At 43.4% G+C, this 72089-nt stretch overlaps 2 protein-coding genes across 5 annotated transcripts; one reads left to right on the top strand and one right to left on the bottom strand.

Moving 5' to 3' along the window:
- Window positions 1-25312: 25312 nt before the first annotated feature.
- Window positions 25313-38557, bottom strand: LOC119170265 (uncharacterized). The gene is made up of 2 exons (XM_037421384.2): window positions 38496-38557; window positions 25313-27033 (listed from the first exon to the last, which is right to left on the bottom strand). The coding sequence occupies exon 2, from the start codon at window positions 27022-27024 to the stop codon at window positions 26038-26040; it is 987 nt and encodes a 328-aa protein (XP_037277281.2). The 5' UTR covers window positions 27025-27033; window positions 38496-38557; the 3' UTR covers window positions 25313-26037.
- On the top strand, window positions 30402-70937 carry LOC119170263 (WD repeat-containing protein 48). Of its 4 annotated transcripts, none has more exons than XM_075877564.1 (20): window positions 30402-30489; window positions 33139-33279; window positions 33915-33990; window positions 35616-35698; window positions 36809-36938; window positions 43216-43391; window positions 44066-44170; window positions 49372-49491; window positions 49913-49978; window positions 50621-50708; window positions 51770-51867; window positions 53468-53575; window positions 53800-53896; window positions 55355-55435; window positions 56001-56094; window positions 56898-57012; window positions 57544-57620; window positions 66611-66664; window positions 70104-70305; window positions 70770-70937. In XM_075877564.1, exons 1-20 carry the CDS (start codon window positions 30427-30429, stop codon window positions 70860-70862), a joined length of 2067 nt encoding a protein of 688 aa, XP_075733679.1. In that variant the 5' UTR covers window positions 30402-30426; the 3' UTR covers window positions 70863-70937. The 4 variants fall into 4 exon arrangements, 3 of the variants coding, with proteins under 3 accessions (XP_075733679.1, XP_037277277.2, XP_037277278.2); XM_037421380.2 differs by having other exon boundaries at window positions 43201-43391; XM_037421381.2 differs by lacking the exon at window positions 66611-66664 and having other exon boundaries at window positions 43201-43391.
- Window positions 70938-72089: the final 1152 nt, after the last annotated feature.

Below are 72089 nucleotides of genomic sequence, written 5' to 3'. Positions count from 1 at the left end.
GCTGCGGCGGCTGCATTTCCGATGGAGGTGGAAATGTTGTAGGCCCGTGTGCTCAGATTTGGGTGCACGTTAAAGAACCCCAGGTGGTCTAAATTTCCGGAGCCCTCCACTACGGCGTCTCTCATAATCATAGAGTGGTTTTGGGACGTTAAACTCCACAAATCAATCAGCTATTACGCACTCAGCCAGTACATTTTAAACAACATAAGCATGTACAGGCACCAAGCACTTACAACTACAACGTCACGCGTAAAGGGCTAGATCACGTGGTTGATCACTTTTTCTAAACAAAAAGGCCATAACGTGGTCCACGTCTGCCATAGGAATGTATGAATCAATACTGTCGTTGTTTCTAGAACCAATACGTTGATTAGCATGGTCGTATCAAAGACAAAGGGGCCTCGGATAAAGGGGGGGGGGGCACAGCTTACCCTAGAAGTTTTTCAATTTCGCTTGCGTGTATAACACGCACACAATACAAACGCGCACACAAGCATACATAAGGTATGATTGAATACCCCCCCCCCTCCAGTAAAGATTTCTGACTACGCTACTGTTGATTGGTATGCTGTTCGAAGCACTGACAGACTTCGCTTATTATATCGCTGCAGATATCTGAATGCAAAAAGCAAGGACAGTTTGACTACAACGAAGTTATATCCATCTGATATTACGTATTGTGCATCAAACGTGAACAATAGTGAAAGAGCGGATTGCTGACTCGTTTGCAAGTTGTATTCAGATTTTATTCCACTGCAGTCACGGGGAAACTTTATTTTAGATATATTTCATTGCATATTCAAGTGGTCTAACTGGCCCTGCGGGTATATCGCAGTAGTTGGGAAAGTTTAGGGGTGTACTTTCAAGAACTGCTGTTTTGATCAGCCTTTACCATGAACGGCCGGCTAAATCGTACATAAGTCTGGCTGATATTATGTATTCCTAGTATAGTGGTATATAGTGGGTTTTCTTTGAGGTTTTCTTTTTTGTAAGATGAAATCGCAATTTGAAAATAAGATCTCATAATACTCAGATGTGTCTACGAACTATTTTTGTGAACCACACTCACTAGCCTCCGTATCTCGTCGACATTTTGAATGTTCTCAGGCAAACTGAAAAACGTCCGTTTCGTTTTCGCATCACACTATTACACAGTGAACCGAGCTTGATTGACTTCATTGGACCCCCTTGACAGAGTGGGAAAGTGCAAATCGCTGTTTAAAATACTGTGGCCTTGAGCAAAGTATCCCCGAAAAAGAAACAGCAAAATGCTTATGAAACTGTTTTTTACGGTAATTGGATTCTTTTTACTTTATTAGTCGCGAAATTTTCACCGTCTATTAACTGTTTTTGCCACCTACTACGGTTTTTACTGTCTTCACCATCTATTGACGGCGCCCGGTTTTTATGTTGCGTATATACATCGCAATAAATAACTGAACAAAAAAATAAATAGAACGCGTCACCAAAACATTGATCGACTTACCAGAAATCACTTTCTGAAAAACTTGTACGTATATCTGTTGTATTCTATGAAAGAATTTTACAGGCAGACCGTTCATTTACCCCGCACGGACATTTGATATGTTTACTCTCGGAAGATGGTCAGCGCAGTTCATCGAAACGCATGTGTGACATGCCGACGGTCAGGATAACCGTTTCATATTTTTTTTACGGCGGGGCTCATGTAATATATATATATATATATATATATATATATATATATATATATATATATATATATATATATATATATATATATATATATATATATATATATATATATATATATATATATATATATATATATTGTCACGGGGTCGTAACGTGGCCGAAGACAGGAGACCTTATGTTGGGATTTAACTGTTTATTTGGGCGAACCTGTGCCCGGTAAACAGAAAGTTCGATTACAGTTGCAGTCTTGCACAGATAGCGGCGAACGGAGCGTCGGCCGTCGATTATCTACTGACAAGCGGCGAAGCGCACGGGCATTTATACTCCTGCCGTCGAATGTTCTAGCGTTATCGCGGGCGGTGGCGTAGGTTCCAGAACAATCTGTACCGTTCGCACAGTGGGCGTGATCTTATCGAAATGATCTACTACAGTCCGGAACCTTCTCGAAATCTGCAGGCGCGGTTTGCGCTGAGAATCGTGTGGTGTTTTGGGACGATAACAAAAACTTGGGAAATGGAACGTGGCAATATATATATATATATATATATATATATATATATATATATATATATATATATATATATATATATATATATATATATATATATATATATATATATATATATATATATGAAATATGGTGAGGTCTTGACCATGCACCATTAGGTCTGCCGGGCCCACCGAGAGAACATTGTCATTCCCGGAGTGAGAACCCCAGCATCCGCGAAGCAAGCGGGATCCCATGCCGATGATCATCACCACGAGCGCCGAGGGGTGCTCCTCATAGATCAAGAAGCAAGAGCCCCTACAACACAACTCGGGGCCACCCAGAGGCTTCCGGTGACAGTGCTTCTCCCCCACGCAGGGACTGACTCAACAACCCGTCAGGTACGGCCCGCTCCGGCACATATTGGTCTCGTGATTTCATGGACTTAAGAAAGAATGTTGATAAGCGCGTGAGGTTTGAAATGCATGCTTCAAACCTTAAAACATATATTTCATCGGGATTCGCACCAAAGGGTCTCACTGTTCAACTGCAACCCGCAATGAATAACTTCAACAAAAATGAGCAGCGGCAGTGGAGCAATATCTTAAAAGATGCGTCTATTAGGCTTACACAGGTCGTAAAACAACACAGTACACGTAAGGCCACGGAACTTAAAGAGGAAGAAAAGGCGCGACTAAAACAGTCAAGTTTGACGCAGTCAGAAACAGAAGAGCTGGATAAATACGAAGGAAAAAAGAGATTGACCATTCAGGGCAAGAAGGACAAGAAATTGAGGCGAGACGGTGCGTGGCCGACTTTAAAATACTCCGCCAGCAATCTTCCCACAACGTATACAGATCAACCTGTTACCTCTCATCAATCTCCACAAAAGAGCACCAATGTCACCAATGTGGTTAACCTTTACAGCAAATCTTTGACACCTGCGCAAACAAAGCTGCTATCAAAAGGTCTAACCTTCTGCCCCGCCTCTGGCAAAATTGATTAGTTTAAACTTTACCAAGATTTGGACAACTTTGCCAGAACCATGCGTCTAAAAGAATATTTTCGTGATCGAAGCAGCACGCAACAAAATCAATTTTCAGATAAATCTTGGACTCCAGGTGAACAACGAGACAAATATCTAGACATGTAAATTTCAGCCGTCCAGGGTGATATAATCAGGGAATATGAAAAGCACCGACCCATTCGCAACAATCTGTCAAAAGAGGAGCGGGAGGCTTTGCGCAGTTTAAGTGACAGCCAGAGCATCGTTATTAAACCAGCTGATAAGGGTGGTGCTGTGGTTGTACTCGACAGGACTGACTACATCAAAGAAGGGCTTCGCCAACTGGCAGATGAAAATTTCTATAAACAACTCCCTTGTGATCCGACAGAGTAGTATGAAAGTACTATTAAGGCCTCACTAATATCATTACGTAAAAGTGGGAAAATAATCTACCCTATGCTTAAAATGATGTCACCTGGCAAATCGTCTCCCGGGCGTTTCTATTTACTACCAAAAATTCACAAGATTAACAATCCCGGCCGACCCATAGTTTCTAGCAACGGTACTGCTACTGAAAAAATTTCTAGTTTCATTGACTCTCTGATTAGGCACATCCCACAATCATTCCTATCATACATCAAAGATACCAGCCACTTCCTTCGAGAAGTCTCAAAACTTGTGGTACCTCTAGATTGCTATTTGGTCACCATGGATGTCTCATCACTGTACACAAACATTCCCCACACCGAAGGAATCGCCGCCACAGTCGCCGCCTATAGAAAAAGTAAATCGACGAGTGAATTCGACGAAAGCGCTTTAGAGGTGCTCCTAAATCTGGTACTTAAACATAATAGCTTTGAATTCGACCAAAAACATTATCTGCAAGTAAACGGAACTGCCATGGGAACCAAAATGGCCCCAAATTGCGCAAATATTTTCATGGCCTCTTTGGAGATTCCTTTCCTCGAAAATTCTCCATTCAAACCTATATTTTACCGACGCTTCCTCGATGATATATTCTTCGTGTGGGCCGATAGTGAACATAATCTTTCCAAATTCATTTCCGGTTTCAACTCCGTGCATCCTTCGATAACATTCACGCACACGTATTCGCAGAAGAGTGTTCACTTTCTGGATTTCACTGTATCACTCAGTGGCACCACCATATCTACTTCCCTGTATGAAAAAAACCAACAGACCGCCAACAGTATCTGCATTTCCATAGCAGTCACCCCCATCACTGCAAAACAGGTGTTCCTTACTCTCAAGCCCATAGATACAGAAGAATTTGCTCTGAAATCACGGAATTCGACACCCACGCACAGGAATTGAGAACCGCCTTCTTGCGTCAAAAGTACCCCGAAAAAATAATTGACAATGCAATTGAGCGCGCTCGCTCTTTGGACCGAGAATCAACAATAGGAGAAAAAGGTGGGAATAAAGATGATATAACTTCAGGGGCAAATTTAATCCTCACATACTGCGCCGCCGCCCCTCGGGTGAATTCTATACTAAACCGCCACTTCAACATACTTAAACAAAGTAGTCGCCTCTCTGCCATTTTTCAGACTCCGCCCAAGTTGGTTTACCGAAGAAATAAAAACCTGAGAGACTTACTGGTCAGGGCGAAAACACACAAATCCGACCACCATCAGGGCTGTAGACCGTGCGGGAAACCTCGCTGGAGGGTGTGCACACACATGGTGACCACAGATACGGGCGAAGCCTCCTGTTCAGACTATGTGTACAAAATTAAAGACGACCTTAACTGTGACTCAGCCAATGTGGTATACAAAATTCGCTGTGAGGTGTGCAAACAGGAATATATTGGACGCACGGAAACCGCGTTCCGTTTGCGTTTCAACAACCACAGGGCACACGTAAAGGGCCTTTCCAATTTGCCGTTCTCCAAACATATCAATCTCTTCCTGGTCACTCTTTCGAATGCGTAAGTGTCATACTCCTACAATCCGGCTTCCAGAACACACGGGAGCGCGAACAGCGGGAGTCATACTTCATAAAGAAATTCAGATCACTTACCCACGGAATCAACGAGAGCCCTGGGCGACTGACGGGCCTCCGCGACGTTTCGTGAAACACAGAAATTGAATTACTCAATTAAATTATTTATACATACGTGAAGTCGCACACGCAAGTTGGTAAATATAGCGCGTGAAACTAAACGAATTCGATGATACGTGAACCAAACGGCGTGTGTTAGTATTATTAGACTTTATTTTCATTTCTGAGTACTTTTTAGTATTATTTATTTTTATATATTTTTGTTTACGTTTTTGTTTGTTCATCCTTTACAAGAATACCCATTCATTTATTTTCACTATGACTGGTTGGGCATTTTTCTGTAAGAGAGGGCAGGTGGAGGGAAGGAGAGAGGGCACATTAGCTTTCCAACGTGGCCATTATTTTCCGAAAGCTGGAGCGGGTCGTATGCTTCTTGTGTGTGTGTGTGCGTGTGTGTGTGTGTGTGTGTGTGTGTGTGTGTGTGTGTGTGTGTGTGTGTGTGTGTGTGTGTGTGTGTGTGTGTGCGTGCGTGTGCGTGTGCGTGTGCGTGTGCGTGTGCGTGTGTGTGTGTGTGTGTGTGTGTGTGTGTGTGTGTGTGTGTGTGTGTGTGTGTGTGTGTGCCCGATGCCGCGGGCCAGCCGCCGAACCACGTGAACTTAAACTCGATCAATGTGTGGGATGCGAGTAAGCGGCAACATGTTCCACATTTTTCCAGCTCGTTTCCGGCAGCTCTCCGTCGCTCCTTTCTATTTCCTCTCCTTCTTCTGCTTCTTGCTGTCTGTTGCTACCTCGTTCGCCCGTTTGTCTCTCTTTTTTTTTGTTTTTTTGGAGGGTCTTTAAACTGTGAGGGTGACCCTCTGCTACGGGAACTTGTATTATTTCACTTACATCCTCCGAAGAAGGCTGGTCCACCAGCCGAAACTGTTAGGATTAAATAAATATTTTATTGTTTTGTTTTCTATACTGCACTATTCTCGAAGTTTATAACTATATATATATATATATATATATATATATATATATATATATATATATATATATATATATATATATATATATATATATATATATATATATATATATATATATATATATATATATATATATATATATATATAGTTATAAACTAGACGATAAATGGTGATGAAAGAAAGAATGAAACGTTTATTAAGATTTTCTGTGCGTGTAGATCGGCGTGTGGAATTCTTAGTTCAGGATCCCATTGGCGATGATGACTCAGAATGCGTACATACCCATCTAGTATATTGTCACCCAACTGCAGTTGCACACATCTTTATGGGACAGTGCCACCATCTATTGTATGGTAAGGAAGACGCTACTGTGTACGCCACAGGGACGAGGGATTGCCCTTAACCATAAAGAGCTTCGCCCCTAAAACAAGAGCAAGTCCTGACTTGGCCGTTTTATGACATGTGCACTCTTGAATGTAGTATAATGGTTCAGCGACCACTAATCGTTTCATTAACTGCATGATATATTGGCGCCTAAATTTCGTAAGGAGACTCGGTGGCGGAGCTGAAAGAAAAAAGAATGGCGCCATGCACTCAACTTTTGAGAGCAAAGCTCTTCAGGTTTTTCGTTGCGCCGGGTACAGTACCAACAGGATCTACCACCATGAACCGGTACGCACTCGCTTTATCTTCATGAACTTCCACTTCGTGGCCGCAGGAAATGTACCGTTTTTATTTTTTTTATTTTATTTTATTTATCATATACTGCGAACCATTTAAGGTCCAAGCAGGAAAGGTACAGCAAGTTCAAAGGTAAAATAAAGGTACAACAAAGTTACAACAAAATTGATACTGGTATACACGAAATGTAAGAAAAACATAGCAATCACTATCAAAATATACTCGTTTCCAGAGGGCTGAGTACACCCACTGCAACGCAATCCATAAGCAAAGCATCACACTCTTAGGCACACAACAAGTTGTTAAATCAAACAACTATTGTGAAAGCCAGGAAACACAAGGCGCATTTCATGGTGAAAAGGAAAGAAGAGTAGAGTTTCGGGGCAACAAATTCCACTCAGAGATTGATTTCGGGAAAAAAGAGTGTTTGTATAAATTAGTTCTTGCGAAAATTGGCTTGATGCTACAGCTGTGTTTGTGACGGGAAGGCCTGGAAGAATCCTTTGCCATGTAGTTTTCTGGCTTTATTTCGAGTTTAGAAAAATATATTAGACGGAGTAAGTTAAGTCGAGCAGCTCGTCGTCTGTCCTCAAGAGGTTCAAGATTTGCCAACTGCAACATCGCAGAGGGGCAATCGCGGCGTCTATACCTACTGTAAATAAAACGGGCTGCTAGGCGCTGAATTTTTTCTATCTTTTGTATATTGCTTTTTCTGTGAGGGTCCCATACTACGGAGGCGTACTCCAAGGAAGGCCTTACCATTGTTTTGTAAGCTTTAAGCTTTAAGGAACTGGGGGCATTAGCTAATCGATACTTTAGAAACCCTAGTTTTTTACGTGCGGAAGAGCATGTATTTACTATATGGGTTGTCCAGTTGAGGCTTGAGGTAATTGTAACACCCAAATATTTATATTCTTCGACTTGTGTAATCTGTGACCCTTTTATATCATATTTAAAGTGAAACTTGTTGATTTTGTTGGTGATACACAAGTGAGCAGTTTTTTCTAGATTAATTACAATGTTCCACTCGGAACACCAAGTTTCCAAGTTACCGATGTTTCTGTTTAAAACTTGTTGATCTGCCGTTGAGTTTATGACTTTGAAAAGAATGCAGTCGTCTGCGAACAGTTTAACTGATACGCTGGTATCTATTGCTTGAGCCAAATCATTAATATAAATGTTAAATAAAACAGGACCGAGTACAGACCCCTGCGGTACTCCGGAAAAAACGTCTAAGAAACGCGAGCGCGAACCCTCAATCTCTACGTATTGTTTACGGTTTAGTAGGTAAGATGTGACCCAATTTGTTATATCTGAAGGAACGCCAATGGACTTCAGTTTATTTATTAATTTTTTATGGGGAACTTTGTCGAACGCCTTCGAGAGGTCAAAAAAGATCACGTCAACCTGGCTACCAGCATCTAGGGCCTTCGCAAATTCATTAATTGTAGTTAATAACTGTGTAGTAGTAGAAAGACCTCGTCGGAAACCGTGTTGGTGCTCAGTGAGAATATTTTGGGATTGAAGGAAGTTATTGTGGTATTTTGCGATAATATGTTCCAGCAGTTTACAACAATGACAGGTGAGAGAGATGGGCCGATAGTTACAAAAATTGAGACGGTTACCCTTCTTATACACAGGAGTCACACGTGCAATACGCCAATCATCAGGTATCGCACCAGACGAAACGGATTTCTGCAAAATGACTACAAGGAACCTGGCTAACAGTGTAGCATAGCGTCTGAGAAATGCGGAAGGGATATCGTCAGGGCCTGTCGATTTTTTCGGATCCAATCGCAAAAGCAATTCTGTGACACCTTCCAAAAAAATCTGAATGACACCACAATCACCATTTTCACAAACAGCCCCGTTTAAAGGGTCTGACGTTGAAAACACACTTTGGAAATACTCGTTAAGCACCTCCGCCACTTCTCTTGGATCAGTAAGTACCCGATCACCCTTGGCGATTTGATCAAGCCTCGTGCCACCCTTATTCGATAAAAATTGCCAAAATTTAGAAGGACTTTCGGATACAAAACGATTGAGTGTCACATTAAAATAGTGATCCCTAGAAGCAGCTAATTTGGACTTTAATGTAAATCAAAAATGTCTGCTTGAGCAGCATTGGAACGTTTCCGCAAGCGTTTTAATTTGCGCTTCACATGAATTATTTCTCTATTTATCCACAGATTCGTCCTGCCAACTTTTTTCACTTTATCTAGAATAAAATGCTGGATACAGAAATGACAGTGCGCTTTGAACTTTGTCCATAATGTATTGATGTCATCACTATTGTCGCAGTGCAACGCGAACAACAGATGACAGCAGCTTACGGCAGCGAAAAGAGCGTATTCAGGATCAGCTGTAGAGCAAGATGCCTGCTTCGTTGTCGTCCCGATCAACCACCTGACCCACTAGCTGGAATCTACAAAAACGTTCCTATCATCGTTCTTTTTCATATAAACACGTGTCACTTGCCCCTCCTTATACGAGCATCGCCCCGATGCTGATTCAGACGCACAGTATATTTTTTTTTAACGTGCAGTCAGTCACTCACATACGGCTTCATACGCACTACATGAACAAGTTCAGGCTGGTGCTGGCGACGCCTCGGGCATTGGGGACTGTCGGAGACAACCTCGTAGGTGACGTCACTTAGCTGGCGCGATACTCGGTATGGCCCGAAATATCGCCTTAGCAGCTTTTCGGACAGTCCACGTTTTCGTACGGGTGTCCAAATCCACACTCTGTCACCGATTTTGTACGTTACAGTTCTATGGCGAGCATTGTAGCGGCCTGCGTCGTAGTCTTGTCGCTGGTGGATCCGTAAGCGGGCGAGCTGTCTAGCTTCTTCCGCGCGTTCAGTGAACACGTCAGCGCCTGTGTCGGTAGCGTCCCATTCATGTGGCAACATCGCATCCAGCATAGTCCGTACCTCCCGTCCGTGAACCAAGCTGAATGGAGTCATCTGAGTCGTCTCTTGTTTAGCCGTATTGTATGCGAACGTGATATAGGGTAAAATCTCGTCCCAATTCTTATGTTGGACATCCACGTACATCGACAGCATGTCTTCAATCGTCTTGTTGAGGCGCTCCGTTAGTCCATTTGTTTGCGGGTGGTACGCAGTGGTCTTACGGTGAGTCGTTCCACTAAGCATCAGGACGTGGTCTAACATAGCTGCCGTAAATGCTGTTCCGCGGTCCGTGATCACGATAGTCGGAGCACCGTGGCGTAGCACAATATTTTCTATGAAAAATCTCGCCACTTCCACTGCGGTGCTCTTTTGGATAGCTTTTGTTTCGGCATACCTGGTTAGGTAGTCTGTTGCGACTATAACCCAGCGATTCCCTGCAGTAGAAGTAGGAAGGGGTCCTAAAATATCCATTCCTATCTGTTCAAACGGTGTACGTGGAACCTGAACTGGTTGCAGCTGACCGGCGGGTCTCTTTGGAGGTGACTTGCGTCGCTGGCAATCGATGCAAGTGTGAACGTGGTGTTTGACGGCTGTTGTGAGTCGTGGCCAGTAGTATCCCTGCTGTACTCTTGCCAACGTGCGAGTGTAGCCTAAATGACCCGACGTCGGCTCATTGTGACATGCTTGGAGCACTTCAGTTCGAAGGGGTGCAGGAATAACGAGCAAATAGGGAGCTCCGATGGACGAAAAGTTTCTCTTGTAGAGGACGCCATTGCGCAAGCAAAACGACGATAATGTCCTTGCAAAGATTTTAGGTGCCCTCGAAGAACGTCCGTTCACGTAATTAATCAAATCAAGCAATTCAGGGTCACTTCGTTGTTGTTGGGCAATCGTGGACGCGTCGAGAACACCAAGGAAGGCCATATCGTCGTCGTCAGAAAGAGAAGCTGACTGTACTGGTGATCGAGACAGGCAGTCGGCGTCCGTATGGCGCTTCCCAGACTTGTGTATGACCGCCATATCAAACTCTTGTAACTTCAGACTCCACCGTGCTAATCGGCCGGTTGGATCTCTTAAATTAGTCAACCAACAGAGGGAATGATGGTCACTTATAACTTTGAAAGGGCGGCCATACAAGTACGGGCGAAATTCCATAACTGCCCAGACCACGGCAAGGCATTCTTTCTCAGTTGTTGAATAATTGGCCTCAGCGCGTGTTAGCGTCCTGCTTGCGTAGGCGATCACTCGTTCCGTGTCTTCTTGCCACTGCACAAGCACAGCTCCAAGGCCTACATTGCTTGCGTCAGTGTGAAGCATTGTTGGCGCTTGTTCGTCGAAGTGAGCAAGCACTGGAGGTGTTTGAAGACGTTGGCGGAGGTCATTAAACGCTGCCTGGTGTTCGTGATTCCACTCAAAGGTGGCGTCGTCTCGAGTGAGGCGAGTTAACGGTGACGCAATCCGTGCGAAGTCGGCGATGAACCGGCGATAGTAGGCGCATAGGCCCAGAAAGCGCCTGACAGCTTTCTTATCGGACGGTACTGGGAACTGTGCCACGGCTGCAAGTTTTTCGGGGTCAGGCCGAACGCCGGTACAGCTGACGACATGACCAAGAAACAGCAGTTCTTCAAAACAAAAGTGGCATTTCTCTGGTTTCAATGTAAGGCCTGCGGAGCGTATGGCTCGTAAAACAACTTCTAGCCTCTCGAGATGCTCGTCAAAAGTTGGGGAAAACACTATGACGTCGTCTAGATAAACTAAACAGGTCTTCCATTTTAACCCTGAAAGTACGGTGTCCATGAGCCTTTGAAAAGTAGCGGGCGCTGAGCACAGACCGAACGGTAGAACTTTAAATTCATATAAACCATCCGGCGTCACAAAAGCGGTTTTTTCCCGATCTCTTGGGTCTACCTCGATCTGCCAATATCCACTTCTTAGGTCCATTGAAGAAAAGTAGCGAGCGTTTCGAAGCCTATCGAGGGAGTCATCAATACGAGGAAGCGGATACACATCTTTCTTAGTCACTTGATTCAGCTTCCTGTAATCCACGCAAAAACGCAGGGTACCATCCTTTTTCTTAACTAATACTACAGGCGATGCCCACGGGCTCTGTGATGGCTGAATCACATCATCTTCAAGCATTTTAGCGACTTGTTGCTGTATCACTTCCCGTTCCTTTGGAGCCACACGATAAGGATTCTGGTGTATAGGCCTTGCTGCGTCGTGGGTAATTATTCGATGCTTTGTTAGCGGCGTTCGACCGACCCGTGATGTCGATGAAAAGCAGTCTTGGAATTCAGCTAGCATCTCGAGAAGTCTCGTTCGTTCGTCCCTTGACAACGTAGTACCAACGTCAAGATTAGGTAGTGATTCTTCTTGAGGTGCTTCGTCTAGGGCCGATAAACTGCCTTGGATTTCTGCAGTAGTGTCAAAGTAAGCGACGGCTGTACCCTTCGGGAGATGTCGGCGCTCAGTGCTGAAGTTAGTGAGCAGCAGGTTTGTGCGTCCAGCAGTGACAGTGACAAGACCTCGAGCAACTGAAATACCGTGGCTAAATATCAGTGAGCTGATTTGGTCAGCAATGCCGTCGCCGTCAAACGGCTCATCCCCTGCCACCGAAACAAGCGTACACGATCGTGGCGGGACGACCACATCGTCATCCGTCAGACGCAAAGGCCCTGAACAAGACGTATGCCTCGGCTCTGAACAATCGACTAAAGTAGGGCTGTTGTTGCGAAATGTGATGACACTGTCAGGGATGTTGATCACGGCGCCATGTTCTCTCAAGAAATCCATTCCGATAATCAGGTCTTTACAGCATGAAGCGAGAACGACGAACGTCGCCACGAAAGTAGAGCCACCGATGTCGAGCCTTGCTGTGCACATTCCGAGAGGCATCAGTAATTGGCCGCCTGCCGTCCTTAAGTGAGGTCCCGTCCACGCTGTCTTTACTTTCTTGAGACGTACGGCAAGGTCATCACTGATAATAGAGAAGTCAGCCCCGGTGTCGACTAAAGCTTTCACTTGCTGTCCATCCACAAGAACGGTAAGGCCTGGGGTCACAGTTTCGTCGGTATTACGTCTTGTCGGCTTTACAGCGTCTTGAGGTGGGAGTAATGGGGGCTTTTTTTCTTCGTCTTGACAGCCTGCAACCTTACCCCCTGAGGTCGCCGCCTTCAGTTTCCCCGGTGTGGGCTGGGTGACCTCGCTCCTCTGGTGTCGGCAAAAGTGCGGCGCTGCAACGAAGGCGACTGGGCAGGAGAAGGAGAGCGTGGTCGATGTCGGAAGACCGGCTCGTAATCAGTTATAGCCTCGTCATCATTGTTACGGCGGCCATCGAAGGGGTGTCGAGGTACCGGAGGTCCTTGAGAACCGACATCTCCACGGCGGGATACGTACTCTTTGGCATGTCGAATGTCAAACCGCGGCCTGAGAGGGCGAGACGGATCGGCGCGGTGCCAGCAATAGCGGGCTATGTGGCCTACACCTCCGCAGTTGAAACAGAGAGGACGCCTGTCGGCAGTGCGCCAGGTGTCTGTTCGGCGAAGCTGTGGTTGCCGTGATGACTCCTCACGCGACGAAGGCCATGGCAAGCCAGAAGACGACTGGTCGTATGGGGGCTGGATGGATGGGCGCCACGATGTCTCCCCTTGTGGTGGTGACCAAGGAACATTTGCAGGTGGCGGGTAGTATGAAGGCGGAGCGGATGGGGAGCTTCGAAGGGCGGCGGCGTACGTCATGGGACGTTGTTCGGGGGCAGGATCAGCTGTCGAGAATGCTTGACGGATTTCGTCACGGACGACTTGAGCGAGAGATGCCATCGGTGTATCCACTACCGGAGTCCGCAGCTTTTGCAATTCTTCACGAACTATTTCTCTAATCATGTCCCGTAAGGAGCTATGACTGTCAAACGTCACAGCGGCGGCCTGAGTTTGGGGGCTGCTGCACAAGCGGTCATATTGTCGGCAGCGTTGGTGAAGGGCCCGCTCGATAGCCGACGCTTCTTTGATGAAGTTCTCTACAGTGCTTGGCGGGTTGCGCAGCAGTCCGGCGAACAGCTGCTCTTTCACGCCACGCATGAGGTAGCGCAACTTCCTATCTTCAGTCATCTGCGGGTCGGCCCTCCGAAATAAACGTGTCATGTCTTCGGCGAACATGGCGACCGTTTCATTGGGTTTTTGGACCCTCAGCTCTAGTAGTTGGTGGGCACGGTCATGTCTGTCGACATTAGCAAAAGTTTCAACCATCTTCTGGTGAAAGTCAGTCCATGTGGACAGGTTGCCTTCTCTGTTCTCGTACCAAGTACGAGCACTGTCATCGAGATAGAAGTAGGCCCGGCCGAGCTTTTCCTGGGCAGACCAGTGGTTGATCTTCGCAACACGGTCATAGTGGTCTAACCAGTCTTCTACATCTTCGTGTGCGCCACCACCAAAGCGCTTAGGCTCCAGCGATTGAAAAAAAGTTACCTGGGATGGAGCGGGAGGACTGGTGCCGAGAAGTACAGGCTGGGGGCTGGTGCTGGCCATTTCGAGATGTCCGGTAGAGGTTTTCTGCGAGGGGTTGCAGTCTGGAGGAATACCTCGTAGCCGACGACTGAATCGATGGACAGGGGTTGTAGTAGGCACGTCCGGGCTGGGTGAACGGCTCCCACTAGGAGTGTGAAGCATCGGGCAGCGTCACGGCCCAGCTCCTCCACCAGTGTCGCAGTGCAACGCGAACAACAGATGACAGCAGCTTACGGCAGCGAAAAGAGCGTATTCAGGATCAGCTGTAGAGCAAGATGCCTGCTTCGTTGTCGTCCCGATCAACCACCTGACCCACTAGCTGGAATCTACAAAAACGTTCCTATCATCGTTCTTTTTCATATAAACACGTGTCACTATCATCAAACAAAACAATGGCTTCCTCGAGATAATTAGTTATATTTACATCATCTGCAGATGTGTACTGCTTTATAGTAATAGGTTTGTATTGGGGTGGGTTGGATTGACGTGGGAGCAATGACGTAAAGTATACCAATTTATGATCTGAAATTCCCTCACAAATATCGGTGGTAATGTCAGTTATAGTTGAGGAGTACAAGACGAGATCTAGAATCGAAGACGTACAGCTTGTCACCCGAGGGGGAAGTAAAACGGTTTGGGTCAGATTAAACGCCAAGAGCATGTCCAGAAAAATTTCAGAATTCGGTATGTCTGTTGGGCCGCACTTTAGCGTTTCCCAATCAATACAAGGCAGATTGAAATCCTCAACAACTATAAGAATTTGGTTGCGATACTGATTTAGCTTGTCGTAAAGTTTTAACAAGAAATCTGGCTCAGCATTGGGTGGTCTGTACAGACCTACGACGATGATTTGGTTTCCTAAAAATTCACATCTGCAAAGCACACTTTCGTGGTCGACATCAATCTAGGGCAATTGATACGACGGCACACCACTTTTGACAAGAACTGCAGTGCCACCGCCCCTTGTTTTGCGATCCTTACAATAGCACGTATGTGAAGGCGGAAACACGCAACTATCTCGATCGTCAGGGTGCAACCAGGTTTCTGAAATTACGGCTATGTGAGGGTCATAGGATAGCAGAACATGTTCAAACTGTTCTTGTTTGTTCCGCAGGCTCTGTGCATTGAGGTTTATCAAACGAAGCCGCTTGTGCGCTAAGGTTTGCTCGTCATTGTGATGTCAATCTTCTGAGCGCGCAGCGCTGCGCAACAGTTTCCTACGGTTTTGATGCTCGTCCCATACGTAGACGTCACCGTTGATGTAAAGCTTATCATAAACTAAGTACGCCTTATCACCCTGACTTCTGTTGTCCTTTACTGTTTTGCAGAGCTTTTTTCGTAGCTGAAGTGTTGCTTGCGAGTAGTCGTGAGATATTGATACACCCGAATCTTTTAGTATGCTACACTTCTTGAAAAGCAAAAGTTTTTCGTTGTAATTGTACAACCGCACAATGACCGGCCTTGGGCGTTGTTCATTCACTCGTCCAATTCTATGAATGCGCTCCACGGAAGTAACTGTGACCTTTAGGGTGTCTTGGAAAACTTTAGAAACAACTTTGTCTTCCAAAATTTCTCTGTTTTCGTCTGGTCCTTCCGGTATAGAATACGACCAAATTATTCCTTCTTGAACGATCTTCGTAATCGACAACCTTTTTGTCTTGTCCTGTCAGAGCCTTTTCTACGCGCTCTATTCTTCCCTCCAGTTTCTTTATTTTTTCTTCGTTCGCCTTTGATACCTTTAATAATTCGTCTAGTTTGGAAAGTTTTTTGTTAATATCTGAAAGTATGGTGTCGCGTTTCTTTTGTTCCTTTTTAGATTGTTTTAGTTCAGCTAGTATACTGTTTATAAGTTTCTCAAGATCTGGACCAGGGTTGCTCTCCACATCACCACACATTTGTCTGGCGTGGAATACTAAATTTATTGGACGAGTCTGCTAGGTAGCTAAAAATCATGTAATATCACGTGACGACTAGTTACGAGACTCAAATAGCGTAACATCGCGTAACAACTGGTCGCGAGACTAAAATCACTCACCATCTCGCACTAGCTAGTCATGTCACATGTTGCTGCTATAAACCATGCAAACAGCTAGTCAGGTGACTAATATCACAGCATTACGTAACAAATAGACACGTGCCATGTATAACCAAGTCTAGCCATACCTACATTTACTTGCAAAAACTTATCTCTAACAAAGTCTCAATACATAGCTATAGCTAGGTCGAACACTAACTCCGCTGATGGTTTCAGCATTGCGTCTGTAGCAGCGCACATTGGGCTGTGACCACGATTTTTTTTTCATTTGGCATAAAGCTTTTACAGGTGCGGAAAGCACACGTAATCTCGACACTAGGGGGCGACAGAATTCAAACGACGAATATTGTTTACAACGAACTTGGCAATTTCATTTACGCATTCGAATTCCGCATTTTTCACTGACAAGTGAAGTGAGGTCACTGCCATGTCCATGATTTACTTCGTGTTGTGAATTGGCGGCTGCACTCTGTACTGGCGCCTCGTTTCAAACTGGGCAGCGACAAGCAACAGCGAGCACGAAATGGAACCGGGTCGCCAAATGTCGAGGGCTATATTCTACGCGTGTCGCCCTGCTTTCAGCCTGGCCTGCAAGACCCGCCATTTACCTTCCCACTGTGCATAATAATATAGCTCGAGGAGGAGCCGAAGTGATTTCGTTTCAAATATGCGACGTCCTTACGGGAGAGACGTGGAAATATCTCAATAATATTGTTACGGGAAGGAGACTGACTCAGAGGGGTAGTCACCGATGTATTTACAGCCGGTTAGGCGAGCAGCGCCAGTCACACAGATTAGCTCGCGCCAGTCTATCAGCTTTGTCTTCTTCGACTCCATGCACTGGCACGTAGCATGACCCCCGGCGGCGGGGGCACCGTCCCGGTGCTTTAAAGGTTTTTAAACGTTCTTAAAGGTTTTTAAACCTGACGCATTATTGTAGAACTTGATCCGCGAGACGTGTACGATATCACTGGGCCGCGTGGTAGATGATGATGGACAGATGGGGCCGATCTTGTAGGTGACAGGTGTTACTTGGCGCAATATACGGTATAGGGTCCCGTGTAATGAGACAGAAGTTTTTCGGATAGGCCCAGCCGACGATGAGGAGACCAGAGTAAAACGAGAGTACCGGGAGCGAAATGTACGTCTCTATGTTCCGCATCGTACCGACGGCATTGGTTGGTTTGCGACGCCATCAGCCGAGCGCTAGCGAGCTGACGGGCATGATCGGCTCGCGCAATCGCGTCGCGGGCATACTCGCTGGTGGACGAGGTTTGAGCTGAGATGACTGTGTCCAGTGGTAAAGTTGGGTCTCTTCCGTACAATAAGTAGAAAGGCGAAAAGCCAGCTGTGTCTTGATGGGATGAATTATACGCGAAAATTGCGTAGGGTAAGGCAAGGTCCCAGTCTCGGTGGTCGGGCGACACGTACATAGCGAGCATATTCGTTACGGCACGTAGCAATATATATACGTGGATGTCTACGCTGTTATAACGGGCATTTCGATATGGATGAGGCAAGACAGCACACACGAGATAACCGTGGTTTTAGACATCAAACTGAATATAGCATAGAATCAAATTAGATATGTGAAATTAGTATCAGCACAGGGTGTGCGCAGGGTTCCCCGTTAGGGGTATTCAAGTTTCTCCGTAGTTAGAGTAACTGTATAACTTTATGCAGTGACCATAGCCGGTACTGCACAAGCTACCGTTGTAGCATGTCCAGTAACTCTAGCCGCCTAGTTTTCTCCTCCCCTCGCACTGGTCGAGTCCGAAATAGAACGAGCTCCTAAATGGCACACAGCTGCTTGGCAGCGCTGTGCAATTTCTGGCAAGCTTACTGTCGCCAAATCGTTTCTATTATACCTAATTCTTTACGAAGAAGTCTTATCTTTTTTTGTGATGACCAAACTGTAGATAAGACACTTTAACAGACGTCGTCTTCAATCTAAGTCATTCATAGAACTGTACCAACAAGGATCCGCAAAGCACTACAGTTGCTATTCGTGGAGGCTCCGTTGGAAAACCTTTCTACGAAGTCCACAATTAATGTTTCACACTTTGACACTTTTCTAGAGGTATACGCATAAATAATCTTTCTCGCGATGATCTCGGATAGCTACTAAGGGAAGGGCCCAACAAGGGCGTCTTTAGTGTTACTTGGGAACCGCATTCAAAAAAAATTGGCCTAACTAGTTTAAAGACTGAACTGCGTCTTCTTACATATCCTAGATATGTTTTGAACATTCGCCATGCTTCAGATTATCATACACGGAGTCATTTGTGTGTTTAGGCCTACAGAAGGGCAATTATGAACGTTGTTGAAAGGACGTTATGGGGATGTTGGTGTCACAGGCCCAGTGCTATGACAAAACACGCTAAAACAGCACTGGTTTGCAAAACTTCACCCAAATTCTTCGGCGTATCATAATCGGCAAGATTAGATGTTTTAGTCTTTAAACTGCAAATTGAAATGTAGCAGGTCGTTCACTATGGCTTACGGTATCCGAACTAAGTTCGCATGTAGAAAACTTGAGAATGTAGCAACGTGTAGGACGGACTTGAAACTTACAATACGCCTTAATGACCGAATGACAGCCCTGCGCCAGTGATACTGCCGTACACCGCTATAAAAAAGTGTGTAAGAAAATAGCCATGACAAAGTTATTCTGCTTCGCTCAAGGAATGCTGTTTACAGCAATTTCGGAATTGCAAATAGCTCCACATGGATACGAAACGGTTATGGGCATGTACGACAGTTTATTTCTTCCAATTTCATGCATACAGCAGCACATGTCAATGGGGTACATGGTGCAGTTAAAGGCTGCCATATAGGCACATAAGATCAATTTTAGGATTTAAAAATAAAACTTGCCACAGCGAATTTCTTGTTGCACAACCTTGAAACAAGCTCATAGCGCATTCACTGAAGGCAGTCGCACCACAGCTAACGCCAAACTGTTGCACATCGTTCGATAGATTTACTACGGCTTGGGAATAATGTGTGTGCCGCATGGGTACAATGGCTCAGCGGATAGCATGTCGGAATCGCCGAACTAGATAGCTCAGACGTCCCAGCCAGATCTGTGCAAATTTATTTGATGGTTCCAGGTGTCGAGGCCATCATGTCCTTGGTAGCCGTAGCCTATTCTTTGCCCCCAGACTCCGCCTTGTCCAGACCCTTGGCCGCCACTTAAGCCTTCGCCTTGTCCAGAGCCTTGACCGGAGCATTGGCCGCCACCCTAGCCACCGCCTTGTCCAGAGCCTTGGATGCCACCCCAGCCTCCGCCTTGTCCAGAGCCTTGACCGGACCCTTGGATGCCACCCCAGCCTCCACCTTGTCCAGAGCCTTGGATGCCACCCCAGCTTCCGCCTTGTCCAGAGCCTTGAATGCCACCCCAGCCTCCGCCTTGTCCAGAGCCTTGAATGCCACCCCAGCCTCCGCCTTGTCCAGAGCCTTGAATGCCACCCGAGCCCCCACCTTGTACAGAGCCTTGAATGCCACTCCAGCCCCCGCCTAGTACAGAGCCTTGACCTGAGCCTTTGCCACTGCCCCAGCCCCCGCCTTGTCCAGAGCCTTGGCCTCCACTCCAGCCTCCGCCTTGACCGGAACCTTGCCCAGAGCCTTGGCCTCCACTCCAGCCTCCGCCTTGACCGGAACCTTGCCCAGAGCCTTGGCCTCCACTCCAGCCTCCGCCTTGACCGGAACCTTGCCCAGAGCCTTGGCCTCCACTCCAGCCTCCGCCTTGACCGGAACCTTGCCCAGAGCCTTGGCCTCCACTCCAGCCTCCGCCTTGACCGGAACCTTGCCCAGAGCCTTGGCCTCCACTCCAGCCTCCACCTTGACCGGAACCTTGCCCAGAGCCTTGGCCTCCACTCCAGCCTCCACCTTGACCGGAACCTTGGCCAGAGCCTTGGCCTCCGCTCCAGCCTCCGCCTTGTCCAGAACCTTGGCCAGAGCCTTGGCCGCCGCCCCAACCTCCGCCTTGTCCAGAACCTTGGCCAGAGCCTTGGCCGCCGCCCCAACCTCCGCCTTGTCCAGAACCTTGGCCAGAGCCTTGGCTGCCGCCCCAACCTCCGCCTTGTCCAGAACCTTGGCCGCCGCCCCAACCTCCGCCTTGTCCAAAACCTTGGCCGGAGCCTTGACCACCACCCCAACCTCCGCCTTGTCCAGAACCTTGGCCGGAGCCTTGACCACCGCCCCAACCTCCGCCTTGTCCAGAACCTTGGCCTGAGCCTTGGCCGCCGCCCCAACCTCCGCCTTGTCCAGAACCTTGGCCGGAGCCTTGGCCGCTGCCCCAGCCTCCGCCCCAGCCTTGTGCAGAGCCTTGACCAGAGCCTTTGCTACCGCCCCAGCCTCCGCCTTGACCACTGCCCTGGCCACCACCTTGTCCGGAGCCTTGGCCTTGTCCGCTGCCCCAGCCAGAACCTTGACCACCACCAACCACGCCAGCACAACACGCGGAGCCGCTGCCTTGACCAAATCCCTGTCCGCCTCCTTGGCCTTTACCTCCTCCTTCGCTGCCTTGTCCGAAACCCTGGCCGCTTCCGCCTCCCCATTCACTTCCTTGACCTTTGCCTTGTCCTTTTACAGCACCCCATTTATTCCCCTGTCCGAATCCTGATGCTTGACCCCAAGCCTTTAAGTCATTGAGACTACCATTGCCACTGGAACCCCAGCCCCAGCCAGATCCGCTTCCAGCTGTGTCATTGGCTGAACTTGACCAGCCCGAGCCGCTCTGACCGGAGCCAGATACTTGCCAAAAACTCTCGCCGGTGCCACTCCAGGGGCCTCTCAGAGGTTCGCTTGAGTTGCTTCCACTGCCCTTATGCGTCTTCTGACCGAAAGTGGACACAAGGGAAGACTTCTGGCCACCTGCCGTCCACGTGCCTATCTGCGGTTTTCTTGTCAGTGGATAATCTTCCGTAATTGTGGCGTTAACAGAAGGTGCTTCAGTAGTCACGACCGTGGAAGCAGGAGTTGTTGCGGGCGCTGGTAAAGCGGGTGGCTGCTTTGTTTTGTGCAGAGACAGGTGTGCTACTTGCGACGACCCAAGAGCACAACACACAAGAGCCAGCAGCAGGTTGTTGACGACCATAGCCTGAGCGAGACGAAAGAAAAGCATGAAAGAGCTGAAAAACGATCTTGTGTAGAGGTGAATAGAGAAAGGCGAACGTTACAGCAACGCAGATGCATGATCGTCCCTTTGGCGTGGCACAGGAAAAGCATCAGGAATATTAATAGTGCGAAATACACCAGGATACAAGAAGATACGCAACATGCAGTGATGTTATGCTTATTGTTAATTGATGTCGAATGAACACTTAAGTCAGGCTCGTGCGACAAAACTAAATGTTAGCGTTAAAAGTGAATGCAAGTTTTCACGAAAATGGTACGCTCATCAAAGTGCTATAAGCGATCATTTTAACTGTGCGATTGCACAGCTCCACGAAGGATTTAAATTCGATTACTTGCATCTGCCGTGCGGGTTTAAGCCCCTGCCGCAGTACGTTACGATTTCCGTAGTTTACGAAAGAGAATCGCCCAAGTGCTTCATATTAACTGCGAACTCTTTTTAGCGATACCTTGCTGGCGAAAAGGCACAGGGCCTTCGCAACAGCCCATACAGCAGAAACATTTACTTACGGTGCCGTCTCCAGGCGCTTCTCTGGTCAATGGGCGAACTTCGACTGAAAGCTGTACTTTTTATACGTTCATATCAATCAGCAAGAGAGGATGAAAAAAGCCATAGGCCGTTGTCTTCAAAAAGAAACAAATTTTATCTTTAAAAATATAGCGCATGCACGGAAGTCCTATGGGGTGATAATTAAGATATGTCTTGATATGCTCAACGTGTACGTCACAGATACATGACTTGGCCATAAACTATACTATCGCGGCGTACGGCACGTGCAAGTGTGAAAGTGTGAATTGATTTGGCTGATTCATATTTCGCAGAGGATTTGTCACGAAGAAATAACTGAAAGTATAGGGACAATTTACAACTGTTTTTTCCTCCTTTCTAGTTGTTTATCTCATTATCTCAGAGAGAAATGCACCATCCTTAATACAACATAGCTTACATTCTGTACAATGTTATAATATATATTCATATTTAATATGAAATATGAATGATAAATCGCGGTTCGGGAACATATAGGCACCGTTGTCATTATTTTCTTACATTCAAGCCCAAGTTCGACGTTTGTGGTGTAGCACCAAAGTTACTTTTGATAAATCGATGCTAATGCGACTTTTACTGTGTTGTCAGCAATTGCTTGTAGAGATGTGAGTTTTCACCAGATCCACTGAAGACGGGAAATAGTTGTACCTCTAGCTATGACGCACTAAGCCAATTTATTTTAGGCAACATAAGTACTGTACAGGCACCAAGCTCTTACAACTCCAAAGCCACGTGCGAAAGACGAGATCACGTAGCTATAATCACTTTTTCTAAACAAAAAAATAGGTATAACGTGATTCACGTTCGCCACAGAAATGTATGAATCAATATTGGGATGAGCGTTTCCAGAACCAAGGCAAGAAGGAGGGAGGAGTACAACTTCCCCGAAATTCCTCAATTTTGATTTCGCATGTATACACTAACACATACAAGTGCACTCACGAGCATACATAAAGTATAATTGACCGCCCCCCCCCCCCGCATGAAAAAGATTTCTGGCTACGGTACTGTTGATTGGCATGGTGTTCGAATCATTGATGGACTTCGCTTATTGTATCACTTGCAGACATCTGAACGCAAAACGCAAGGACAGTTCGACTACAACGAGTTGATATCCATCTGCAGATATTATGTATTGTGCATGGCAGCTTTCGCATCGAACGTGAACAATAGTGATAGAGCAGCTTGCTGACTTTTTTGCAAGTCGAATACAGATTTGATTCAACTTCAGTCGCGAATGAAACTTTATTTGAAAGATCATTTATTGCGTAATCAGGTAGTATAACAGGCCCGGCGTACATATCATAGTACCAGAAAAAGTTTACGGGTGTACTTTCAAGAACTGCTATTTTGATCTGCAGTTGTCATGAATGGTCGTCTAACTCGCACAAAAGTCTGGCTGATAATGTATTTCTAGTATATTGTGTTTTCCTTCTAAGTTCTTTTATTTTGTGAGATTAAATCACAATCTGAAAATAAGATATGTACATTCTTCAGCACTCATAAGCCAGACGTGTTTACGAACTAATTTTGGGAACCATGCTCACTAGCTTCCGTATCTCACCGACATACTGAATGTTTTTTTTTCAGGCAAACGGAAAACGCTCGTATCGTTTACGCATTACAATTGTACCCAGGGGCGCGGCCAAGATGTTGGCTGCAGAAATTTGAACCCCTTAGAAAGAATTTTTACATTTTGTATGTGAAGACCTACGCACACACGTGCCAGCATACTCACGACCATATATAAAAAAACTTGAAGCCCCCCCCCCCCCGCCTGCTCTTACTCCACTAATAAATTTCTGGCTACGCCCCTGCTTATTCCATAAGCTGCGGTAACTCGACATCAAAGAACACGTATATCGGCATACATAATTTGCCATGATACTAAGCTTATTCAGATTTATTCTGATTTCTTTTTGCTGCCACCCACTTAAGAGCGATTAAGAATGGTCTTTTTTAGTCGCTTCGTGACTGATGTTCTGCCCAATTTTTTCGTGCAGCCATATTATGCAACGAAGTGAGCTCAACTTTGACTGAATTCATCGTACCGCATTAATGGAAAGGGAAAAGGCAAATCGCTGTTTGAAATATTGTGGCCTTGAGTGAAGTATCTCCCAGAAAATAAGCAGCAAAAGGCTTTGTCGAAAGGTGGATCGACTCGTCTTTTGCAAACGGAGGAGTTGCGGGCACGTCTTGGGCTTACCAGGCACACCGTTTGTACTGACGTTTAAAGGTTAATTCACGGTCTGACGTAGTGCCAGCACTCACGTTCAGGCGCAGAAGTTGTGCCTTTGAAAGAAAGTGCACCGCTTATATGGTGCGATGACATGAATAACATTCTTTACTTTCGTTCGCATGCTCCTCCGGGGTCGACCAATGGGAACAAAAAGGTAATGATGTGAATGATGTAAATTTAAGTGTAACGTAAAGTGGAGCCAACGGTGGAACCACGTTTGACGTTGACCCAGCATGACGTCTGCATTTCGAGGCCAGTGATAGAATTGATTGCCACGCAGAATGCTTCGGTTCAATTCTGGCTGGGTTCCCAACTTTGATTGTTTGCATTCATAAGGTCTGCGCTACCAGTGTCGTTCTTTTTTTTTTTACGCACTCGAATTGGAATTATCAATGTCCGCTCTCGCCGTTGTTGGGTAGGTTTTAACTGTCAATCAGCTGTGTTGGATACTCGAGTATCGAATCCCGTGGTATACGGGAACGTGCTACAGGTTTCTGGAGCAAAGGGTTTGACGACGTGCGAGGCAGTATTTTCACGTTATTCATGTGATCATCGGACAGTCATATCGTCAAACCTTCTTATCCTTCCGGGCCAATTTGGGCCTACGCTGTGTTAACGAGGGGAACGCAGGGGCACCCGGACGTAGGCGGAGATAAATACCTGTCGATAGAACTTTTCTCAAAGTTCCTTGGGTTGGCTAATAAAATGAATGACTTTCATAGAGTAGCCCATTTTCTGCTTCGCGTGAAAGACCGTGGCTCGGCTACGCCAGTTGGGAATGCACTAAAACCTCATTCGAACATAGTTGCTTCCTACATGAAAATAAATTCGTTATATTCGAAAATTTGTTATAATCTTCTGTTTCTAACTTTACACCTATTGCAAGACTATATTTCGTTATGTGCGGATTTGTTATATCGAGATTTGAGGGTATGATGATAAAACAGCAGATGTGGGGTCAATATGAGTTAGTGACATCGACAGCATACGTACGAGAGACGGCACTCCGTTCGGTCGCAGATACAAGTTGCAGGCTGCACAAGGCATGCGCAAGCGAGACCAGCTGATACCCATTTATTACTTCTTTTTGAAAACTGATTACAGCGGCAGTTTTGTTGCAAAATCATCATTATGGAATACTGTAAAAGAACTGTTCCGATATGCGGCTGTCATTAGCAGTGTACACGATCGCGTATTTAAAGGATGCGTATACTGGTATACGTCGCAAAATGAGCTATTGCAAGCGAGATGGGTTTCGTTCAATTTCTTCTCGATTTGATTTGTGGGGTTTAACGTCCCAAAACCACTCTATGATTATGAGAGACGCCGTAGTGGAGGGCTCCGGAAATTTTGACCACCTGGGGTTCTTTAACGTGCACCCAAATCTGAGCACACGGGCCTACAACATTTCCGCCTCCATCGGAAATGCAGCCGCCGCAGCCGGGATTCGAACCCGCGCCCTGCGGGTCAGCAGCCGAGTACCTTAGCCACTAGACCACCTCGGCGGGGCCTTCTCCATTGCCGTAGTATTTACTTCAGTTGCGCATCAAGGCTGGGCGCACTCTATCAAAAAAAAAAATCTTGCGACACCTACTTCATGTCATATATTAATATGAGAGCAAATAATCTTGTGAGATTATTGGATATGTACTGCATGTGTCAAACAAGATTTTTTTTTCCTATGGGTCTGTTTAGCACACGAGGTGTTCCATTGCCTTAGACACCGTCTTTTTTGGCCTCCTTATTTTTGGACGTCACCATTTTCAATTCTTTCTCGCTGCCGCGCCACCGTTCGCCTCTCTGACCATTACTACCCCTTGCTACCCTTTGAGGACACCTCTTGCTCCGGGCCATCTTTTGTCCCGGTAGTTGTCTTTTCTTCCACCTTGCCACTTTTTGTCCCGGTAATCGTCATCACCTCCATCATGCCACTTTTTGTCCCCGTAATCATCATCGTCCCCATCGTGCCACTTTTTGTCCCGGTAATCGTCATCACCTCCATCATGCCACTTTTTGTCCCCGTAATCATCATCGTCCCCATCGTGCCACTTTTTGTCCCCGTAATCATCATCGTCCCCATCGTGCCACTTTTTGTCCCCGTAATCATCATCGTCCCCATCGTGCCACTTTTTGTCCCCGTAATCATCATCGTCCCCATCGTGCCACTTTTTGTCCCCGTAATCATCATCGTCCCCATCGTGCCACTTTTTGTCCCCGTAATCATCATCGTCCCCATCGTGCCACTTTTTGTCCCCGTAATCATCATCGTCCCCATCGTGCCACTTTTTGTCCCCGTAATCATCATCGTCCCCATCGTGCCACTTTTTGTCCCCGTAATCATCATCGTCCCCATCGTGCCACTTTTTGTCCCCGTAATCATCATCGTACCCATCGTGCCACTTTTTGTCCCTGTAATCATCATCGTCCCCATCGTGCCACTTTTTGTCCCAAGGATCGTCGTCGTCCCTTCCGTGCCACTTTTTGTCCCTGTAGTCTTCACTTCCCCCGTGCCACTTGTTGTCCCCCGAATCGTGGTTCCCTCCTGTGTCGCCGCCGTGAAAGGCAGCTCTTTCGTAGGCAGAGCGGCCTGCCTTGCCCGATTCGTCAGATTGGATTGCCCGCGTAGCCGATGCTTTGGTGGCGTTAGAAGAATCACTACGGTTGGCTAGTTCGCCTCCACCTCCCGGAGACACAGTTGACGGTGTTCCCGAGGTTGTCCCGTTCGGCGCACCAGCGGCTGCAGTCTGTGGCGGCGCCCACATAAAAGCGCAGAACGCAACCACGAGCAGAACACGGGGGGCGACCATGTCCGGCTGCTGCAACAAAACAGAACAGTTCTGAAGTTACAATCACACTGCACTCATTTAATCTATACACATGACTACCGGCAAAGTGCAAGCACTGAAAAAAAAATAAATCATGCGCTAGATGTGTTTTTGATGAAGCTTCCCTTTAGGAGGCTTATCCAACACTATATTTCGGGGGGAATCGGAAACTCCCTTTGTTTTATTTTATTTTAGCCAAAAAGAATAAAGTAACATGTGAAGTTGGCCCCGTTGCTACCACCCTGCAGAGGCGTGCCAGAAATTTTTCCGGGGGGGGGGGGGGCGGTTCAACCACAATTTATGCATGTTCGTGCGTATGTTTGTATGCGTGTGCGTGTATATATATGCAACAAAAACTGAAACATTTGGCAAAGGTTTAAAGATTCCCCTACCCCTTGGCTACACCCATGCCTCCCTGCTTAACTTGACACCCTTTTTCAGTTGCATTAGATGTATTAAATAAAGTAAATTAGCATTTCTTTAGTTCGGGTGAAATTTTGAAGAGCAGAAGTTTCGGCCAGTTGGTTGCATAGTGAGTGAAGTGAAGCATGGTAGACGGGACAACAAAAGAACAGACAAGACGAAGCGATTCACCCTGTCTCGTAATGTTTATGCATCGGTTTTATAGAAACGTTAAAAACCGTTACTGAATTCGATATTTGGAGGTCACTATTTTTTCGGATGTTCAAATGTAATCTGATTACAAGATTTCCCTATTCGAGTCCTTCATAAAAGTTTGCTCAAGTCCTGCTGTTCCTTAAAGAGCTACAAGTCTCAGCGGCCATGGAGTGGGTGGATTGATGGATGTAAAGCTTTATAGGTTATCCAGCCTAAGCTCAGGTGTGCAGAAATCGCTCGGTGTGCCCTTCTAGTCATGTCAATGTGAAGGGATGAACAGATGAAGCGAATCAATGTATATTTTTTTAATTTGTTGTGTGTTTTTTCAGCTTTATGTTTCTTATTCTTACGCTGTTTGCTACACCGCTGAACAATGAAACTTCTGTTCACTACAGCTGCCCACACTGCATTTTTCATAGCGCTGCTTTAGGTTTATGACTACACCTTTTTATTTATCAGCTTAAGTTAACGATGAGTGTTCTAGTAGGCCTTTCTAAGGTTGTGATTGGCCTGTAAGTTTGCCTGTGTTGCGCCTTCGTCACTCACTAGACAACACTTCGGAGTGCCTTTAACCGTTAGAGCATAGTAAGTATATGTTTTAATATATGTTGTGTATGTTTCGAATGCTGCGCATGTATTTACTACTTTGGAGTAGAAAAATAGTCCAGCAGCCAAGATGGCGGCCGTTGTATTTTTCGTACACCAAACACGTCGTCGTCCTCTACTTCGCACAACCTAGCCGCAACCCGGCAACAATATTGTACACTCCCATACTGGTGTAGTTCTGTGGAAGAGCTGAATACTCTGTCGCGCGTGCTTGCTTGCACGTGTGTGTTTGTGTGTGCGTGTGTTTAGATGTTAGCAGAGCGTGCAAAGGCTCAATAGAAATGTTAGCCTCTGGCTTGAGAATATCTTAGCACACGTACGAAGAGTCACCCTGTAATATGCTTGAACGTGGCCTATCAGACATTGGAACTGTGTCTGGCTTTTACCATTAAAACGGACCTCTGCCTAGTGAAATATATCGCAGTGATCGAATCCGGCGAGATCTGTTCCGGCAGGTACAAGTATGACCACCGCTGCAGCATTAATCCCGTCGCTGAGCCTACTTCAAACGCTCGCGGCCGAGATTCCTGACCAAAATATCACCAAGTGCCAAAGCTTTGACTAACACCACGACACGTTTTTTTTTGTTTTTTCGTATGCATAAATTATTAACTGTAAAAGCGCCCAGCAAATGCATGATATTGTGATAGTAGCACAGTTTATAGTCTTTAAACCATGTCAGCGCGAAGCGACGAAAAAAAAAAGTGGCCCCGTATCTGCACTTAATCTGCAAATGTCGTCGAAAGACGATAGTCTTGCGTGTGGAGAGAGTGAAGAAAACATTTATTTGATGTTCTGCTCAAGAAAATCGGTGAATGGTATTCTGGAGGCGCTGCGTTAGAGTGCCTCGAGCCTGCAGCGGGGGCGAACGAGCGCATCAACTCACGTTACACGTGAGACATGACCACGTCTGGCAGTTTTTTTTTTTTGAAAAACAAAGCACGTGGCTCTTAGGCGGATGTGCGCGCCCGCCTCAGAGGGGATAAGGTGTGATACGCAAGGCGACAGGTAGGTGCCACCACCGTCTCGTTTTAGCAAAGCGTCGGAAATACTCGCCTTTCAGTGTAAGCGTTGGATGGTCAGCGCCGCGTGATAAGTGCTACGGTCCTTAGTATTACTTATGTATGCCTTTTCTAGTTAAAGACGAACATGCAGAATGTATACGTGTTATGGTGCCTCAGATATGCGCAATATTTGCTTTTTTAATTGACAATCGCACACGTATGAACGCTGATCCTTGAACAACATTGGTGGTCGCTGTGGATGGGGTCGGCCATTCGGGGTATCGGCTGGTGCTGTTTAGAGTACCCAGGTCGCGGTAACGGTGGACAAACAGACAACTGTACAGACAGACAAACCAACGTTTTTGCGTCGAAGGTACCTAAGAAAGACGATTGTCTTTAAAAAAGGTGGGTAAGTGGTGGAAAGGGGCCGACAAAAAATTTCAAAGAGGCTAGGGTAACTGCCCGCAGGGACCATATACAGTTACTCTACAAGAGGCGAACGAGCGCATCGAAGCACTCTACGGGGCTAGGGCCACCCTAACGTGGCTGCGACGAAGCTTCACCCTCCAGAAGGTGAACCATGCACACGCTTATGGGTGTTGCTGCTTTCATCCGCCGCATTAGTAAACCCAATGGCGTAGTTCAGTGCCACTGTAGTCGCTTATTGACTCATGGTAGAGGTGGCCGCATTCTGATCTGAGCGTGCAACAAATGCATTTCTTAACTAAACTGCCCCTTCCCACACCCACAAAGAAAGACCCACACCTGACAACCCGATCGCGGCACTCCTCTTATTAGGCTTGTAAGCCACCGCACCAGCTATTCTTCACTTCTCCAGTTGCTAATGTAAGAGAGTACGACACACGTCCGTTATTTTTCCTTTCCAAGCTTCGCGCTCGCCAGAAAAATACGCCATGCTGAAACTGAAAATGCCGCTCACTGACACACCCTTCCCTCATGACAAAAAAAAAAAAAACGGGCAACACAAATCTCACATTTTATCAAATAAGCAATAAAAGTTAGAAAGACGAAAGGAATATAATTTATCCGTTTGATTTTAAAAGCGATGAATGCGTTCTGAGGAGATTAAGCGTATGCGAAAGTAAAACCGTAAAGCTTGGAAATCGACGGCAACGCGGTCCTTTGGTAAACAAACATGGCTGCTCATCAGAAGCAGACCAGCAGCGGCGGCGGTCATACACCTCGTAAGAAAGTTCAGGTATGCTACCGATCCTTTCCATTACCCTGTAGCTGCTTATTTTAAGGATCGAACATCGATTTCATGCGTAGCGCATATAACGTTTCAAGAGAGGCGACGCAGTGGATTCCCGCGAGAAGGATGATCCTAGCCCTTCATTTTGGACGGGCAAGATCGGGATTTTTTTTTTCTTTATTAGTTGTTATTATCGAAACTGTTCACCTCGGTCATTTTTCCCGTTCTCGCCATGATTTTTCTTCCGAGCAGCATAGTAGGCAAAGCCACAGCTCCCTGTACCCGTTTGTTTATTTGTTTCCGTTCGTACGCTCCGACGAGAGCTAGCTGCCGCATAGCGGCTTGCTCCACCTTGAAACGGCTCAGTTCCGCAATGCCTCCAGAGGAGCTTCTAGTGGTACAAAATAAAGGTTATATGCGGTGTGCGCTATCGTAAACACGCATCATCAGACCACATCCATCGACAGCGGCGATACTAGAACCATTTTCTAGAACACTAAAACACGGCAACCTGAGCCGATACGAGCTACCGCGGCAGGTGCTTTCTTGGTCGTGCGCATTTCCCGTCGGCTCGAGAACGGTGAGAAAGACCGGGCGTAATAGATGTTTCGTGAGCTGTAATGTAGCGATTGTCGCAATAGCTGGACTGATATGTAAAGTGAACGGCTTCGGCCCGCGCGATCGCCGCCGTGCATTTCCACTTTAAGCAAAGGTGGTTAGCGAATGTGCGCATCTGCTGTCATTGATTTAGAGATGTCGCTGACCTGCTTGCAATAATGTACGACGAGCACCGTTTTCTCTTTATTCCGTACCGAGTGGTGAATCGACGCCGTAACGCTCGGTAGCTTGTGTTTACGTAGCCCTTAATTAGGGATTGTGTTGTTGCTTTTTCTTTATTTTTTTAGATTAGTTTCTGACTAGGCCCCACCAGGGCGCAAATCGGGGTAATTGCAGAACGTAATAAACTGGCCGTGCTACTAACTCGTTCTTGAGGTTTGCTGTTCAACTATTTTACTAAGTCTGTGCACGTTAAAGAACATCGGATGGACAAAATTTCCGCAGTCCACCACTACTGCGTGTCTCATCGTCGTATCGTGATTTTGGGACGTAAAACCACAGATGATATTATTATTATTATTATTATTATTATTATTATTATTATTATTATTATTATTATTATTATTATAGTACACTAAGTGAGGTATATTCTGGGCCATAAAGGAGATCAAGGACGGCAGATTTAGAATATATAAAATGTCTGTGTTTTGTTACACAAGCCCTTTGGATAGCTTTGCTTTGTCTCAGTATAACATGAAGGGTCATTCTCTACTGCTAATTATATTTTATAACTGTTAACCAGCTCTTGCTGGGCTGAGAATATAACTTATATGTTGCCATGTGCACAATTTATATAAGCAACATTCTTCCAAGACTGACTTTTTCTTGCTTATTTCTCTCCATAGTGATGTTTTTTTGTGTGTGGATTTGCAGAAAAAGGAAAGCAGCACGCATAAAACCGTAGTAAATTGAATGGTCTGTAACCCATTCTCACGCATTCTGTGCATTGTGTGTTCTAGGTGTTGCTATTCATATCTTACTAATCTGACTGCAACATATGTGCTATGGTGAGTCATCATAGCAGTTTACAACAGGCCTTGTGCTTATTTGCTCTAATGTAGTATTCGGGAAAATTTGTTGAACCCTGGGCCTGATGCAACAATGGTTTATAGTTGCTATGATGATTCTTTATAATATTTCTAAAATGTATTAGACAAAATATTTGCTATGAGAGTAGCTTAAGTTGACCTAGCGGAGTCATTTTCTTTAAATATATCTTAACAGTACAGCTAATTTGTTAGAGGTGCTTACACTCAGTGCTGTACGCTGCCGCTATCTCATGTCCTACGGACTGGATGACTGTAGAAATGGAAGCTTTATCTCATTATGGGCACTAGAACACCTGTATGTACATCTGTACGTCACCTGTTACTCTATCTCAACTTACCGAGAGACTATCAAGCCACAGAGCAAAGCTCATTTACCCAAATGATATTTCATTAATTTCTCAGATCACCGTGAGACTGATTTCCTTTGCATATCTTTTCTTCAGGGTTTCTTTCGGTATCTGTGTGCCATCTTTTGTTTTCAAAACTGTCGTGTACTTTTACACCTAGTATAAATTCATACACAAAACAATTCCTAAGCCACTGCCAGGCTCTTTACCATCTCAAGAATCTGAACTGGTGACAGTGACTTTATGCAGATTGGAGAAGGGGCTATTTTAACTACTACTTGAAAGCTTATACATAAAGCATTTAGAAACCATGCATATGTGATTATGTGCAGCAGATATTATGAGCACTTATGCCTGTTTTGATGTCTAGTAATGGTTATGGTGCATGTAAAATTAAAATATCTTACCTCAGATGCTCCATGCAATAAATTTTGTTTGAAAGAAATTATGACTTTTTTTTAACTGTTTTAAAAGCTTGCTCATGTAGGGCTTCATAAGCCACCCACCAACAACATCGGATCAAAGATGTCTTGGCTTGTTTAACACACAGCAAGTTCATGTTACAGGAAATAGTCCTTAAATTGAAGTGCTTTACCTGTGCCTTTAGGTTAGCCTTGGCTTCTTTCTTTGGTTATTGCCAGGTATCCTATGTCATCAGAGATGCGGTTGAGAGGCAACACCGATCTGGTGTCAACTCTCTCCAGTATGACCCCTACCTTAACAGGCTGTACTCTGCAGGCCGCGACTCAATCATCCGCATCTGGAACACGCGCAATCTTGAGGTACGTGTAAGGCACACGGGTGTGCTTGTTCTCAGTTTGTCGTGCTCACGCAGCAGTTTTTGCTGTAATGCCCGCAGCATTATTCATTACCCAAAGGGCCAGATCATATTGCAACTAACAATTTAGATGCATTGGGAGGTGAGCTGGTAGTCTGCCGAAAGTTATTCCATTGTGCTGAGCACTGGAGTCACTTGTGAATTTATATTACATAAAAATAATGAAAAATGTTATTTAGATATGCTCAATTCCCCACACACTTCGCAATGTGTGGGGATTGGCACTGCTGATGTGACATTCTCGTAGGCTTGAGACCGAAGAGTCAGACAGGGAGGATGTGGTGTCTAAGGGCATGTCTTGTGCATTGCTACAGTATTTGCAGTTGAGAAAGTCATTTCTCCATATTGGTGGTGCTTTTGTCAATGTAAGAAATTAGGGTTTCATATCTGGAACAAACAATTAAATTTATTTAATCTTTCTGGCAATGAATGTCGATTGTGTGTAGTGCATCTTATTGTCTGCTAACCATTCGGATGTGTTTTCTAAATTCAAATTAGTGTCAGTGAATGGCTTACTCAGATTGGTTTTGTATTTTGTTTTATTGCATCACTTTATGGTGTGCATTCTTCCTTTGGCAGGACCCTTATATTCAATCTATGGAGCATCATACAGATTGGGTCAATGATGTTGTGCTCTGTTGCGGCGGCAAAAACTGTGAGTTCTTGAGTTTATGTTAATGAGTTCTGCGGAAACCCACAAGGTGGCAAAAGGGTTAAGAAAGTGAAAGAAGACAACTGCCCGTTTGTAGCACGAAGCCACAAGGAAATCCATATGGACATTCTGAGAAATCTGTATAGATTTCTTTGTGGCTTCGTGCTTCAAACGCGTGGCTGTCTTCTTTCACTTTCTTAACTTTCTTTTGTCTTTATATATAGCTGTACATCTTACCAACAGATTGCATGCCTTTTCTTAAAATTTTAGCTCTTCACTTTAGAAAGTCAACTAAACATTTTAAATGTCCAACTAAATAAATTGTCTCCTAAAGCTACTGTAAGGTGAATTACTTTCAACACTTCTGGATGTTCCACGAAAAGTATGATTCATATAGATTTATGATGAGTACTTGGTGATGTGTATGCGTAGTTTGCGAGCATGTCGTGTAGTATTATGTAACTGGTTGGGAACACATTGGTAATGACTTAACATGTAGAAATGTTGATGTTTCTTAATGGTATTGTAATTTTGGCTCACTATTTTTTTCAGCTGTTTTTTTTTTTTTTTCAATGTATACATGTGTCTCTGGCTTGTCGCACTGCACTTTACAGGGCTGCTTCAGCACTTATTACATTTTCTACAGAGCTGTTTTAGCACTTTCCCATGCAAATGTGTGTAAACAATTTAATTATGCAGCATATATTTTGTCTCTAGAGCCTTGACAAAGTAACCTTGTATGGCCTGGCTTGTCATGCTTGGTATGTCGGAGCTGGCAGAGCACCATTGAAATGTGTTTGTGCAGTAAACTTTTTGTTGGCATGAACTTCAATGCTTACCATTACTCAGGAAATTATTAAACGAGTAATTGAATATGTACATTTCTTATTTTGCTAGACCTTGGCTTTATGCTAGCGGCAGTGGTTAACTTCACAACCTGTCTTTCAATATGTCTCAAAATGTGCAGGCTTTGCAGGCATATGTGTATGTCAACCTCAAATTGCCTTATTAAACAAAAGCTTTAGATCTGAATTGGCCCTTACTTCTCAATCATGTACACACATCCCATTAACTCCTCTACAACACAATTTTTAAAATTATTTAAATGAAATCTGTGGTATTTAGAGAAACTTCACACCACACTAATTTTATAATCGAAAGGGTGGTATCTGTATTGTCGTTGCTCCTCTCCTAGCAGGTGTCGTGGCCTCATTGTATGTTTCTTCGATAGACGCATTGGCAATGTCATTGTTAAGCATTGTGCCTGTCAGGACTTCAAGTTTTTCAACTCGGCACTGCCAGCTTATGAGATACAAAACCCAAAACTCATTTATGAGGGCAAATCACTTGCTTATGAGAGTAAATCACTGAATCGCTGACAACCAAGCAAGATGACAGGGACGACTGGGCATGCAACTGTACATAAAATTGTGTTAGTAGTGAAATTGCAAACAATATTTCTCGTATACGATGGCTGGAAGACTGGGTGAACAAGGAGTTGTCCTGAAACGCTGTCAATCACGGAAGACGAATTAATTTTTTCACGTGCGGAGTTGAACGCAGTGTATTCGACGTTTGCAGATTGCCATTCTAAGCCTTCATGTGTTTCTCTCTCACAACTTGTGCAGTGATATCCGCCTCTAGTGACACAACTGTCAAGGTCTGGAACGCTTATAAAGGTTTCTGCATGTCCACACTCCGTACGCACAAGGTATGCTCACGTGCTGTTCTTCACGCCTGATTGGAGGTTCAGTTGTGCTGCAATTAGAGTTGGTTGTAGCTGAATGTTTTGTAGTCTACAAAACGAGAAAAGCAGTGTGACAAAATGGTAACAGTCTTAGAAAACTTTATACATGCTGAAAGTGTTTCATGTTATTTTTTACATTTTGTAGTTTAGAAAAAGAAAACCAGCCATGCTGTTTAACTGCATTGAATAGTGAAAAATAGCATTTACTTTGTGTAGTTAAATTTGTAAATTTGTACGGTGCTTTTGAAGATTCTATTTTGTGACACCCGGCTTTGCTGTGACTCTGAAAGTCAGTTTTTATTCAGAAGTAGAGCTGCTTTGGTAACAGTATTTTAAAAAAATTACTTTGCACTGATGTCTACAAACAATCAAAAAAATTTTTCAATTGTTTGTTGAAGATGGTCAACGAAGTTGATGAATGCGTGTTTGGAGGGTTAGTTGTTTAGACATTATGGGAGTTTTAACTGCACTGGAGACAGGACACCTGAATAGAAGTTGATTGACTGCATTCGTTTTGTCCCCTTTTACTATGGTGCCTCGTTCCTAGTGCAGTATGAATTCATGTTCAGTAAGATCAGGGAAATGTTTTATGTGCTCTAGATTCAAGAACAAAAAATAAATTTTTCGATATCATGAAGCTTATCCTTTTTGCTTGCGGATGCACAATATCCTCATTAGCATACTATCATAAAATCCGCAGGAACACCCCCCCCCCCTCCTTTCTTTGGGAGATTTCGAAAGTGTGGCCTCTTCACTCCTACCACAAGTTACACTGTTTCATTCACTGTTCTTATTCGTCTGATGAGGGCAAATGAAAGCTGTGAATGCAAGTGTATTCAATAATTCATTTAATTAGAAGCACAGATTTGAATTCTTTTGTTCTTAACGGCTCTTCCGTTGCCATCTTGAATTTTGATCCATCACTGAGCAAGGGCCACCCCACGAAATCCTGTCGGATTATCCTTCACCATAGGCGGCGCTTGCTCGTGATTTCACGGTCGTTCATGTTACAAATGGCAAGTGTTGCTTTGAACTTGTTTTAAAGAGTGTAAGCCTCGTAATGCCCTCTTTCAGGATTATGTGAAAGCCCTAGCCTATGCGAAAGACAGAGAACGAGTTGCTTCAGCAGGTCTTGATCGAGTAATCTTCCTCTGGGATGTCAATGTCCTGACCGCCCTAACTGCGTCCAACAACACGGTGACCAGTAAGCCTTTCTTTTCTTACTGTTTTATTATCATAACTTTCACACTTAACCCATTTTATAGTAGAAAGAGTGTGAGTAATAGTTGGGATAACTTTAGCCCATTATGACAAAATAGCTAGTATGATAGCTAGTTCCGAGAGCTCTTACTTTGAGATTCTTTGTCTATCCTCTCCTCCGTCCCATCTCTGTGTCAAGAGATGCTGCTATGAAGTGGTAATAGATTACTTGGCTTTATGGTTTTTTTCTTATGAAAATTGTTGCTTTGTTATGATAGCTATTTGACTGATATGTGTTACTAGGCTCTAATTTTTCCTGTTATGATGGCAGACTGTTTTCTCTATTTTGGGATAAGTCTTGTGATGTTGTGATTTAAACCTAGCCAATGTAATATCACTGTAAACTAGGGAAAATTTATTCACATAGTCGCTTGCATGAAGAATTCTCTACCATCGATTTTGAGTTAACCTTAAATTGTTTAAACATTGTGCACCTTTAAGGGCTGACTTCTTGCAAGCCAACTTACATTCAGTGATTAATAATAGAAGACACTTGTGTTATTTAGCTTCCTACTGAGCAGATGCACTTTTATTAACTTGAACTTGTCACCATGCGGATTGAATTCAGAATTCTTTACTTCTTGTAGAATAGCTCGGCACTTCCATACGTTTCGAATGCCTACTATCACAATATAGTGGAGACTGTAACTTCTCTTACCAAAGGCTATCTGAAAATTTTTTTTTTTTGTTTAGTTCTCTTTCATGCACAGGGGCTGCTGGAGTACCTTAATATCATTTTCCACTACTGTACCGCAAGCAAAACTGACCGCAGTCATGCTTTGAAGCCAGCTTGTTCCTACTTTTCAAATAATTTTTTTTTCTGTGTTCTCCGAGAAATGATGTGTTGATTCTAAAAAGCACTAAAAAAGATTTGTATTTACTGACTTTCTAGAAACAATTTAAAAGGCAAAGATTGACTTCTATGTAGCCTATCACATTGAACCTTCTACTAGCAGAGCTACTTGGTATGATGCTGTTCAGAACTAAAGAGCTGTTGGGTTACAGTAGACAGAATGTCAAATACACTGTTATATTCTACAAATTGTCTTTGGTATTTATGATTAAGAAAAAAATGTGATACTGGGAAAAAGTTGGCAAGATGTTAGTATTGAGGATGTTTAAGATAAGAAATAAAAAAAAAACCGGTTTGCATTAGGATTCTGTGAATGAAACTGCTGTCTTTAAAAATGTTGAGAATGTAGAAAGAAACTGCGCTTTAATAACACCATCAAAAAGATAGCTTGTTAACACAAAACAAAATTTGCAGGGCTGTGATCCACTATACCAAAGCACGTCGTCTTGGTATATGTTTACTGGATAGAGTGCCTTTCCTGTTGGCTTTTTGTTTTGCTTGGAGCATAGTGGCTTTTGTAGGCACAGACACTGTAACTTCCATCCTGAGTGGTGAACAGAGTTTTTCTCACTGGCATTAGTTTTCGTGTGTTATGGCAGCTAAATGTGAAGTTGCTTTGCCTTGAAGACAAGATCTTGGCTTACTTACCCACAGCTAGATCTAGAAGAGTTTTTGCCTGAAGGAAGAAGTAGAGAGGTGGTGACCCCTGCTGCTAAAGCTTGGCAACATCGTGGCAGCGTACTTATATAGCCTGTCTCCTTTCTGCTATGTGTTGTGCATCGATAACTCTTAGCGAGCTAAAAGGCAGTTTGTGAGACCTCTATTTTAAAATGGGCTTTTCAGCTGCCATCTGCCTTTCTCAGCAGCTTTAGGCTTATTGTTTTTTTTCCCCATCACTTTTCTTTTTATTTCAGCTCTTGCATTTGGTCAAAGCCAAAGCTTTGAGAAACAGGTTGTCTTTTCTTAGCTCATTCTGAAAAGCAAGCTAACTTTCTTATACTTTTGAAAGGTTTTAATATTTTCACAGTAAGCGCTCTGCATTTCTTGACCTTGCGCAGCTGTTTCGCAGTTCTGGCTCGAAGCGTACTAGATGTGACAGTGTGTGTTTCATTTGTGTGAAACGCGCAACACTTTTTTTTTTTTTTTTTTTGAGGCTGCACTGCATTGATCATTGTGGGTGGATATGACGACCACACTCTTAGTTCTTGCTGACTGTGGCTCTGTTAAACACTGACACGCCATTTGTAGGCATACGAGTGTTACAGCTGTGCGAGTGGTCGCGTCATTGCAAGCATTTATTTGTGATGGATTGGCACAATCAGCATTTTTCGGACACATTTTTTCTGAGTGTCAACATTTTGCACACCTCGCATTTTAAAGAATTCAGGAGGTAGTACTTCGGAGGACAGGCCATTTGATCCAGGAAAGGCTAATGCTGCTGCACTGAACCTGATTTTCGTAACATGAAAGCCGAAACTTTCTTGTCTCTTTTAGAGACAAGAAACGGAATAGTAAACTATTCCGTTCTGTGGATGCTCTGTTTGGTGACCCTTGGCACTGTCATACCTTCCACATCCTCTTTGAGCCCAATGATTCTGATTGCTTCCTCCTTTTGTTCGAGCTTTTTGGAATTCGTCCTTTTATCTAATGACATTTGTTGCTACTCTAAGTTTCAAAGTTATCCTTCATGCTAGAGCTTAACATCATCACTTCACATTTAGGTTTGATTTGCAGTTGGCTAAGCCCTATGTCTGAGGTCTGCTTTTGTCTCTGTCATTCTGGCCATTTGTTTGCTTGGCTACGAGACACTTGTCTGCAGAAATGCATCTAGGCTCTTCTGCTTCCTTTTCTGTTACTATATGTTGGTGCTCTTCTTGCTTACAAAGTACTTACTTTATGTTGGTAACTGCTAGGTAGCTTGAAAAGCAGCTGTCTCGCAATCCAGCATTTTTACTGCTACAAGGATGTAGAGCATTCTTTATTTTGTGATTCTGAATTAAATGTAGACCTGAATGCTTAATTATTCATTCAATTTACCTATTTCGTTCTGAAAAAGCACCATTTTGTGCTGTAATCCCAGATATGGGAGGTAGCTGATGCTACTGTGGACTCGAGGGGGGCTACTAAAATATAGACATTACCATCACATTTGTCTTGGCGCTTAACCTCAGATCACTACACTGGCATCCCCATCAATCGTTTAATGGTGCTAGGGTGTGATTCTGATGCAGGTGACAATGTTTGCGCTGCTGACTGCTTTAGTTTCTAGCCACAATCAGTTGAAGATCATTGTCTTTCTGAATTTGACAAAAGGATTTTTTTCTCATTTATAAAAAAGAGCATGAGGCTTTTAATAGGGATGTGCCATTCATGAAATGGAAGAGAGAACATTGCCAGTGGTCAGACATTGGCCCCGCATTAGAGATTTTCCAGTGGGTGTGTGAAATCGATAGTAACAGATCTTGGAAATTGACAGTGCTTATTGTCAATAAGCTCTGGATGACGAAGTCACTAGCTAGGCTTTCTTTGCACGTGCACCTACGAGCTTAGGGCAGTCCAATTGCATCCTCTTGAGCAGTCCCTACAAGGCAAGAGGGGCTGGATGTTATGTGACCATATTACATCCTTCATTGCCTTGCATTATCCAGTTGCCTACAACATCACTTACATTAGAGCATCACTGAGAGGGGAACGAACAGGCTAGCTCACTGTATGAAAAAATGCTTTAAAGGCTACTGTTGAGAAGGATGTAACATACGTATCCATCACCAATGTGTAGTCATTTTCAAAGCTACTGTTCAGTCAATTTGCACCTTAAAATGGTTTTACTGGGCAACTCAAAAAAGAAATAAAACTGTCATGAAATAGTGCATGCAATGTGGAGATAATATATAGTTTTGTCTTAAACTTCATTATCTTGCCCAAAAGAATCATTATGGTCTCTAATACCTTGCATAATCAGTGGATGATCTGTAAGCTAACCCCACTGGTTTCACATCAGTGATAGCAGTAAGGTTCATCACACATTATCTTCTTTCTCACCACCTCGCCACCAAGCTTAATTTTTTACATGAACCTACTTGGTTACTTATTTCATTGGGATTCTTCTGCAGCTTTAGCATCTGTTCTGATCATTCTAGTCATCGCGTGCTCTAATTTTAGGCCTCCGTCTTGCCACTGTGGTGTCTCTGTAGAGTTTTGCTGCACTGAGAACTCCCATGCTCATGCTCACTGCTTGCGATGAGGTAGTCATGTTTGGGGATTACATCATCGACATCCTATTCTGTTTACTTTTGAAACATCCAACGCTGCATCTTATTCGGCTTCAGGGACAGTCTTGTCCACGTCTGGTCCCTGAAACGGTTTGCTTTTCTTCAATTGGATCTTGTTCTCTGTCCTTATCACCTCCCTCCCCCTCATTATTATCTTGGATTGCAATTATCTTTATTTCATATCATTGTGGTATCTCTCTTTCCCTGCCTTGCCTTGGATACTGGCCCCCTCCCCCACTACGCTGACTACACTGCCTCACTTTGGGTGAGAACCGTCAAGGACTTCACTTTTCGGCTTTCTGTTACTGCATCCCTAAGTTAGGAAGTTAAGCGCTGCTCTAAACTTCAAATTATGTGTGACATTTGCTGCTTGCCTGTGATGTCCTTTTCTTTCTTTATTTATTTTTTCATAGCAGTTGCTGCTTTGTGCATTGCATCCCTGCACAACTTTCGTTAAGAAATGTCTCTTTACACTTGCTTAGACATGTTCAGTTTGAAAACTTTTAAAGAAGCAATGTACGGCATCAAAAGATTGTGATAGTTAGTGCCTGTGTATGAGTCATAAACACAGTGGTAGTAGAGTAGTGTTCTGTACTGCAGAGCACAGCTCGATTACAGCTGATCAGAAAAGATATATACTGTGTTACTCCTGCAGAATTGTGTTCAGATGGCATGTCGCTACGGTCTGCACTTCTATGAAGTCTCTTTCTCTTGCATGGGACTGAAATCTTCCATCACATCACTGTGTCTTGTACAGCCGTCTATCATAAGACACAACACATAATCAAGTGACACTTTTGGGTCATGTTTATGAGAGGCTTTGAAAACAGATAATAGAGCGTACAGACAAAATTAATTTGTGAGATGTTGCAGCATGCAACACAGCACTAGGTTGCGAGTTCAAAACCAGCTGTGAAGCACACTTCAATGCAGGCAAAAGACTAGAACACTCAAGCAGCTAGATTTAAGTGCACGTAAAAGAATCTTATGTTGTCACAATAATCTGGAGGCCCACAGTAGGTTGCACACTATGCAATCAAATCTCATTATAACGAAGTTGCATCTTACACGAAAACAAGTTTGTTATATCCAAAATTTGTAAACAAAGGCATGTTACTAACATTCGATCGCAAGTCTATTCTTCATTTACTTCGTTATAACTGATATTTCGTCATATCAGAGTTCATTACACCGAGGTTTGAGTGTATCTAGTTGTGGTTTTGCCGCACAAAGACTCAAAATTTAATTGCAATGAAGTACAAGATGAAACCATGCTGTATTTTTTGATTGAATGTGTCGGTGGATGTCTGCTTTCGCATTTTTGTCTGGTACTAATGTTACTGTAATGCATCGTTATGCAGAACTGCCCTTTATTCAATGTAACTTGTTCAGATCTTCAGGCACAGTCTAAAATTCTTCGGTTCTATGTATGAAAACTGCGATGTGACAACGAGGTCGTGGAGGGAAACTCAGAACATTTTTTATCTCCCATTATTCTTCAACATGCACCTAAATCTAAGTAAGCAGGTGTTCTTGCTTTTACCTCCAATGTGCTTATCGTGCTTGGGAATCGAACCTGCATTCCCTAGCTTAGCTGCGCAGCGCTCTACCTGGTCAGCTACTATAGCAAGATAGATGCATATCCGCTGCACTCAAACCTCATTTTAACAAAGTTGCATTTTACACTAAAGTAAGTTCGTTTTATTTGAGAATTCATTATAAAGGTATACTCCTAACACTATGTCTATTGCAAGACTGTGCTTTGTTTACTTTGTTATAGCCGATATTTCGTTATATCCAGGTTCGTTATATCAAGGTTTCAATGTATTTATAGGCTTTGGTAAACTCTTTGCTTTTCCTCAATGAAACTTAAGCGTAACTGCCAAATCTGTGATGCCTTTGAGGCATATAATATGCAAGATTAAAATAAATAGAATTGTCTGAGAACATGGCCCTTTGTCACTTGTGCTTGTCACTTGTGTCTCATTGCTTCAATGTCTCTTGCTTGTGCTGTTTGCTGCTTCCCCCTGATTTAACTCTTTTATTTCTTTTCTGTCTCGTCTTTCGCTTCATTGTTGCAGCATCTTCATTGACAGACAACAAGGACAGCATATACAGCCTGGCGATGAACCCACCAGGCACGGTGATTGTTTCGGGATCCACTGAGAAAGTGATTCGGGTTTGGGACCCCAGGACATGCCAGAAGATGCCGAAACTCAAGGGTCATACAGACAATGTCAAAGCACTTGTTCTCAATCGAGAGGGCACACAGGTATTTAAAAGCAGTTTCCTGGATTTCTATTTTTGTACAATCTTAGCGTGACAAACGATCAATCATATGTACTAAGTCATTATTAATTACCATAATTATTTACCTTCTTATATTTATTTGTCTATCTAATCATTTATTGACTGCTTGCATGCGGTTATTTTTGTAAGAATGCTAGTTACACTGTGTATATCAAAAATGCTTACCTCAAAATACTGCTCTTGATAACATCAAACTTAATCAATTATAGTTTGTGCAACATTATTAAAAAGTGCCACTTATTTTTTTTTTTTTTTGAGATTCTGGTTACTTCCAGATAAATGACTCATCATTTCTGTGATGAGATATTTTGATGCTAAGATTATTTTCTTTTGTGTTGCTTCAGAAAGAAGAGCCATGCCAGTGTATCATACATTTAATTTCATTCCATTTGTCCTTCTTCTGTAGCAGTAGCGTAAGCAAACAATGTGAACATAATTTTGTGACCCTAGCACTTATAGCCACCGTTTTACGACTGTATTAAAATACTAGTTTGTGTTATGGACATTATTGAACAGCATGACAGCATTGGTCGTTGAATAGCATGTCTTGTGTCCATCTTGGGTTTTACACTTAATGATATCGTGTGTACCCTGTTTGTGTGCGTACCGTCTATATGAACCCCAAACTCTTTGCAGTGCCTGTCTGGTAGCTCAGATGGGACGATACGGCTATGGTCACTTGGGCAGCAGCGGTGTGTGGCCACGATACGAGTTCATGACGAAGGTGTTTGGGCACTACAAGTGAGTTATCGCCACCGTTTATAACATATAGCTCTTTTTAGAAGTTCTAGGTACGATTAACTCTTTAAGATGTAGCGGGCAGCTTCTATTATCTGGATTGTTAGTTTGCACAAAACTTTTCAAGTGAGAAGAATGTACTTTAACAACCAGGCAGCAAGAGAAGAAAGATATGAAGCTGCAGCCTAGGCTATAAGTACAGGGGATCTGTCCAGATAGTGAAAGAACTGATCTTTTTCTGCAAAAACATTGCAAAGAAGGGGGATGTTTTTGTGCTGGTTAGTGGGGGGGAGGGGTGTCTTATCTACGAGTGCACCAGTTGCCAGTGTTCTCCAGGCCTTCATGGAGTGTAGACTGAGTTTAAGGTGAACCCCTGTCAAGGTGCCTTGTCATTTCTTGGATGAATTGTTTGTTAAAGGAGTGTTGCACGATAAACTTTAGCTTCAAACTGGGTAAAACTGCATGCCAGACCTACAACACTGTGAAGAGTGCATACAAGAGAGATGCCATGGGTCAATTGTGTTTTATTGCGATAGCAATTATATGGACTCTCTCAGCTGGATTCCACTGCTGGTGTCGGTGTGGGCCTCGACGTCGATGTAATGCACCGTATATGTGTACATATCTATATATTTTATAAAAACGCAAGAAAGAAAAAAAGTTCCAGAAAAGATACTCCGGCACGTGGAATCTAACGGGGAACCTCCGCTTTGTGAATGCAAGGCATTAACCACTGAACGACCGAAGGGTACCTCCTTCAACGTTCAAACGGCAAGCTATTCATATCTACCACTTATTGCTGTTGGCGGGCATCTTGGGGGGGGGGGGGGGACTATCGTGTTTTCAGCATTATCAGAAAGATGGTGCAGTAAGCGCACAGTGGCTCTCATCTCTCACACGTACTTTGGCCCGCGTAGAGAATAGGGGGGGGGGGGGGAGTGTGGGGTGTACGCTCAATCGCGTGCCCTTATCTTGCAGTGGGGAGAATTGCACCTCTTGACTAGCTAGCCTTTGGGTTTCGTCGAAAGAATTCTGTTGCAGTTACCGGGTGCACAAAGGTCACTGCAATCATTGCACAGCCTCCGTTTGCGAAAAGGGCACGCTTTTCAGGCTCAGCGTAGTAACAACTCAGATGCTTATTCCCGTTAATTTGTACCTGTCAGAACGTTTTGTGCGTCCTTTGTGCTTGAGAAACGCGGGGCACGTTTCGATCTGCTTGCCATTGTGCGCGTGACCTTCCAATTTGTTGCTATTGGGTTCATTGCTTTGCCTTTGCAGCAAAGCTGTAACTTTTTTGAGTGGCACCAATTGTTTCAGGGCAGAAGTGTGCAAGCTGAAGATGAGCAATGGTCAGGACACCCTTGAACCACTAAAAATTATGAAAATTTTGTGAAAGTTCGAAATCTCTTGAACTGTGACCACGGGCTAAGTGTCCGTGTGATACCAAAGTAATTCAGTGATGGAAGTGCTGCTCCAATTGCTCCAAACTTCTCCGAAAGAGAAATGCTGCTCCATACTGCTCCAAAGTGCAAGATTTGCTAGTAACTGCTCCAAGCCTGCTCCAAAATGGTGTTGGCAAACTAAAAAGAATGAAGTTGAACCATGATAACCATCCCGTGAGCCTAAGCGAAACCAAAAGCAAGCTGTATGCTATCATCCTAGTATGCTGCTCAGTGGCGCAAATCTAGAAAAATCACAAGGGGTGACACATATCAGGCCATGTTGACCAATTTGTATTTTAAATATGGGTTGTATCTTTATTTATCTAAGAAATAAATCATGCTTTCAAATAGAATTGAAGAAAAAACCAGCGTCGGGTCCGAGCTCGAACAATTTTATTGTTCTATTTAGTCTCTTATTCACCTTTTCGCAATTTCCATTGTTCACACAGCTCAGGGGCATTTAACAAAGCTATGCAGTAACAGATAAAAAGCCTTTTAAAATCTTGATTGTGCTATATTCAACTGTTAACACAATTATATTATGTGCTCAAGCTAAATCTCGGGGGGGACACTTGCTATGGCTGTCCTCCCCAGCCTGAACACAAGAAAAGTCCGGACTCTCTTGAACCCCCCCCCCCCCCCATTATTTACGCCAATGATGCTACTATACGGCTTGTATACTAGCTGCATACTAGCATACAGCATGTGTAATAATAAACGCTTAATAATAATAAATGCTTAAGTGATGTTTTAGACTTTAGAAGTTGTTACGAACATGCATCTGCTGTGAATACACCAATAGCAACCCTTAGCTATAGCATTCTTTTCTGCTCGGAAGACAGTTAAGGCGGCTCCAAAGCGCCATTTTTTCTGCTCTAGAATCTGTTCCAAAAAGCAAAATGTCGCTTCCATTGCTGGTAATTAAACTTGCCAAAAACTACTGGGCTCCACATTGTGGCCAAACACTTGGGATTGAGAACAGTTTGCGCAAGATCGCTGCAAATGCTCCAATGTGCAAAGCCACACCACATTTGCCGTCATGAACATTCTGACCAAACATGCCATCCCACAGCTCATTTAGCCACCATATTGAGAGCGAGGGTAACCACTGGAGAGGCCAGTGCTGCTGTCATTGTGGTGTAGTAAACGACCTTACATGACTCGCTTATGCCGTCGTCAGTGCAGCGTGCTTGCTTTCAACCCCGAGTCAGTTCATTTCCTAACTTTCACGTTTGTTGATATGCTTGCTTCTGTAGTGCCGGAAGCATTTGAGTGAGCCTTAATGTGAATGAGTTTGTCCGAATAGACGCACCACCGTTACATTTGACTGATAAAACTGAAATTAGCGAAACAACTCGGCGTTCCTCCGCGGGTGTGCTGCTCACTCAGCAGCATCTTCATATTTTGAGCGTTCGTGCATCTGCAAGGATTTTGCGTCGGGAATCAGAGATTAGATGTTCGGTAAGTATGGCGGCGTACTTCACGGATCTGCAGGCATAGGAATTAATCGCCTTTATTCGCACCAGGCTGGAAAGAACGATTCCCAAAGTGTGCAATCACAGCAACCATTTTATTTGGCCCTTGAATTGTTTAATGTAGCGCATGATGCGGTCTCTACTTCTAGCCCTGGTGTGTGTTTTCGTGCGTACACTAAAACCAAGAACCAGCAGGATGCATGTTCGATAAAGCCGAGAATAGTGGAACAGTGAAGCATTGATTATCGCATGTGTGGCAAGCACTTTCACGAAAATATTTTGTGTACTGTGTTGAGGTTGATATCTGGTGAGTACGACGTGGGACTTTCCGGGAATGTACACATAGTAATTAGCTATGTTTATTCATGCCAGGCAGACAGGCCTTTTCCATCTGTCGGCAGCTCAAGGGCGGCGAGAATGATTTTGCCCTGATGCTGTCATTTTGCGTTGCGTATTTGGACGTCTTTTCTGATTTCAGCCGTGATGTGTTGAGCTGCTAGTAAACAAATTATTTGATGCCAGAGACCAGTATAGAGTCACTGAAAACAAGATACGGTAACTGTTATTAATAGTCGAGCAGGTGTTATTGTAACTTTCGCTTATCACGTCACGTCATTCAGTACACCCCGCGCAGAGATTTGCTTGTAGTGAAAGTGAGGATTAGGTAGACAAATTATATGTGGGTGAAGTTACACTTATTGAAATATGTCTTATAAATAATCATCCAGTAATACTTCGAGTGAAAGTAGCAGGCCACACAAAACACAGTTGTTGTGAAGAGCAGTGTTATTGCAGCAAAAGAGCTCTAGATACCCGTATGAAAAATCAAACGAACTTAATAACGAATATCACAGCATAGCTCGCCTTCGGCCACTTAATACTGCTTTGAAAACTAGGGCGAGATGGTGCCGTGAACCCTGCGCGGCAGTCCGCACTGACCAAAACGTTACCAAGGAGGCCGCGTGCTTTACGCACAAAAGCAAGAGAGACAGGTGCACACCATTGTGCTTGCCTCAGTCAACACAAATTTTCGTGCAATGTGAGAATGCTTTGATTTACTTTTATTACTAAATGATTTCTATAACAGCCGAAGTAGCTCTCCACGTTGTGCGTCCACGGTGCCATGCCCACAATCTTCGTTGAGAGTGCCCAATGCGGCGATGACCGTATGTTGACTCGCTAAAAATCTTTGGCAAACACTCTAGGTTGTTTCCCAGCTAATACAAACACAAGTGACACTTGTGAAGCGAGAAGAGCGCCATGGTGGAACAGCCTGAATTACAGGAGTTGTCAAACACTTCACACGGCCATGTGATGTCGTTTTATATGTCACAGAACGATTCGAGCAGATGGCGCCACGGTATGTCCTCGCTGCCAATAGCCTGGATGTTGCTACTTTGGACCTCTTCCTCTTCCCCTGATTGAAAAAAAGGTCATAATAGGATGGCACCACAGCTCGTTCCTGGCCATTTAAGAGGCCCAATAAGGGAGTTGAAGAGCATTAGACTTTTCGCGTTACGAGGAGCCTTTAGTTCATTGATCGGCAGAGTCGCTGGAAAGGCTTTGTTGATCCAGAGGGGCATATTTGAAAACTCTAATTGATGTATTGCAGTTGTGAATATATATATATGTGTGTGTGTGTGTGTGTGTGTGTGTGTGTGTGTGTGTGTGTGTGTGTGCGTGTGCGTGCATGTGTGTGTGTGTGTGTGTGTGTGTGTGTGTGTGTGTGTGTGTGTGTGTGTAAGGGAAAGAGGTGTATACTTAAGGGCTCGCTTTTCAGTGTTTTGACACAATATAATGAGATCTAACAAACAATGATGCCAAGGAATGTATAAGGAAGTTATTAAAGCCAATGTAATGCAAATAAGAAAGAAAAGTGGGTGAAAAGATAACTGCCCGTGAGAAGGACCGCTCACGGAAAGTTATATATATATATATTTTAAGTACTGCCACTTTCCCGTTTCCAGACCTTGTATGTGCTAAGCAGTGCAGCTTCGGCTCTCGGCAGTTCTCTCTCAATTCTAGCTACTAGCAGTGAAAGCTGAAATGAGCCTGCCTGTAGTGTAGCTCATAATGTGCAGTAACAAATTGTTGCTTTGGGCAGTATAGGACCATGTCTGGCTGACAAGTTCTGTTTTTTATGTGCATTATAAATTGTCTTTCAGTGATTAATTTATGTTATGTTTTCTTTGGCACTCTGTAAAGCATAATTTACATACTTGACATTTCAATTGCTAACATGACGTTTTGTGCAGGCTGACGTTAAAAACATTTTCTGCTATGACAGGTGAATGAAAGCTTCACAACGGTGTTTTCCGGTGGTCGGGATCGCAAGATATTTATGACTGACTTGAGGAACCCCGACAATCGGGCACTTGTCTGCGAGGAGACCGCACCAGTTCTCAAAGTAAGTAATGAAATGTAAATGTGTGTAGCATTCAATAAAGCTCTATGGTATGCTTTAGTAAACCATGGGCAGTGATCATTAGTTCTTCCAAAAGTTCTGCTTTGCTAGTATTGCAAATTTGGAGTATATATGTTTCTATAAGAACTTTGGGAGGAATTAAAATTACTGCATTACATTTTGTCATGACAGCGTTGATTGTAATTATGCAGACATGCTTGGCACTGCATTAGATCATGATGGTATAAACAAAGGAATGGCACTATGAATATAAATAACTGTTATTGCTATTGCTTTTTGCTTCTACTATTTTAAACAACTCATTTTCTTAAGCTTCATTTGCCTGGTTCATGTGGAAATTTGTTCTCTTATTGGTAAAACACATTTGTACTAGATGACTCTTTTTTGTTTATTCAACGAACAGATGACACTCTGCAATGATACTTCATCCTTATGGGTTGCCACTACTGACTCTACCATCAAAAACTGGGCAAGTAGACTCTTTCGTGCTAAACCCATATATGTTTCTTTATACTGTCTTGTATCAATGGCTGCCACGATTTTCGACTCTCCAAAATAGCATTTCGCTAATAAGCATGAGGGCATGGGTTAAATTCTCAGCCACGGTGACTGCATCTTTGTGTGAATGAAATATAAGAACAACCATGTACTCAGCTTTGGGAGCACCTCAAAGAAATACAGGCAATCAAAAATGAAGCAGATGTCCCCTATTGCGATTGATTGATTTGATTGATTTGTAGGGTTTAACGTCCCGAAACCACCATATGATTATGAGAGACGCCGTAGTGGAGGGCTTTGGAAATTTCGACCACCTGGGGTTCTTTAACGTGCACCCAAATCTGAGTACACGGGCGTTCACCATTTCCGCCTCCATCGGAAATGCAGCCGCCACAGCCGGGATTTGATCCCGCGACCTGCGGGTCAGCAGCCGAGTACCTTAGCCACTAGACCACCGTGGCGGGGCTCCCCTATTGTGGCATGCTTCATAATCGTATTAGGGTTTAATTAATTTGTTATGTAGAAAAAGGTTATTGGTGTACCAGAACTGCTTCTGTGTTTTCTGTTGACTTTTGTGCTTGTTTTCTAACGCAATTTTGGACATTAAATGCAGCCTGTGAACAACCGGTGCTCGCAGCTGGATGACTACGACACTGACATACTGGTTCCTCTCAGCCAGAAGCCACAGGCAAGCATAAAAGGTAAGAGCGAAAATCTCTTGTAGCTCTAGTCACTAGGACACTATACAACTGTGCAATAGAATATTAAAAATCTGTTGCTTATAAGCATCTAGAAAACTGGAAATCATTAATTTGTTAGTGTTATGTCCGAGGTTGTCGTCGGCCCAAAGGCGTACGCGCGAGGCGCGGTAGTCTAAAAAGCATAGACAGTCTGGTTCGGGTAAAAACGTGTTTTTTCCTACTCGGAGGCGGCGGCTAAACTGCTGTGAGAAACGAGTGGTGACTTGCTTGCAACGAGCAGTGGAAAGGGGGAGCAGTCGACAACCGTACGCCTGCAGGTACGGTGGGCCGCTTAGACGTTCGGGGCTTACTCGGGAACGAAAGTGATCTTGGAAGACAGGGACACAACAGTTAGGTGATTGAATAATGGTGGAATCTTTGTATGTTTTGGATTGGAAAAGAATGGACTTTGTTTGCGCACAAATCTACACGGCATTTTTTATAAAGAAAATTGCTGTTTGGCATGCTTGTTGTGTGTGCCACTGTGCCACTATGTGTGCCACTGTGCCACTATGTGTGCAAGCTGAGACATGTTAGCCCAGCTCAACATAGCATACTAAATTTAATTAGCATTTCAAGCATTTACTCTTGTCTGTGAATAAAGGGAAGCTCATAACAACGACTGTTCTTGGTTTCTGTGATCGTATTTGTCCGAAAGTCTAGTTTTCGAATAATTAGGAAAGGCCATGTATGTCATTCATCATTGATTATCACACTATTTATATGCTCATAGAGTGACAATCGTGTTTTCGAAGGATTGGATTCTTCATTTCGGGTGAACATACCTGGGGCATTCATGAAAGTTTGTCTGCATACAGGCGATGTGCTTTTGAAATGCTTTGATAACAGTGTGAGTGCAGCATGTTATATCCTTTTTATTGTGTGTGTGTGTGTGTGCTGCATAAAAACACACATAAGCTTGTTTGCTTAACAGACATAAAGGGCGTAAAAACAAAGTTTTTATGTGTGGTTGCAAACACATTCCAGCCACTGAGTGCATTCGTGCTCACCCTCCCACACAGGCAATCCCAGCATCAGGCATTATGCAGTCCTCAATGACAAACGCTACATTATTACCAAGGACACGGCTGGCCACGTAGCTGTGTGGGACGTCCTACATGTAAGTTGGGCTGAAGCTTTCTGGTGGTTAAGAGTCTGACAAGGGTTCCAGAGGTTCAGTTTTCTTACTACATTTTTACCGAGCCTTTTGCCATTATATACCCTCATAAAGGATCAAATTTAAATATAGCACACTTTTTTTTTCTTTCTTGCTCTCTCTTGAAAAAAGTTTCAAGGGTATTGCATTCAATGTTTAAATTGCAGGCAGAGAGATGTCACTGTCCTTGTGGTCAGTTAGCTCTAAACGGAACATGAAGGGACCAGGCAAATGAGTTCTATCTTTAGCAGGAGTTTTGCTTATGAGAGATAAGCGGGGGGTGCAGTATTCCAGTCTGAAACCAGTCATATCATTGGTAGTTGCTCCATTAATTTATATGCTGAGAGTCTACTGTAGTTAGTATAGTGGTGTAAACAAGGCTGCTGGTATCAAGGTCAACTGCAAATAATAAAGGTATAGAAGATAAACTTCAAAACTAGCTTTACTTCTTTTGTGTTTTATATGCATGGCTGCAAAGGATAGGTCTTATGATGACTCATTGCGAATTCCCTGTCAAGCTTCATGCGCTGTTATGATTGAATAGTATGTCACAATGTAGTTGCCAATGAGCACACCCACTATATCCCGTTTAGCTCAGTTTAAGGAACATGGTCTGGTGTGACCCTGTCCAACGTAAAGCAATTGTTGTAAATGGTCAAAAATAAATCGAATTTCTTAAGCAATGTTTTAGGCTTGTTTGTGCTCTTATACAATGGTCCAATGTGCATTGTATGGCATTGGTGCATTTGTAATATTTGAGCGTTGTTAGTGTCTGACCATTGTTAGTGTTAGAGTTGGAGGGCCGAATCCGAGGGCACTACCAATTGCGGGGGGGAGAAAACAGGAATCGAAATAGTATTTATTTTCAGCACTTATGCCACAAGGTTGCAATTGTTAGCAAGCATTTGCTTCAAGTGAAAAACCCCACTTGAGGTTCAAACTACCATGTTGGCCTTCATAAAGGAAGGGAAGGGATGAGGGGAGAGGAGTGAAAGTTCTGAGGTCGTTCCAGGGGTCGCACACTACTACCGCAAATTTCCGACCTCTCTTGTAAACAGTCGTGTATATATATATTGCAACAAGCAAGTTTGCCTACAAACACTTTTATTATTATTGTCAAAGCATTAGCCAAACAAGCTGTGGCAAGCTTGAGCCACATGAACGTTAACGTCTTCTTTCACGCTGGCACAGTGCTGGTGCCGATATATGCTCTGGTACAATATGTATATATATATATTCGAAATATCAATTTTATATTAGGGTGTATTGGCAGATGAAGATGCTTTCTTTCTGTCATGGAAATGTCAGCAAAATCGAAAGTTTATGGACCTCATAGGTGTTTCTCTAATGTTACACTGAGGCATACAAATTCTTATTGTGTTTCAAGGCATCATTCCGATTGTTAAATCGCTTCCCACCAGATTAAAGCATCGATGAATTAAAGGCAGTATGTGCAGGTTATGGGGACAATAATGCTTGCAACGCACTGCTGGCACGTGTAACTATATTGCCACAATGCTTATTTAAAAGTGTTATTCTTATATGTTATTGCTTCATTAAACAGGCGTGTAAAGTAGAAGACCTTGGTGCGGCCGACTTTGAAGCGGAGGTGAAGAAGCGGTTCAAGATGGTCTTCGTTCCAAACTGGTTTTCGGTTGACCTCAAGATGGGCGTGAGTACACTTTGTTGCATCACTGATTGGTGGCTTGTAAAGATAAAGCAAAGCTGCTAAATCTAGGCACATTATTTTTTGGCTTGTGTGATTATTCACATGATAATTACTAGGTAAATATACAATATGCAGGTTCTATGCATTGGCCAACAAAATGCCACAGCTATTGTTCTGATTGTAGTTCAATTTCACATAGTGCTGTTGTTTTCTTTTTCTCCTTACAGATGTTGTGCCTTCACCTGGATGACCCAGACTGTTTTACAGCCTGGGTTTCCACCAAGGAAGCTGGCTTGGGCCCCCCTGAAGGTCCAGATCCAAAAAGTAAGTGTTACTTAGGGCCTGCATTGGCTCCCCAGATAGTGTTGTGACAGAATCACCACATCAATGCTCGGAACTATGGTCAATGGCTAAAAATGTAATGTCCAGTTTACAATCATGTGGTATAGCAATCACAGTAAATTAACTACGCTGTTACCTCTACACATATTTTAACTGCAATATAACTATTGCACACTTATGCAAACAAATCACTGTAGGAACGGCACGCTAACCTCCTGGGCACATGACACGCTAACCTTGCTGATACTCTTGGGACCCTATATGTGGCAATGTAGCCTCAAAGACTAGATTGTACACCGCTACATCACAAAGGCCGTGGTGATGGCTTCGACAGACTTGTGAGGCTTTGAATTTATGGCATGCTGGCCTCTGCTAAGTATTGGCATTGATGTTATTCTTAGGAATTTCACAGAGCCTCCGAGTGAAAATGTTATCGTTTGTATGCATGAGACCAACCTCTACATCACCACTCACCACCACATTGTGCATTGCCTAAACGTTGGGTGCAGAGCTTTATGAAATGTCATCATTCTGCACTACCTTACAAGTTCTGTGGGAGCTTATGAAGAAAAAAGAAGTAATAGTATAAGTTGTATCACTACAAGTCATGTTATGTGCTTATGCATGCATGTTGTGGGGTCTCGAAGCAGGCGAGCGAGCGCCACGCCACGCTCTTGGAGTGAACGAACACAGCAGAGGCGGTCGGTACAAACCAAACACAACATACACATTTATTTAACTACTTTTGAACTACGATATCGTCTGCCGAAGCGATACATCAATTGTTACTAACACGCTAAGTCATCCTCACACAAAATTATCATACTCTCAAACAACATAACACAAGAGCACACAAAAGGCGGCGGCGCCAATGCTTCACTCACTACGCCGGCCTACCGCAGGCGGCCCGCGGTGCCGTCCACGGCAGACCCACCGCGAGAGACAACCGTTCACGGCAACCGTCACGCGCAGAAGGGACTCGCTTAACTCTTGCCCGCCACCAAGGCTTGCTTCCGCCAGGGGTCACCGCCAGCCCTACCACATGATGATAATGACGATAGTAGTGACCAACTCTTGCGAACACGACGCCACCTACCGCCTGGCGGTTGTAATTTTAAGTGCGGCTTGTGGGCGAGACACGTGGGCCAGGCAGCGCAAACAACTTTACAGGGGGTGTCAGAACCCCCACAATGTGTGTGTTTGTATGTCAGAAAGTTGTTTAGTCTTATTAATTGTGCTCACAGGGTTTCCTGTCTGATTACAACTCTGCCAGTGTTTTTTGTTTTATTTTTTTACTCTATATATAGTGCCTTGTGTTCTTGGTAATTCTTCCAAATTCTTCAAGCTTTAGTAACTGCAAGCATTTGTAGCCAGTAGGTGACCTTTATTTCTTTACATTCTGCATTTCTTTCTTTTCTGAACGTTTACGCTTGGCACCAGTCAACCTTGGAGCCCTCGTTCTTCAGGCTTTACTCGAGCACTGGCCACCATCTTACCTTCCTCCAGATCGACCTGAGAATGGTATGTCTTCTTCCCAGAGCTTTACATTGTGTGAACTGTCGTAGCATGAGAAATGTGTCTTAGACAACATTAATGAAGTGAATCGGGACAACAGTCAACAGTCGGGACAACTGAACCAGTATTAAATTGCTCAATTTTCATTCATTTGCTACCTCTAACTATGGCGTTGCACTCTCGAATGGCAGAGTTTTATTTGCCCATGTGCTAGTCCCATCAGAAAGCGTAGGGTTGAGCCACTGAATTCCACGTTTGCTCAACTATCTTCCATAAGAGAACAACTACTACTCTAGTCAGGTAGCTCAACTGCAGCATTGGCAATTGTTTGGCTAACATATTGTATCAACTGCCGTAGGTGTACTCTATTATTATGGTTTGGGATTCGCGGAGTGTGGAGAACACAAAAAGCTTTTACATTCATAATGGAGTGGAGGACAGGGTTGACAGAAATGAGTGTTCGGTGGAATGTGATGCGCATGTTTATCTACTAAGTGCATTGATACCCTTGTTCTTCTAAGGTATCGTGTATGTAAGGTCTCACTGCAATTGACTTTCTGTCATTGTGCAGGCACAGTTGTCTCCCCTACCATGAATGGCGGTGACAGGCAAAAGCCTGGCAACATGTACTTCAGCATGCCAGATCATACGCCAGTGACTTTCAGGTCAGTGGTTTCAGGCAGTCGAACCAACAGCACGCCTTTCTCATGTTTTGTTATCTTAAAAAGTGTTGCTATTTATTTCTACTTTGGTACAACTTTCCAGAACCTGTGTGCTTGCTTAGCTTATTGCCATTTTACAATGTACCAAAAGTTGTATTGAGTAAAGGAAAATGCTTTGCAACGTCCTTCTAATCATTTCCCAAGATGACAAGGACAGTTTTAAAGGTCAACTAAAGAAACAGTGAATGAAAGAAAATGAATCAAGGTGCTGGTTTTATTGCTGCACATGACCTGATAAAGCCTTCATTAAGTTATGTGTGAATAAATTAGTTGTTTCAAGTTTATTAGGAAATTGCACTCTTTAATATTAAAAAAGCCACTATTACTCCTAGATGCGGCCTGATAAGCTAGGAGGGAAAAAAATGAAAAACAAAAATCATTGCCACTTTGAATTTTCCGTGCCAACTCTCTCAGAGATGAACTTTGTTGGTTGATTCTTTGATATCTACTACTCAGTCGTAATAAGCTTAATGAAGAAGGAATTTACGGTAGATTCAGTGGGCCTTATGACGCAACGTGGCCGCAGCAAACCACTGTCAGACACCACATGTTGCACAAATAAGACTGAAAGTGTTAAGCAAAGTATCCATTTCAAAAATACACATCCTATGAGTTTTTCTCGCATGTTGGTCTTTTTTTTTTTGCACTGCACAAAATTGTTGAGATATATTCGTACCAGAACGGCCAGAAAGTAAGTGAAACTTTCAAACCACAAAGAGTTAATGCCGGGACATTTTCTTTGGCAGTGAGGTTGGAGGCCGAACACTTCTAAGGTTCCTGGTGGGAGACGCCGGACGTGATGCGGAGGAGCTGCTGATTAGTGAGACCATTCCATCCTGGGTGCATGATGTAGTGGTGTCTGTGAGTCCCACCACATGTTCTTGACTTTCTTGATCTGTGCACACAAAAGGGCATAAGAATACCGCTCCTTACCACTGCGCTTGTTTGTCGGTACTCTGACTTCATTAATCAAATTTGATGCATCTTCGCTATAACTGTACTTTTAATAAGGGAGTGCTCTAAACGCAGCACACTGTGGCATTTGCAGTGGCTGAAGCAATGTTCTTTTGTTCATGATTCTTCATGTTTCATTTCTTGATGTGCATTTTGGATATTGTACGTAAATGAATCGGTGAAAAATCTGTGGTGTGCGGGTACCTGAGAATGCATTTAATGCTTCAGGTGGGCTATGGAGTCTCCACCTATGCTTACGTTAACATTGTTCTCATATCCGTTGCATATAGACAGTCATGTTATGATTACGGGGCTATTTAAAGAGAAATACAGGTATAAACGCAGGAAACAATAGTTGCGAGAGATCAAAAGTATGCAGGCCACCACTTGTTGACTTGTTTTACAGAATGTTTACTTTAACACGTTGACCATTTCCAGAAAAACGTGCCCCGGTTTCCCAAGATCCCATTTTCGCTGCTTCCACACATTACGTCGGGTGTGAAACCACTTCGAAGGTGTGTGCTTTGTTCCTGATTTTTTTTTCTGATTTTGTGTTAGTATGAGTACACAGACACACACCCTGTAATAGCTTTTGCAGTGGTCACATTGCAAAACATAGTTTCAGTGCATAGATGAAGGTAACTTGTGGTGCACAGCACATCAGGGATGTGGTTTTTGTGCTTACTCAAGTTGTGCAGTGAAACCTGATTTATAATTAACTTGAGTATAGCAAATTGTATTCTACATTGAACCTCTATAACTCTAAAGCATGGTCAGTGTAAACGGCCATATATTCATGCATATAATCCACACCTAAACAGCCACTGTATGGAGTTAGAAGCCGATTGTAAGTGGGCTACTTGTTCAGTTGTAGCTTCCTAGCAGCTATGCGGAAGTACGGTTTAATTGGAGCACCACAAGAAAATTGAGACACAGAAGTATGGAGGTAACAACAGAAAGTTTAATTCTTATTTGTTGTAAAGCTGCTTCACCCGCTCATAGATAGCAGCAGCTGTCATAACTTATGTTCACATGGGGTGGCACATCTCATAAATTAAATTAAAATGTGGGAACAGCATGCAGTGTGACAAAAATTTAATTCTTTATTGTAACAATGCTGCCTCTGTATTATTGTCTTTATCATGTACTTGGAAATTATTATTAGAAGTCGAGAAGAATTTATTTTAAACAGGCATAAATATATTTGAATGCTAAATACATTTGAATAATATTCATAAATTCTGCAGTTTGTTATAAGCGGGTTTTATTGTATTAGGGCTGTCAGGCTGGAGCGGTAGAAAAGAAAAGCCCTTTATTGGTTTAGGCAGTTAGCCAGTGACAGAAAGGTCACCTATCCAAATAAAATTGAATTCATCTTTTTATGAAGGTTGTACAGTTGAACCTTGTTTTAACGAGTCTAAGCACTGCAGTGTGGTACCTCTATAGGATTGCCACATGCGTCATATGCAGTGGGTAAGCTGTTCCGACTTCTCAGCATTTTGTGGATACTTGCACAGCGTGGATGGCAGAAAATGAAGATGCAAGTTGTAGCAAAGGGGAAGAGTTGAAGTAATTGCCACATCTACTGTGTATCTGTAGTTTCCACATCTATTAGCGTTCATGCAAGAGTATGTTAGCGGGAGTTTTGTGATAACTCTACGTGCAATAGGAATTCCCTCCATGCCAAGGGCACTTGTGCATTCACATGGTCATGATCATCACCATCAGCATTATCACGAGAACCAAGGAAGCACCCCAACTGGCCTCTGCAGCATCCGGCGCCTCCACTCTCATTGGTGCATTAGATGCGCAAGTACACTCATTGTTACTCGCAATATTTTTTTATTGTTGCGTGTCCAGCCCAACTTGGCAATAATGCGTGTGCATTCGCTGTCTATCCTTCACTATCATTACCATACCTTCAGAATTCATTCATTTCACTTTCAGTAGGTGCATTGGGGGACACTCTTTTGATTTTGGCATCAAACGGTGCGGGCCAGTGCTACAGGTGCATCGACAACCTGTTCATGTTACATGGACAGTTGGCAACAAAGGTGTAGATATCACTTGGTGAGATGTGGCACCATGGACGTAACACGGTGCACTCTATTTCACCGTCTCGACAAACAACACTGAAGGGGAAAAAGTAGTGCCTTTGTGGATGGTCGGAAATCCGTGGGAGCATTGAGGTACCGCATAGAACGAGAGCATATCAGCATCCAGCTTTGTTTTATATCAGTGCATTGCACAGAGTAGCATATTCTCATTCGCCTGAAGAAAACCTTTTTTAAATTTTTTTGCTCAAAAGCAAGGAGCAATAAGAACTGAAAAAACAACTGGCGCATGCCAGTATTCTTCAAAGTTCTACAACTTTGAGAAAATCGCATGTAAGGCACCTTATTAAATACCCGTATCACACCGGCATTTTTAAGGCTTGTGAAAGCCTTCTGGCTGAGTGGCAACGGACGCATTCTTAGATGGTCAGTTCCTGTCTACTGCTTGGTGAGCAGCCTATTGTGTCGACACAGTCACACAGAATTTCATCAAAATGTTGTGTGCCTTTGGTTGCTGGCGAGAAGAAAATGCATTTCTTCATATGGGAGACATTTATTCTAATATGTGCTCTCTGGATTGAAAAAGCACGATTGAAAATACAGGCAAATGAAGTAGTCACAAAGAAGTACCTGTAGCCCTAGATGTCAGTTAAATAGTCTTTTAAAAGAGCAAGACCCTCAGATGAAAATTATTTAAATACAGCTTAAAAGTGAAATTTATGAAGCATGTAGACATTCTGTTTTGTTGGAAGCTTGGTAATGCATGTTTTTGCATTAATGCACGCATTTCCACGAGCCTTAAGTTCTGTTTCGTTGATCTTGTTTTTCATTTTGTGGTCTTCTCTTTTTTTAAAACGAGGTTCAACTGTACGTAAGTGTAGCTCTTAGATGCATGAGATGTATATTAGCCCGAGGGGCTGCTGCTTTGTTAGGAACAGTGTTTTCCCTGACTGAGAATGAACGAAGCGGTTGATGTTTTGGTTTGTAAAAAAAGATTTGAAGAAATTTCAAGACTTTAGCATTACAAAAGCTTAGCAGTGTCACGTAGCGTATTTATTGAACTTTTCATTTATTAGCGACATTTAAGCGGTTTATGTAGTGAAGCAAATGTTATGATTTTAATTGCCTGCTTGCTATCACCTCTGTTTGAAAAGGCTGCCACTTTTTTCATAGGCCATTTTCATGTTCGATACAGCCAAATCGACGCACGAAAGGCAAACGTTAGGCTTAGCTTTAGTGAGAGATTACTGTGCCACACATCCCTCAGCATTTATTCATATCCAAGAAATTATTTCTAACTTGCGAGAAAATGTTGACAGTCTTCAGGAAAGTATCACTAGTGAAATGTTATGCAGACATCTGTGTCAATCAATGCCACTGATTTGTCCTTGCCTTCTTAGAGATTGAACAAACAGCACAAATGGTGCCATGTACTACCACCATCACTAGCACTGGCAGAATGGTTAGAAAAATACAATGCCTAGGAGTGCAACTGAATGAAAATCCTGCAGTATAAGCAGTGCTGAATTTTCATCGTGTTTAGGTTAGTATTGTTTTGGTATACTTAGTACTACTTTTCAGCAAGACATCAGCATAAGTTAGCGCAGTGCTTCCACTGTAATCAGCTAATTATGTCATATGTTATTTCTTCAAATTTGTAAGCCCTGTTTATGTGTAAAAGTGTCATTTTTGCACATTTCACTTATCTCTCACTGTAGCTTGGCTTAATGTTTGTCTCAAGTGTCTCTTTGATAGAGGGAGGACCACTAGTGTTCAAGTTATACAATGGCTGCACTAATTTTACACTGATTATACTTTTTAACTATGATTTATGACAAAGCTGCTGGTATGATTTTATTCTAATCTTCTGACTGAGATACAGATATTAAGTAAATTACTTGTGCGTAATCCCTTATTGAGAAGATAACCTTTATTAACACACCAAATGTTCGTGGCATGTAATATATGTACAGTGCAGCGCTCTATGTGCCCCTCGAGTCATTTATTGGTGAGGTAAAGCAGGTTCATAGGCAAAGCAATTTGACCGAGTTCATAATGCATGGTTTGACATCGATTAAGTGTAGTAATGGTGAAAGCGTTTATGCGAGCTTACCCGCTGACTTCTTATTGTGTTTAATGGACTCTTTATGGGGATGACAGCTCACCATGTTCTGTCTATGCTTTTTTGCTTGGCAATGCCTTTCACTCCACTTATAAGAGCATCCACCGATCTGCATGGCTTATCATATGTACCGTAGTTCCCCTTGTCACATGACACATTAAGTGGCATCCAAGTTCTCAGTGCCTTTGCCGCGTCTTTTTGTCACTTCGGTGACTATACACCGACGAAAAAATACACAGGCCGTGACCTATCGTCTAGACTAGAAGTACCATACCAAGTTGCCAGCTAACAAAGAAGTTTAATTGATTAGGTAATTTATTTATTTATATGAAGTGCTGTTTTGTAGAATAAATACTGCAAACACTGAACTTAACTGTAGCAACGGGCATGAGCATTATACTTCTCTCACCGTATGCTCGTTGCTTTATGTTGAAAAGAACAATGTCACCCCACTGCTCTTGTATGGGCTTAATGCTTCTTTGTCTTTCCTGGTCTACCGGCATTTTCACATATTTTTTCAAAGCTTAAGAGCTTGTTTTTGAGATAGCAGCCATATTCTCACTTTGTCTTCATCCATGTCGGAAGTAGTATGGCCAGCCTGTATTTATTTATTTCTTTGTTCTATGATCTTATGTAGATCACAGCCATTCCTTCTTTGATTTTATATAGATCGCAACAAAATAGTGCATAGCAGTTCTTGTGAAAGAGGGATAAGGAACAAAGGAACATAGCAGTGCAAGTGGAAAAGGCCGTAAAAAGCAAGTTCTGTTTTTCAAGAGACGTGTGAACTTCATGTCACAGTATCACCAATAGGGCTATTCTATTCAGTAACGTTTCTGAGAGAAAGGGCACTTGAAGAAGTAATTTCAAAGAGTTCAATGTGTCATTCTCAGAGGTATCAGTACGAAATTGTCACTTACCCTATTTCCTTACAAACTCTTTAGCCCAGTTTCTTTAGAAAGCATTACAAAAAAAAAAACTCAGTTATATCCCACAAATGGCTTCATAAAATTGTGCCAACACTTGCCTCTTTTTGGCCAAAACGATTTGTACCGGCAAGCAACAATGTAATTGGGCTCTCTCTCAGAAGGCACTCTCAGCACTGCCAAAACCACAGATTATGTGCAGACGTCCCTGTGACTGGTGACAGTTTCCTTCTTGAAGAAATCGTATGGGTCATGCAATAAATGCACTCACGCAATAAAGACACCTTAACTTTGTTTTTAAAAAAATGTGATTTATTCCCCCCCTCACAATAAATGGTCACATAACATTTGCCTAGCATAGTTCTGCTGATTAGAAGCCCTGCTGTTGCTGGTTTCTTCTCTCTTTGGCTGATTATGATAGTGCTTGCCGCTGGTAATCTCCATCAAAATTCCATCAAAATGAATGCGGTTGGATTCCACTGTGACATTATCAAAACCACATGCAGACTGTTTCGCTACTGGGAGTGAGCCGGTAAGCCGTGCATGTTTGCCCCTGCTTTTCGGTTAAAGTGAAGCTTTTCTTGCCTATTTTTGTATGTATACTGTCGAAACACCAACAAAACATGATCCATGGTTTGAGTGCTATGCTTGCATGCCATGCATAGGTAACTATCACCGGCACTCCTGTATCGCTGTGTTGTCTGACACCCTGAGCAGATTTCACACAACAAGGCCTCCTGAGTTATAGTAAAACATTCATCTCTTGATTTTATTCCTTGCTACTTTATTACATGACATTCTTCTGTGTCATGCCTCTCCAGTGTGGAATTTCTGCATCTCTAATGTTGCGCTCGGTTCCGTTCTCGTCCTCGCTTTCCATGCTTGCGTAGGGGGGGGGGGGGGGGGCATAGGCTACATTATGTGCAAACACTGAAGCACAATTTCATTGTAGTTTGATTTAGATGCATCTTAAAGAACCCCAGGTGGTCATAATTAATCTAGAGTTCTCTCGCTACAGCGTGCTGCACAATCATTTGATGGTCTTTTAAAAGCACAGAAAATTAACGAAAATTACGTCTATTACCATTATATTATAGTTCACAGCCGTTCATGCCCTTTGCTCTCTGCATTTTATCAATAAGTTTGAAATACATGCAGGGAGAATGGTCATCAGTGGTCTATAAATAATCACTATGTACACCCGTAATTGAATGTCCTCACTTACATAAACATTCAGCATTTAAGACTGCATTCCTCTACACTTTTTCTTTTTTCGTTGCAGAAAGGCGTAACTTGCAGCCTTTTTTCAAGTAATCCATGCAAGTAACTATAAAAGGAATATAGCATTACCTTTGTATTAAGTAATTGGAATTCAAACTGTAAAATCAGTCAGATTGGTTGTTTCTTATGTCTACATTAGAATGTACAATGAAAACGAAGATGTTTTGATGTATTCAAACAAAGAGCACAGACAGAATTATTTGTGATATACAGTCATGCTCAGTATGAGTTGCAACGCACCGTCTGGGCTCATAATGACACCAACACTACAAATCGGCACCTACATAGGAAAAAAAAAAGGCGAATAAAACTCTCTCAGTTAGTGTTACTTTCTTAACCAATTTAACATTCTTCGGTTTCATCGTTCAGGCTTGAAGCAATTCAACCACAGCCAGGTTGTTGCGACTCATATTGGGCACGATTGTACATGTTGAAGGTTTTTTACGTCCACAACGCGGAATTGGGAGGGGGTATAAATGCAGCTAGTGGTCACGTCTTTTTGTTTCCAACTGACCTTTTTTCGGGCTGCAAAGCTCGACGACCTCCCTGCCTTCTACTCCCAGTGGTGATGGGTGGTGGATTTTTCGGGCTGTCGACGCACTCTTTCAGCCTGACGACTTTGAGCACCTTCCTCTTATCGTGCACCCTTCATTACTAAGGCCCATGTTTCTCTGCTCAGCTTCATCGTCATTTGCTGTTTTTTTTTTTTTTTTTCAAATGCTTGCACTCGGCACTCGCCACCTTGCCCGTAAGCGCGTCGGCTGCATGCCATAGGCATGCCCTCGCTGGGACATTATCATCAGCAGCATACACTCCTCCCAATCTTATCTCTTCTTAATCATAGGTAATGTAAGGTTGAATAAAAATGAGGGCCTGTGAGCATTCATCACTTGAAAGCTGCCTTCCCAGAAACATGCTTTGTTATGATTACAGTTAAACCTCTCTATAAGGTGCATGCTCCGGGCAGCAATTCTTGTATTTTATATGAGATGTCTTCTATAATCAGGGGACCTTGTATACATTTTCCTATCCCCCGTATTTTACTGCAGGCAAACTAGAGTCTCTTATACCTATTGATCTCTTATATCAGTGTCTCTTATAAAAGGGTTCGACTGTACATATGTTTTACGGTATGCACGAAAAATAGACAATGACAACATATTCATGTCTATTGCATATCAAGCGTATTAGTGTCGAATCAACCACCACATTAGAATACCTTTTGAAGTTTTAAGATGTAACTTTATTTTGACAGATAGTCGCAACTAGCTAACCCAAAGCTACATCTGTCTTTTGCTTTCTGCTCTCTGTAGGAAAAAATAATAATAAAAGAAGAAATGGATACTTGTAGAGAGCCCTTTTTAAATATAGTCTACAGAAATTTTATCTGGCCAGCTTCATGAAAGGACACTGTTAGCATGTGTGTAAAATGCTGCGTGGTTGAGCCAGCTCTTAGATTTGGCAGTGCTGTGAATGTCTCCTGGGATAGACCGCACTTTAGCCAAGTCTAATGTTTTATGTTTACCCCCTGCATTCTTCTGCGAGCAGCCATTATTGTTATATCATTATCGGCACTTAACCTTCAGACACATCAGACTCTCATTCACATAATTGGGACATTAGATTGTTAACAGGCAGCAGCAGCAGCTTATATTTTGACACAGCTGATTATGTAATGCACAGATTAAAAACAGTGCACATGCACAATAATCTTTATTATATATTTTTTATACGGAACACTACGTTAATAGAACTTGTGCAGGTAAAGATTCATGAATTTCATTGAGTCAGTCAGTCAGTTAACAAACTTTATTGGGTCCTAAGGAACTACACAGTCGTAGTTGTGGGTCGCACCCACGTTGGGTCGAAAGACCATGGTCCTGCACCCGTTCGCGGGCCCTTTGGACAGCGCTTAGTTGTTTATGGAGATCGCTGCTTTTGGGGGATTCCTCCCAGTCCTCTTGTTTGTTAAAAAAGGCATTTTGTATTGCCGAACACTGCCAGAGCATGTGAGCATGAATTTCAAGATTTCGATTTAAAATGTGTCATATGTATTTGAGCTTGAAGCAATAAAGTTTTTTTCTTTGCTGTAGCTAGGTTAAAGAGAATATCATTACATAATTTTCAGCTAATTACTGATACATTACAGGTGCCCTGCAATACTTTTTGAAGTAATTATCAAATGACCTCATTAGTGGAGTTTGTTGCTTTGTGAACCAGCTATCACAAAAATTTTGTAGCATTAAACAATGAGAGCAGGGTTAGTGTGTTAGTGGTATACGGTGTTCTTTTGGTGCTTTCTCCTCCCTCTCGTCCCAGCGAGTGAGCTGAAAGCTACAAATAGAGGGGGGAGAGGGTACAAAGGGTAAAGAAGCTACATTTGTTTGTTGGCACGCATAACTCCCTTGAGCAGTTTCTTTTCTTGAGCATGCGACTGACTTTCAATGTAATCATGAGCGTGCCAATGTAATTCTATGTCGTAATTTCTAGCACTGCAATATACGATGTGGAAACACTGCAGCAGCTGCCGCAGCTATCTAAATCACAATGCTCAAATCGTGCAACAGCGGTGTCCATGTTATTTTGGGTTTATGATGCAGTTGGTTTTAGCCATATAGCATCGTATGTCAAAAGAGCGAGCGATTTCTAGCTGACATTGAATTTAATGGTAAATTTGCTGCCACGGACTGCATCGCAATGTTTGGTTTACACATTCGTTGGCGCCTCAACCATTACTCAGCAGCATTTTCTGTCTATGTTCAAGAAGTGTGGCAGGGCCCCTTTCACACTTTTCTTACTGCACCATAAAACCTGCTAAGTTTGCTTAATGGTTTCTTTTTCCAACAAACACTGAAAATTGTAGCGCCGCTCCATGAGTTAAGTCTCATGTCATGCAGCTTGAGTGTTAGCCTTGTATCGTAAGTCACGTGTGCCCACTTGCTGGCACTTTAGCAAATTCGTCTTGGAAAGTGAAAAGATCTACCAGCAGTATTGTCACAATGGGCCTCTGGCTAACATCACATCAAAATTATCGAAGCAAAATATGCGCTTTAGCTACAGTAGTTCTGAGTGACAGCAGCAACAGAGTCGTGGCAGATTGTGTGAGGTCACCTGTTTTTCAGCTCCGACTGCTATGCGTCGTTACCGAGGCCTCAAACTTCGGCACATGCTCGGAGGTGAGCGTTGTTTTGGTTTTTATTTGCTAGTAATACTGAGAGCAATTTTATATACATCCCTGTGGTTTACTTTCATCTATTACAATATTGACAAGAAGACGTTAAGCCCGATACTGTCCATCATGCAGTGCTTTGATTGAGACAAAGGCATGCAAATTCTACTAAGCCTTCTGTAGTTGTCAACTGGACATCTCTTACGTTAGCTCTGAAGCTTTACTAAAATGCCAAAGTGGGTTCGGTTACATTCAGAGAGGAGGTGATGACTGAAGCTTTGAACCATGTAATCAACTGGATATTTTGTCAACTGCTTATCTGTTTTTGAACATTTTCTCTTTGTTGTTATTATTGCCAAAGCATTTAATAAAGCAATCAAATCACTGAAATTACAGCGAAAACAGGTGAAATCAACAGGCCCAGCAGCATCACACATGTTTCTGTTGTCTTTTTTTTTTCTTTTTGACAGCTATAGTACCATTAGAGAAGTTGAAGCTGTGATCATAATGGGCATTTTTGGGGATATCTTATTTTTGTTACACAACATTAAATAAAACTCGGCATTATTTTCATGCTCTATCAACATCTTGATTTCTCGTTTGAGCATCAACGAATTAAGATTGCGTCTTTTTTCCCTTATGTTGGCAAGCTCACTTATGTGTATGCTACACAAAAAAATAGTCTACACATTCTGAGGCACTTTTAAGCGCAGAGCATCTGCGTACATGTTGCAGGCAATGGCCTGTGCCAACATGGTGAAGGTGGGTGTAGTCGTTTCTGCGTGCTGCACAAGTGCTTTGCACGGGTGGTGTCATGACAGTTGACCCTCCAATAGGCTGCAAAGGAGAAGATGTTTGTACGGATGGAGGGGCACATACCGTTGGTATTGGGCAACACTTGCTCCCGCTCACTAGATTGAAGAGAGGTAGAGAAGGCGCACACAGCTGTCAGCACTTGTGACTTCCACGTTCCTTGTTCCTGTTCATGCCTTTCATGGCACAAAGAGGGGGATGTTGCTTTGATAAAGGTACTTGAAAGGCACATATGCACGCCAAGGTATCAGTCTTGGGTGATGGGGAGCCATGCTTGGAAAAACAGTGCAGTGGCATCGCAAACATAAACATTTTAACTAGTGCAACACAGTGTAAACTTATTGTGGGCTACAAGGAAACAAATCGACGTGGAAAGGACGACACTGGACTACACAAGCTCGAACTAACATGTTTACTTTTACAAAATTGTGAGAAATTAAATACACATGAAGGGGCAGGAAAAAAAGAGGAACAGAAAGAAACGCTCACATGGGCAAGAAATACATAAAGAGATATCCTATTCTTAATGAGGCGCAGTATTGTCTCAAATGGCCTATGGCTAACATCGCATCAAAATCGTCAAAGAAAGATAAGTGCTTCAGCTACAGTAGAACATCCTGTGTTGTTCTTTCTACATAGATTTTGTTTAATTGTAGCGCGCAGTGTTTACAGAATGTAGAATCAACTGGCCCTTACCCTGGCTTTTGTAGTGCCACACAACAGGCTCACATGAAGGAGTGTTGGACTCGGTGCTACCATCATGTCTTGCACGTTCCTTCTTCTGCATCCTTCGTCCTTGGTGTTCTTTACCGTCTGTTTCTTCTTTTTTACCCATGGTCCTTGCTGGGTGTTGCATCCTTTGTGTCTTTGAATGTGTCTATATGTACTTACACCAATCATAACATCTTGGCTATTGTAAAATACACTAATAAATCCAGCTTTTCTCATTAACCTTATATAGAGGCCATCGTGGAAGGTACACACAGACACTGAATGCCACTTGGTGCCAATCAATGGGTATAGAAAGCAGCGCTTTGCATTTGAATGCAATAACTTTGGAGGGCTTTCGAAACATCTGAATCATTGATGAAGCAGTAATTTCTCCAGCCTAGCTGAGCTTCATATAACCAATCAAGAACATGAACATGCACTGTGTACGTTACACAAAGTACTTCGTGTGCTTATCCATCACCTGCTGCATGCTTAGACCAAGAAAAGGAAGTTCTAGTTTTCCTGGTCTTTTACTTGCTGAAGAACCGAATGACCGCCTGCACAGTAATTCACTGCTTCACGCACGCAATCTGAGCTCACCAGTATGACAAAAAGCAAAAAACAAACAGCTTGGTCTTTCTTTGTAGATTGCACAAATGTCAAAATGTTATGCACTTATTGCACTTTTCAACCCCCATGCTACATCTGCTCATGCTCAGTTTAGTATCCTTTTTGTTCAAGTGGTGGCCTCATGCATTAAAAAAAACAAAAACAAGGCTTTATTCATGCAGCTGTCATTTGCCTCATCGCATTGCCATCATCATAAGAGAAATGTGAGGATATGCCAATGCAGTAGTGGTGCGCACATATTTTACTAAACTGTTTTTGCTTAAAATCAGCAGAACTGGAAAACATCACTTTTGTTTTTAAGCAAGGAATGTAAACATAAATATACCTCTGCCTGGAACTAGGCCTACATTTACGCAATTCCGTAGACTTCGACAAGTGGGCACATTCACCGCCACAGGAAGAACTAGCAATTGAGGCGGGTTTTCTGCCTTGACACCTGACAGCCATTGTATACTGGAACTCTAAGGAAGGCCTCTCAGTGGCAACTAGTTGCACTACAAAGTTGTCTGATTGGTTGTTTTCCAAAAGGGAGCTGCTCAGGGATAGAATGGGAGCTGCACAGGGATAGAAACATAAAGTAGTGGCTTGCAGTCCCCCCCCTTCCTTTCCTTTTTTTGGCAGAGGGGATCAATAAGCAAAGAGCCTATAGCATAACTTATATCAGCCACATGGCAGCAGTGGGATGGAGCAGAAAGCAGCTGTTTGAATGAGGCTTGCTATATTTCGAAATGGTCAGACTAGGAGGAGAAGGAAATAGCGGTATATGTCATAGTGCAGAGCTGATGTTTCATTGCACATTAAGTTACGCTTTGCTATTTTGCCCTACATTATATTTGTTGCGAGCCGTAAGGCCCGTAGTCCAAGTTTAGTTTGGCGTTTTATCACATGAGTTGCATCCTGTGTCGCACATGTGCTCAAACGGTCATTGAAAGCTGTCTCTATTTAACTTTCCGAGCTGCCTGATGGAGATGAAAAGCCAACACATCTGAAAAAAGTGAGTAACTCGCTGTGGAAATGACTCAGTAAAAGTCATATATTTGCATCGTGACACACCTGTGAACACTGTTAAACTCGAATCGGATTCTATAAATACAGCACCGAACGACCACTGGGAGCGCATGTGTGACGCCAGCATTAAATTGGCAGCAGTAGCCCCGGTCCCACTATCTCAAAGCATGCATGCCCACAATGCCGATTCTGTTTTCACTGCTTGCTGCACCATTGGCAGTGGGGAGACAGTAAAATAGCAGGAGGATGATGTCCTTTGTGTTGGCCTCTTGCGCAATGTGCAGGGAGCGCCTGTCGGCGAGTGACATGATACAGGTGCGCAAGGTGATTGAGCATGTCTACGAGAAGATTATGGGAGCAGGGTCAGACTCAAGTTCACAGACTCAAGACAGGAGTGGTGACTCCAACGGCACTACTGGCGCTGCCACGGACGATGAGCGAGCTTCTATTGCTGAGGAGAAGGTTGAACTACTGTGCCAAGACCAGGTAAGCACTATTCAGATCATGGGAGCGGAAGATCATGTCCCGTACCAAATTCTTCTTTGTCCCGTACCAAATTTGTGCTAAGCTGTGTACGTGCGATCAGCTTAGCACCAGGACTTAATCGACAAGGGTAAAAAATATTCTGCTCAGGCTTTGTTCCGTCAAGATAGATTCCTGAGGAAGCAGTTTCTTATATTTGGGAAGCATGAGTGCATCTTGAATAGTCAGCCCATTTTTGTTCAGTAACTTACATGGGATATAAGTACCAATGTGAGAGGTGCTACTTCAGACCAGCATGTGTTGGAGCTTAGGAGTGCAAAAACATGCATGTTCGTATGTCAGAGCATATTAGAGTGCTTCAGCTCTCTAAGGCTCTGCGATTCCCCCGTTGCAGTGTACCTTGCAGTCATATTGGTTAATTTGAGATTTTAAAGCCATTAGTTTTATAACTTCTTGTCCATGTGTAGGTGCTGGATCCATCTATGGACCTGCGAACAGTGCGCCACTTCATATGGAAAAGCGGAGCAGACCTGGTGCTTCACTATCGGCCAATTAAGTGACACCGGCCGATGGCGTGGAGCCTTCTCCTCCGCAAAAGCTGCCACCGTGCCGTCGGCACCATGTTTCTGTGATAGCCACCACTTCGCTTGGACCACAGGGCCCTAGCTGCCTCCTTTCTGTTCCGCCACCATTTCTCTGCACGCGGCCCCCTCCCGCTCGTGGGAAGTGGTCGTTTGCTCCCCAGGTGCCCTACCACGCATCACCATCGACGTCATGCCTTCATCTTCGCCTCCTGCTCCTACAACAACCTTCTGCTGCGTTTTATACAGAAACAGCGACGTTGCGGCTTTTTTTTTTTCACTCATTACCGACACCTTGACATGACCGAGCCTGTACATCAAATGTGTGGCTTTGGTGTCTTACAGCCTTCAGAGCGAGTAGTAGAGAACTGTGAATGCAAGTACACTTTTCAGGAGTTCATGCGCTGATGTAGGTAGCACTAGAAGCAGCTTCTCGTTCATTTTCCCAGTTTTGGCAGTAGGGAGTAACCTGCCTGACAATTTGATTAGTCCAGTGTCACTGTTTCATAGTGTGCCTGCACACATTGTGCAGCATGTTCTGCACTCCTAGTCATTAATCAGTGGGGAAAGTGAAAGATCAGTCCAGCATAATGTTGTCTTGGAGTTTCGAACTGATACTTATTGCCAGAAGATTGCTAAGTGAGCTCACTGTTCACAAAAATAGGTTTTTATGAATTAATAATTGGTGTACTCGTTCAATTATCCATCTGATAAATTGTGCTTTTTTGCTTGCTGAAACTATGGCAAGAAAGTTTTATTTTAACATGTTTTAAAGTTTATCAGAACTGGAAACAAGTTTTATATGTTTTTTTTCGCCTACCACAAACAGTATTAGTTCAGACTCGTTTTATTTAAATGTTCTTATATCTCTGCACAATCAGTTGCTATTGCTGTTTCTGTGGCATCTGTTAAGCAATCAACCGCAGTTGTAATTTTTATGCAGGCCCTACTGCCAAGGATCTTCTGCAAATAGTGTAATTGCTGCATTTCTACTTGGTGCTGTCTCATGTGTGTGTGTTACTGCAGAAGTCTTAAGCTTTGAAAGCTGTTCTTTTAGTTGGCTGTGTGTTGCTTGACTGACAGCAGCACAGCACAAACAGGCCCATTAGCAAACGTTGACATTGTGCTCGATCCTTCGAAAGTAGGTGTTACGTGTTGCAAACACTTTTTTAATCTTTTGTACAATACTGAAACTGGTGGTAACTT

Source organism: Rhipicephalus microplus, chromosome 2 (genome assembly GCF_043290135.1).
Source record: "Rhipicephalus microplus isolate Deutch F79 chromosome 2, USDA_Rmic, whole genome shotgun sequence".
Lineage (NCBI taxonomy): Eukaryota > Metazoa > Arthropoda > Arachnida > Ixodida > Ixodidae > Rhipicephalus > Rhipicephalus microplus.
The sequence above is the reverse complement of the archived record's forward strand: the minus strand, read 5'-3'. Positions and strand labels throughout refer to the sequence as shown.

Excerpts from the sequence above, each read along its gene's own strand:
- LOC119170263 (XM_037421380.2), top strand. The coding sequence starts at position 30,427 with ATGGCTGCTCATCAGAAGCAGACCAGCAGCGGCGGCGGTCATACACCT. Across the intron at positions 44,171-49,371 it reads AAGGTGTTTGGGCACTACAA|GTGAATGAAAGCTTCACAAC; the intron begins GTGAGTTATCGC and ends CTGCTATGACAG. Across the intron at positions 55,436-56,000 it reads TCCAGATCGACCTGAGAATG|GCACAGTTGTCTCCCCTACC; the intron begins GTATGTCTTCTT and ends GTCATTGTGCAG.
- LOC119170265 (XM_037421384.2), bottom strand. The coding sequence starts at position 27,024 with ATGGTCGCCCCCCGTGTTCTGCTCGTGGTTGCGTTCTGCGCTTTTATG.